The following is a 72,089-nucleotide window of genomic DNA, read 5'->3' on the forward strand; positions in this document are numbered from 1 at the left end:
CGTATACCCTGAGTATAGGGGACCCAAAGGTGAACCCTTTTCTAAAACCGGGAGTAGATGTTCCCGAGTATATGATATATATATATAGTTATATATATATATTGATATAGTTTTCAAAACTATTAATCGAATAAGGTTTATTCGATAACCTTATATTATTTAATGAATGTTATTTTGAATATTCATTCGAGGGCTTATGACTCCGTTTATTTTATTAATGAATATTATTTTGAATATTCATTCGAGGGCTTATGACTCCGTTTATTTTATTAATGAATATTATTTTGAATATTCATTCGAGGGCTTATGACTCCGTTTATTTTATTAATGAATATTATTTTGAATATTCATTCGAGGACTTATGACTCTGTTATTCTATTTAATGATTATTACTTGAATATTCATTCGAGGATTTATGACTCACTTTATATTATTTATTGAATATTATTTGAATATTCATTTGAGGACCTATGACTCCGATTATTTACTGAAATATATTCTTTATTTTATTAGAGAATAAGGTGTTGATAATCAAACTTATTTTTGATTATTCAAATAAAGATAGTACTTTCGTATAAGTATATCTTGGTTATTTAATACTCATTTCAAGTATAAGTTTTACAACTTATACTTCAAGTTATTTATATAGAGATTATCCTTATGGGAATATTATTTAATAATATTCAGATATTTTCTAATATATCGGGACTGATTTACTTTATTAAATCAGCATTACTCTAAACACTCTTTAAAGTGTTTTCGAATCTTCAAAATGATTTTTAAAGGTTAGAGCGGATCCCAAAACTCGTTTTCAAATTTAAGATCTTCCTTTTTGAAGGGGACTTGAATACTCGCTCAAAAATCTAAGGGATCCGGCTCTGTGGTGTATTTTATATTCGCAACAAGGTTGCTGTTTTGATAAATGAATTGATTACTTACCCAACGTTCGGGAAGTAAGTCCATCTAATTGAGTCGGCATAAGCGACAGGCCGGGGTACGGTCTACCAAAGTGTAAGTGGCTGGGTGGCAGTCCATCAACGCGTAAGAGGCCGGGTGGCGGTCCAGCACAAGGTCCTTATGTGGCCAGGGTGATGACCGGTGGGGGATTCATCCATCTACTAGTAGAAAAGGTTACTTATTGGTATCTTTGCCTGATCAGCAAGATATCGGGTTTATGCCAAAATTCTTTCTTTCCAAAATTCATTGGATATTGCAACTCTGTTCATACTTTACATGACAGAGGTTTTCAGGAAATGTATGAGATATATATATATATATGGATATATATATATATATCGGGACTTAACGAAGTATCTCGTAACTTGATTTCATTCAATAATATTTCAAAGATTGAATCTATTCAAGTCTTATCTTGTATTCTCATCTATGTGATGAACTTTTGAAACTAATTATAACTTGAACGGTGGTAGTTCAAGTAGTATTCGGAAAGATATAAGTAAATTGGAGTATCTTGTCACTTCATCTTTTAAACTTATATCTAACAAATGATTATCTTGTGCATGTCAAAGATTTTCAGAAAAACGTTGAGATAAGGTTAGATATATGAGATCACCTTGCAACGGTAGTTTTATACAGTTATAAACTGGAACTCTGTGTATATTATGCATGGAAGAGGACTTCCAAGATTTTGAAAAGTATATATGTATATATACTGAATATTTTGCGACTTCATCGTATTAAGATATCAAACTTGGTTCATTTCTTTTGACCAAGACTTTTATGAGTACTATGAGAAGGCTCATATATTGTTAATCATTATACATATTATTTTGGTGGGCTTGCTGCTCACCCTTGCTTTCTTCTTTCATCACACAACAACAGATAGAAAAGATGAATAGGACCAAGCTCTCAATTCGTGAGCGGATAGGAAACGTTCCGCAGTTTCCTATAGGCATTGATGTCGCTGTAGCTGAGGTAGGAACTACCAATAGGCTAGACTTCAACTTTTGATGTACCAGATTTATGTATATTTATGAATTGTAATAATGGCAAAGAAATGTAAAATTATTCAGAAACCTTTTAAGGTGTATTGGCAGATAATTGTGGAATAAAATGACTTGTGATTATTTTGGATATTCATCTCTGAGACTATAACTTGTGGTGTGTGTGTTATTGTGGGGTCACAGTACAGAGTAGTTGATTATTTATTAAGATTGGGTGTTATTAAGGGAAATGGAACTCGTGACAACCCGGATCCCCGACCCCGGATTTGGGGGTGTTACAGAAGTGGTATCAGAGCTAAGCGTTATAAACCTTAGAGATGATGTGATGTTAAGATAATAAGTTCATTAAGATAATAAGAACTCTTGCCAAGTTCATAGTCGGGCTACCTAACGTAGTATTGACAGTTAAAACCCTTATGGGAACCCTTGTAAATATCGTGATAGAAGCGTAATTCATTATCGTATATGGTAGCGGGACTCCGAACCCTGAGGTTGAGGAGCAACAACGCGATGATGTTTTATTACTTATTGGAGATCAGATTATGGATCTGATAGAGCGTCCTAACGCGGGATCGGATGATGTTCATATTGAGGATGTAGCGGTTGAGGATGTTGTCCTAGAAGGGATAGTTGCTGAGGAGGATCCTATGGAGGATCCTGACAAGAATGAATAGAGGACCACTGAGGAATTGATGACCATGGTTAGGGCAACTCCTTGAGGTAGGATTGGCCGGTCACTACCAGAGGTTCGTTCAAGTTTGTAAAGATAGTAGCCCCTTTAACGCGGCTTACTCGTAAGACTGAGAAGTTCGAATGGACTGAGAAATGCGAGAACAGCTTTCAAGAACTGAAGCAAAGGTTGGTGACGGCTCCTATGTTGGCGTTGCCGGATGGAAAAGGAGATTTTGTGATTTGTAGTGACGCTTCACATAAGGAATTAGGGTGCTTCTTATACAGCACAACAAGGTAATCGCGTACGCGTCAAGACAAATAAGGGAATATAAAATTCGATATCCCCACCCATGAGCTTGGGCTCGTGGCAATAGTTTTGCCCTAAATATTGGAGGCACTACTTGTATGGAGAGAAGTGCGAGATTTAAAAAAACCATAGGAGCTCTAGTACATTTTTACGTAGAAAGAGCTCTGTTAGGAATATGTGTATTAGTTTGATGATAAGTTAAGCAAAACACTTAAGTAGAAATCTAGTGTTTGTAGCCTCAACGGATAAGACCATCTTGGCTATCCGTTGAAGGAGTAGCTTTACTTAGCAATAAGTTTAGTATTGTAGCACATTTCACTCTCTGGTTTCAAGCTGTAATTCTTAGATGTTGTTAGGAAATAATCAGTCATGTTGACTACTAATGGATGTACAAATAGGAGGGCTAATTGTAAATATTTCATGCCTTATAATTTTGTATAAGTGAAGAAGTGTCAACGGATATTGAAGACCTTCAACGGATAAGAAACAAAGCTTCAACGGATGTCTCTAATGCTTCAACGAATAATATCCATCAACGGATAAGTGCTTCAACGGATAAAGACTTTAACTGATAATGCATCAACGGATAAAGCATCAATGGATAAGGCATCAACGGAAGAAAGCTTGAATGGATGCTTGGTTCATTAGCAGTTGATAGTGACAATTCACAAGCTGACAGAGGCACATGGGTTGACAGAGACAAACTGGAAGCCAGGAATGAGGAGAAGATAATGCCAAGTCTCAAAATTGGCACAAGCAAATCAGAATCAAGCAAGGGTAAAGAGCAAGTTGCTGAGGATGAAGACAATTCCAGTCAAGATGAATCTGATGATATTGAAGAACATTTGGCCTTTCTGTCCAGGAGGTTTGCAAAAATGAAGTTCAGGAAAAACACAAAGTTCATTAAGCCAAACAAAAATATGGTGGACAAATCAAAGTTCAAATGTTACAACTGTGGCATTAGTGGACACTTTGCAAGTGAGTGTAGGAAGCCAAATTCTGAGAAAAAGAAATTTGAGCAAGTTGATTACAAAAAGAAGTATTTTGATTTGCTCAAATAAAAGGAAAGAGCTTTTCTCACTCAAGATGATTGGGCAGCAGATGGGGTAAATGAAGATGATGATGTGGAATATGTCAACCTAGCCGTGATGGCTAATTCTGATGAAAATGAAACTAGTTCATCAAGCAACCAGGTAATTACTACTGATCTCTCTCAGCTTTCTAAACATGAATGCAATGAAGCCATAAATGATATGACCAATGAATTATATCATTTGCATGTTTCCCTCAAGGAGAATAATATGTTTTTAAGTGATAGGAATGTTGTGTTAGAGGATCAGGTAATTGAGCTTGAAAAGATAAAACTTAAATGCTTGACTGTTGAGAGTGAACTAGCAGAAGATGTTAAGAAAGTAGAAATTCTTTCTAAACAGTTAGAAAGTGAGCAAGAGGTAATCAAGGCCTGGAAAACATCTAGGGATGTTAGTGTTCAGATTGCAAAGGTTCAGGGAATTGAATCATTCTGTGAGGATGCCTGAAAGAAAAACAAAAAGGAGTTAGAATTAATTGATGGATTGTCAATGGATGTGGAATCAACGGATGATGAAAGTTATCCGTTGAAGGAAGAAAAGGAGCATCCGTTGAAGGCTCATCAATTAAAATAGGCAAGTTCCTTTAAAAATAAAAATCTCAATAAAAAGAATGATTCAACTCTCAAGAACTTTGTCAAAGAAGGAGCTAGCACATCCAGAGATGTCGGTAAGGTGAATATAGGACACATGACTTTAGATCAGCTAAAAGGTAGGCTTAAGTTGGTTGAGGATAAGAAGGAAACTAAAAGAAAATCTAAAAGAAATGGGAAGGTAGGGATTAATAAACATAACAATTACACACCTGATCGGTATGCCCCTAGAAAAAGCTGTGTACATTGTAAAAGTGTTAATCACCTATCTGATAATTGCAAATCTGTTAAAAATGCCCCCATGCCTTCAAATCCCTCCATGCCTAACATGTCTATGTCACCTCTGCATGCTATGCCTGTTATGTCTCACCAGAATCCCCATACACATTTTGCAAACATGCCATACATTAACAATCCTTACTTTACTGCCTTTAGTATGCCTCAAATGCCATACAATATGCCTATGTGGAATAACATGTTTGCACAACCTATGCCTTATCAAATTCAATCAAATGTGTTAAATGATTCTGTGACTAACCCTACACTTCAACCAACCACATCTAAGACCAAGGTTGACCCAAAGTTACCTAAGTCAAAAGTTGCCGGAGGAATGAAGTCTAGGAAAAAGACTAACAAGGCTGGACCCAAGGACACTTGGGTACCAAAATCAACTTGATTGATTTTGTTGTGTGCAGGGACAAAGAAGGAATCTATGGTACTTGGACAGTGGTTGTTCAAGACACATGACAGGAGATTTCACCCTGCTCACAGAGTTTAAGGAGAGAGCTGGCCCTAGCATAACCTTTGAAGATAACAACAAAGGATTCACTATGGGATATGGCTTGATTTTAAAAGAAAATGTCATCATTGATGAAGTTGCATTGGTTGATGGTCTCAAACACAATTTATTGAGCATCAGTCAACTATGTGACAGAGGGAAATACTGTTTCCTTCAATTCTGAAGCCTGTATTGTCACAAGTAAAAAGGACAATAAAGTGGTGGAATTTTCATTAGTCAAACTAAATATATTTATGATCTTTTAAAGAAGTTTGACTTAATGGATTGTTCACCTGCAAAAACTCCCATGGCCACTGCCACTAAGCTTGAATTAAACAAGGCTGAAAAGTCTGTGGATATTACAAGTTATAGAGGCATGGTTGGCTCACTTTTATATTTAACTGCTAGTAGACCTGATATAATACTTTCTACATGTCTCTGTGCTAGATTTCAAGCTGACCCTAAAGAATCTCACTATGTGGCTATTAAAAGAATTTTCAGATATCTCAAGGGGACTCCAAATCTAGGAATTTGGTACCCTAGAGAGTCTGGTTTTGATCTAATTGGCTACTCAGATGCAGATTATGCAGGTTGCAAAATAGACAGGAAAAGCACAACAGGCACCTACCAATTTCTAGGGAACAAGCTTGTATCAAGGTTCAGCAAGAAGCAGAATTATATTTCCACATCAACAGCTGAAGCTAAGTACATTGCTGCTGGTAGTTGGTGTGCACAGATACTATGGATGAGGAATCAACTATTTGACTAGGGTCTGACTGTTGACAAAATTCCAATATTCTGTGACAACACAAGTGCCATTGCCATTACTGAAAATCCAGTGCAGCACTCAAGAACCAAGCACATTGATATCAAGTACCACTTCATTAGGGAACATGTGATGAAAGGTACAGTATAACTTCATTTTGTTCCAAGTGAAAAGCAGATTGCAGACATATTTACCAAGCCACTTGATGAATCAACATTCACAAGATTAGTAAGTGAGTTAGGTATGCTTAATTATTCATAATCTATGTCATCTATATAATCTGTCTTGAAGCCTGAAATGAATTTGATGCAAGAACAAAGCTGGCTTTAATTAAGACTTATCCTATCAATGGATATTCTCTATCCATTGAAAGCCAAAATTGTTCTATCAACGGATGTTCATTATCCGTTGAAAGACAAATACATTTCTGGTAATTTTATCCTTCAACGGATAAAATGGTGTTGTTCATCAACGGATAACTATTTCCCTTATCCGTTGAAGTGTCACGTCAGTTACTATAAGTGAGTCACAGCCGTTGATTCTTTTACTCAACCGTTGATGCAGATATACAGTGTTGTATGTATTTGTATTTAAGGTAGTTTTCAGAATTTCTACAGTTTTATTTATTCTTGAACGGCTGTAACTTACTTAAAAGTATCATTTAATCATTTTATTTATGTTTTAATTCAAGAAAGTATAAAAGCCCAATTGAACTCTTATTCTCACTTTACGCTTTCTTGCCATTCTTATTCTCTTTCTCTCTAATTCTCAAGTTTTTCTCTGCAATCTCTACTCACAACAATGGCACCAGTAGTCAAAATTATGTCTCAAACAGGATTTGTTTATGAAAAGAATAATTTCATAGCCTTGGTTGAAAAGAATGAATCCCATTCTGATTATCACAAGATAATGGACTTCATCAAAAACTGCAAACTAAGCTATGCAATGCTGGAAGCCCCAACCATCTACTGTGAAGTGATTGAGGAGATTTGGACAACTGCAGAGTTCAACTCCACAGATATGACTATTGCCTTCTCTCTCAAAGGTAAGGACTATTGCATTAATTGTGATGATATACAATCTTGCTTTAAGTTGCCAGAGAATAATGCCATGACACCACACACTGATAAAGATGTCTCTGCTATGCTAGATTCCATAGGCTATGCTTTTGATTCTGCTAGTTTAGGTAGTATTAGAAGGAAAGGCCTTAGGAAAGAATGGAGTTTTCTTGGAGATGCCTTTATTAAGGTTTTCTCTGGGAAGATTAGCAATTTTGATGCTATCACTTCATCTCTTGTTAATATGCTCTATATGCTAGTTTCTGATAGGTACTTTAATTTTAGCAACTGTGTTATGCTAGAATTAGGTTCCAGATTGGGTAACAAAGCTAATAGACCACATAACATCTACTATGCTAGATTCTTTATGTTATTGGCTAACCATGTTGTTAAAGGTTTGGTTATATCCAATGAGAATAATAAACTCAAATGCTGGGCACAAGAGAAAAGGGTCCTTGCAGACCTTTTGAGAATGAACCTCAACAGCCAGGTGCCATTGGTATACTTGCCAATCATGGATGCACCACAGGTAAGTGAGGTAAATACTTCTATAACTCCTACTATTTCCAACCCCAATGTTTCTTTCCCTTCTAGTGTGGCTATGGAACCTGTGTCTTTGTCCAAACAGGATCCTACCAAAGCCACCAAATCTAAAGTTTCCAAAGTCAAGTCAAAGAAACCTACCTCTGTTGTTTCTCAAAAGACAACAGTTGTAACAACTACTATAAACCTTGAAGGGAGTGAACAGGGTGTGAGTGGTGAGGGGAGGGGTGAACATCAAAAAGCCCCCCAGGATAAGGTGGGAGAGGTGAGTGGTACCCAAACCAGCCAAGCCACAGTCTCTCAAAAGACTGTGGTGGTTCAAAAGGAGTCCAACACATCCCTAGTTGCATCCTCCCAAAAGGATGTAACTATTGAAAATAGTCCCCAACCAGGGACACAGAACAAAAGAGGGAGGGACACTGAAGCCACATATTCACCATTTAAAGCCTTTTCAAGGAAGAAGAAGGCCAAGACCCTAGTTTCCACACAAGGGACACACACAGCACAGATACATCCACCTGTATCTGTGCCTTCTCAAATTTAGCTTGATGCCCCATTCTCTCAATATAGAAACACACCATTCATCAAACTCTCCAACACCCTCTCTGGATGTGGATATGATATTCATATCAATTCCTGATTCTCCCTCATTAAAACTCAGGGAGGAGCCCCACTCAAAAACTGGTGATCATCATCTTTTAGATGATTTGTTAGATCATCAGCCAATTATTTCAGATGTAGTTGCGGAATCTGTGTCACCACACTTAAAATCAATCCACACAGATTCAACAATTATGTCACTTTCTATATCTACATCATTCCCTTCTTCAACGGATATCTCTCATCCGTTGACAAGTGGTTGTTCTTCAACGGATAAGCTTAACAGCAGTTATCCGTTGATGCCATCAGTTTCCACTTCAACGGATATTCCCTATCCGTTGATGGTCTCTACACACTTAACAGAATCAATTCCAACTGTAGAGGACATGGCAACTGTACAATCACTTTTAGGTTTGAGGGAAGGGAGTGATCTTTTGAGTGAGAGGCTGGGTTGCTCCCAGGAAAAAGGAGAGGTTGAGAGTCACCATATGCATGCTATTTCTTCCAGCATGGCAAAAGTGAGTGAGAGGAGTGCCACCTTAGAAGGTGAGGGTGAGGGTGTGAGGGTGTGTGTGAGCCAGGGGGAGCCCCTGATGCAAGAACAGAGAGCAATTGAGAGAAAGGCAGGTACAGAAGCTATAAGGGTGGATCCAGCCATTGCTAGCGAGTTAATGAAAGTGGATGATACAGAAAAGGAAAGATAATTTCAGCAACATTACAAAGCTGTCATTGATAACATTTCCTTGGATGCTGACACTTTTACTCACCCTATTTCAGCCTATCAATTATTGGCTGCACAGGGTAATGTGGAGGCAGAACAGACACTACATATTGTACACACTTCAGAATCTTTTCTCAGAGACAAAGCTGCTGTCAACAGGCTGCCTTCTCAAGCTGGTGAGCCATCTGAAGAATTTGGAGTCAATTCTAATGATGATGACTCTAATTCTTTGAATGAGAGCATGAACTTAGGGGGAGTAGCAGGCCCAAGTTCTGTTCCTGATCTTCCTGAATGGGCATGGGCAAAACCATCAACACCAGGTGAGTTTGGTGTCTCTTTGGTCAGACAAGTCATGACACTTCAGAACGCCCTTCAGGAGACTCAAGATGCTGGTACCAAGGCAATTCTTCAAGCTCATCTGGAATCTCTGCATCTCTTGCAGTTGCAGCATTACCAGCAAAATCTAAGTGTGGATGAGCTCAAACAGGACATTGCTGATCTGAAATCCTACAATGCTGAGAAATTGGATTCAGTTATACCCTATGGTACTATGCAAGATTTGTTGGGGAGACTGAAGAAAGCATCTGATGCTGACAAGAGGCTGGCCAGATTGGAAGATAGGGTTCAAATCATTGAAGACTCTATGGTCACCATTCTTCAGAATCAACAAACTCAAACAAATCTACTCATGCAACTGGCAAAAGCACAAGGCTTGACCCCTACCCTTGATGATAACAAAAAGGGGGAGAATAAAGGGGAAGGGGAAGGGGAAGGAGAGCCATCTACAACAGTTCAGATTTCTCAAGTGCTAGTTCCTGTCATCACAACTTCTCCAACTATTCAAGTCAAAGGAAAGCTAGATGGAATTGATCTAATCCAGATAGCAGCAGCTGAATTGCAAGTCAGAGAGCAAAGGAAGAAGATTGATGAAAAGATGCAACTAATATTTGGTTCTACAACTTCTCAATCACAATCTGTGAAGCATAGCACAAAAGTGGAATCAATTATTATGGAACTCAAGCCAGTAGGGAGGCATAAGGATGGAGAAACTTCTTCCAAAGATCTGCAACCTATGGTTCTCAAGCCCAACAACAGATCAAATAAGAACTCTACAAAGAATCCTCTAAAAGAGGTGGATTTTCCTCTTCCAAAAGCTGATGAGGACAAGCTTTTAGGTAGAAGTATTGCATATCTCAAAGAGACCATGGATGAGGCTGTAAGGAGAAACATGGCTATTATCTTCAGAGAGGGAAAGAGCATATGTGTGATGCAAGGACATCCCAAATTCTCAATAGCCAAGAGGGAAGAAACCAAAAGGTTGAAGAAAGAAGCCAAACAGCTAAAGGCTGACAAAAGAGCACAAGCAAAGCTTAAAAAACAGCTAAAGTCAAGTCAGGCTGAAGAACAGAAAGAAATTGAAGACAAAGGTGAAGTTGAAGCTATGGGGGACATGGTTGGTACTGAGATAGAGGAAAGAAGTAAGGAAGAATGGCAGAAAGGGAAAAGAAAGAAGGTCAATGCAAAGAGAAAGAAGGTAGATAAGACTGAAGAAACCCAATCAATATCCAAACCACTACCCTCTATTCCTGAACCCATTGTACCTGACCCCTTCATGAACATTCATGGTGAAACAATCATTCCCAAGGAGGAACCAATTGATTGGGACACCATCAAATTGCCCACCTTCCTAACCTCTTCTCCACCATCAAAGAAGCAGAAAAGAAGAATCAAATCAACACCCTCTAAAGCCTCAATCAAATTCACACAGAAGCCTAAGCCTAAACCTCAAACCTCTAAAGATGATTATGTTCACATCTGTGACATAAAAGAATTTTCAGACATTGAACTCTATCTAGATGAGCTGGAGGATGTAAGGGGAATAGCTGCCTATAGACAGCTACCAGAAAGACTAGTGTTCAAATACAAAGGAGCTGGGGAAAGAACATGGCCTCTTCACAGAATTCTGAATGAAGGCTACTCTACCTTGATCAGAGTCTACTCAGCCATACAAAGGGATTCTGGCTTTACCAGGACTGCCAAGACTGAGATTCTCAACAAGATTGCCAACATAAGGAAAACATGGAGGGAGCCCAATGCTTTGCCTAGAACTTTACTCATTCAAGAAAGAGGAATTACAATTCACAAATCACCTCATTGGTTGATGGAGTTCAGAGACAACAAAGGAGTCAGAAGATTTTTCAGAATTGAAGATCAGCTAAAGATTGCCAGTAATGAAACTCTCAAGGATATGCAATCTAAGTTAGATATCAATGAAGAAGATGAAGCTGAATTCTACAGACAACTTCAACTTCAAATAGAGGAGAATGACAGGAGGCTAGGAAAGAAAACCAGGGATCAAAGGAAAAGAAAGTAATTTGCTCAGGCTAAAGGAGCACCCTTGGAAATAATGTAATTCTTCAATTCCATCTCAGCATATACATTTTTGTAGCACATTTGAATTTCTGCTTTATTACAGTTTATATATTTGTAAAGTGTTTTGTTATCATCAAGCTAAACCCAAATTTATGCCTACGGTTCTAGTAGACATAAATAGGGGGAGATTGTTAGGAATATGTGTATTAGTTTGATGATAAGTTAAGCAAAATACTTAAGTAGAAATCTAGTGTTTGTAGCCTCAACGGATAAGACCATCTTGGCTATCCGTTGCAGGAGTAGCTTTACTTAGCAATAAGTTTAGTATTGTAGCACATTTCACTCTCTGGTTTCAAGCTGTAATTCTTAGATGTTGTTAGGAAATAATCAGTCATGTTGACTACTAATGGATGTACAAATAGGAGGGCTAATTGTAAATATTTCATGCCTTGTAATTTTGTATAAGTGAAGAAGTGTCAACGGATATTGAAGACCTTCAACAGATAAGAAACAAAGCTTCAACGGATGTCTCTAATGCTTCAACGGATAATATCCATCAACGGATAAGTGCTTCAACGGATAAAGACTTCAACTGATAATGCATCAACGGATAAAGCTTCAACGGATAAAGCCTCAACGGATAAGGCATCAACGGATGAAAGCTTCAACGGATGCTTAGTTCATTAACAGTTGATAGTGACAATTCACAAGCTGACAGAGGCACATGGGTTGACAGAGACATACTGGAATGTGGAAGCCTCTAGGAGGAATCAAGAAAATGCAGCATTTCCATTCTGATGCAAACAAGGAAGTATTCAAAGATTTACAGATTATCCTAGATTGCATTGGATAGAGAAATGAAGAAGAAACATGTGAAGAATCTTTTCAATTGTATTTTACAGTTTGTCTTCACTTGTAAACTTGGTGATATATAAACCAAGTAGCAGCTAGTAATTAGATATGAATTTTCCTGAGCTGTTTAGAAATATCAAAAGAGAAAATCATCTAGTTTGTACTAGGAAGCAGCTGTGATTTAATTTTTTGAATCACAGATTTTCTGAAATAACACATCTCTGGTGGAACAACAAATCCACCGGAAAAGTTTTTAAGTTCTTTGTGCTCATTACATTTGTGTTTGAATATATATCTGTCTGCATCAGCTTCAAGCAATTCACACACATTTGATCACTCAAACACTTAGCCTTAGAAACTGCTCAAAACTTGAAAAAGTTTTGAGATTTACATTCAACCCCCCTTCTGTAAATCTCATTGTTAGTCTACTGGGAATAACAAGCTCAACATACGCCAGAGGAGGCGGTTAGAGCTAATCAAGAATTATGATTGGGAGATCCTTTATCATTCGGGGAAAGCCAATGTGGTGGCGGATGCCCTTAGTAAAAAGGAGAGACTCAAGATGATAATGTCTTTGGGAGAGTTTATAAGAGATTTTGAGAAAATGGAAATAGAAGTGAAGGTAACCGGAGCCGGTACCGGAAGGCTGTTTGAGATTGCAATACAGTCCGAATTATCGGAAAAAGAACATATTGTGCCAGAAAAAGTGATGAATGAAGGCAGAGAGCCAACAATTAGATAAAAGATTAATACCGAGAAAAATGATAAGGGAGTAATGAGGTATTCCTATAGAATTTGGGTTCCAAATGTTCAAGAGCTTAAAGATGAGATCTTAGATGAAAGTCATAGTTCAAGGAATAAGATTTAGGGCAAACCCTGAATGTGATAGTCAGGGAGGACGCCATCAAGATAGAAGGAACCCATAACATAATGAAGTGGAAAATAAGGATTTTAACGTATAAGATAACCCCAAGTGTGGTAGAAGGATGAAACATTTCATACTAAGGAAACAGAAAGTCGAGTAAGGAAAGGAGACCCGAGACGGTACTCCTATACGGTAATTCATGGACCTGTCTAAAAAGAACTTAGACTATTATCCCCAACCACCACCTTGAGGAAACAATGCGGTAGGAAATTCTTTCATGACCTTTAAATCGCTAAGCTCTCAGAGTTCCAAAGAACAGGTTGACCCAGTCAAGGCAAGAGCCTGGCTAAAGGAAATATAGGAATCATTTGAAATTCTAAATGATTGACGAATCACAAAAGACTGTTTTGTCACTTACCCTCCTAAGAGAGAGGCCACCCGCTGGTGAAAGGCCAAGGAAGGCACGGAGCAAGAGATTATAATAAACTGATTTAAGTTCAGTCAATTATTTTCAGGAAAGTACTTCCCAAGGTTATGGAGATAGTGTAAAAGCTTTAGAGCCAGAACAAAGGCAGACGAGTATGATGAATTATGAATCTAAGTTGTAAAAGTTATCAAGATTCGTTCTGAGGACACGAATCCAGAATGACGGGATATTTGAAATCAATGCTTATGTTGTGTTGGTTCATGAAATAATGATAAGAGAAAGGAAAATAGAAAGAAACTGAAGTGGAAAGGAATATAAAGGCAATAGAGTTTGAGGTATGATGAGGGAGTTGGGTATGAGGAAACCCTAAAGACTTGTAGCAATAGAAATAGAAAAGTATGCATTCGTCAGGATGAGGGTGATTCACCATGAGTTAAAATTGATGGTTGAGGGCATAAGAGATACATATATTTTATCCCCTGTAAGTTGGGAGGATTCGAGGAAACCTTGAGATAATTCGAAGGATAAATAATGAGACGCGGATAGAATGAGGAGACAAGGAAGTAAGAAATTAGGAAAATTGGATGAAGGAAGTGACCTTCAAGAATGTGAAGTGTAAGATCGGTGGCTCGATACCCAGAAAGGGAGACGCCGGGTATGAAAGATATCCCAACATTGAGGTGACTGTTGAGATAAACAACAAAAGTACATAAGGAATTATTAAGAAGAGGTTCACGTTGAACACGACCAATATCTTCCAGAACATCCTTGTTATCATTACCAAATTAGGCAAGAAAAGCGGATAACCGTTGTTATCTTTTGAAGGCTATATGGATCGACCTCATTTTGAATACAGATGTTATTGTGAAATTAGGCATATACTATCGAGGTGGGAATGATTGAATAAGACACCCTTATCAGGGATATATGACTTGATTTATCCATGGAAGGATGCATGTACCTTTTTAAAGGTGGAATTAAGGATAGAACATCAGTAACTTAAAACGAATCCTAGGGGAATGCATAAATGTTGGCATTTCACCCTTAATAGGGATAGTATGAGTTTTGACAGTATGAATTGGAAAGGATTAAGGTAATAACAACCTTTAAGAATCAGTGGAGAGATTTTTCAGAAGTATATAGACAATGATTCTGGTATTAATAAATGGTATCTTGATATGCCCTGTATCTAGGGAATACAGGAGGAACGATTCAAGGATAACCTTAGAGGTTTTACAAGGAGAAAGGTAATATTCAAAATTCTCAAGAATAGAAATATTGATAAAGGAAATATGACGTAAGTATAGTGATGCCAAGTGGGGCACATGTTAAACCACGAGAAAGTATGGATCGAACCAGTAATGGTCGAAATTGTTCAGGGCAATTAGGACTTAAGATAAAAGATGTTCTAAGTATGATTGAGAGTCAGTCGTGACAGTGATTAACCTCTAAAGACTGAGGCAATAACTTATGGAAAAATGGTGATATTTTTTTACTCATCAAATTTTAAGGAAAACATCTTCACATAAGCTGTGATTGAAATGAGGTAGAAAATTTATTTGGAGGTGGTTAAAATGACATTGACTGTAAGGAAATTTTACTATCAGGAAAGGCCAAAGATGTGGCCGAAACTTTAAAGGTAAGAGGATAATTATAGGCGCTTGTGCCAAAGGAATACAGTGATGATGGTTAAAGCTATGAAGGTTGTATTATGGTTTGGAAGATTGACATTCCTTCTGATGACTGTGCAATACCCAACCGTAATAGTAGTTGGTAAAGGTTTAATTCGTGTAATCGCCATGAGCGGGCTATCTATCTCAGAAGATACTATCTTGAGATAAGCCAGGACCATGTTTCAAAAAGGACTAGACGAACCCTTGAGTTAAGTCTTCTATTTAAGGCATACGATTAAGAATGGTATTAACCTGCTATCGTTGCTTTGACTGAAACTCTTCTGCAATTTTATCTACTTCATGTCATGAAAGTACGTCAGAGTTTGGAGTGTTCTTCATGAATTATGATTGGTGATTATGTTAGCTCCTTAGAAGTATTCTATACGACATGTATGGACTCCGTATTGTTAGATATTAAGATTTCATGGAAAGTGAATGACGACAGTAGGTCAGTGGTGGACCATAGTAATGCAGCAATGATTCTACGAGTAATGAGCTGATTACAACCGTGAGAGTTGTATTGGAATGGATGTTGAGATTGAGTACCACTAATCGGGTCGTGGTAGTGTATAAGTTATCATTGATAGACTAATTACGTAGATTATCCACCTATTGAATATTTATTCCCTCTTATGAAAAGAGAGTCGTATTACTATACGAGGAAGGTTGCAGTGCAAGCATGGAATTCTAGTAACGATGATGTCTAGAATGAAATCCCAGATTCGATTTTCGATATCGAGGAAGTTTCAAAGGTGATTGTGTATAAGCTCGTGCAAGAGCATGGGTCCATAGAATGATGGATGAAATAGCAAAAATATTTAGGCATGTGAAATACGATGCGATAATACTTGATATATATACACATATGTTTTGTTCTCCTATGACAAACCTCTATAGTTCAGAGGTAGGTTCCAAGCCAGAAATTTTGTGGCAGTATATTTTTTTATATATACAATTCTCTTCAATTCGTTCTTTTCTCTTCTTTTTATTTCATGTAAGCTGAGAAGAACAACCCTTCCAGAAGGGGAGGTATTGCCGAATGACTATCTATCTGTGTGATAGAAGCCTAGTAGGATACCACATGTTGTTTAATTGCTTGTCAAGTACTAAAGGCTGGCCACCTTCTATACTAACTATGCAATGTAACAAGTGTTCATGATCATAGTGATCTCTCAATAAATTCTTTTACTTCTATATGAAGGACTAAGCTTCCGAAGATAGAAGCAGCTGAAAAAGGAGTAGTAAAGTTGTGGTGGTATTCGGAATGGAAACACATTCGTGATACTAAAGTTGACGAGGTTATTAAAAGGTTATAGAACGCTAATGAGCAAAAGTATAACCAGTATAATATTAGGAACGGAAGGTAGTAGCGATTACGAACTAGAAAAGAATGGGTATTGAGAAGCAAAAGCTCTAATGCTAAAAGCTATAATGAGAGTCTGTGCAATAGACTTGAAAGAAATTGGAATGATCACTTAACACGGATTGAGTTTTCTTACGATAATAGATCATATGTCATTATCGAGTTGTCGCCTTATGAGATCCTTGAGGGAAGACAATGACGATCTCCCTTATGTTAGGATGAAGTTGTAGAGCGCAAGATGCTCGGACCCGTAGTAGTCCAAAGGACCAAGGATATAATAGATCGAATCAAAGGACGGCTGGTAGTAGCCCAAGATGGACAAAAGAAGTATGTTGATTTGACACGAAAGGAAAAAGAATAGGAAGTATGGGACCTAGTATTTTTAAAGGTATCCCCTTGGAAACCCTTGGAAAGGATTGATGAGGTTCGAAAAGAAAGGAAAGCTAAGTCCACAATTTGTCGGACCCTTGGATATACTAAAACATATTGGGAAGTTAGCATACGAGCTAGCCCTACCCCCGAACCTGTAGCAAGTTCATAACGTGTTCCACGTATCAATGTTAAGGAAGTGTAATTCGGATGCCAGATAAATAGGGGCATATGAGCGCATAGACATGCAACCCGACGTAACCTATATGGAGCAACCAGGAAGGGTTATAGTGTGAAAAGGAACAAGTGCTTAGGAGAAAGGCTATCAAACTAGTCAGAGTTTGATGGTAGAACCACAATGTGGGAAAATTTACTCGAGAGTTAGAAAGTGCAATGCTAAGAGAGTATTCCTATTCATTTTCTATCTGATTCTGGGACGGAATCCTTTTAAGGAGGGGAGACTGTAATAACCCCAATTTTTGGAAATTTTTGAAACCCTTATGAATAGTGATTTTGCAGATTATGCTGAATGAGAAAACTTTTCATGCCACACTATGTAGGGGTTCTTTTATGGATATTCTGAGATTTTATTGGTACTCTATGTGATATATAAGTGTATGTAAAGATCGTCAGAATCCAAATCCGAACACTTTGATTTTTCCCGGAAATCCACTAGATACGGAAAGAATTGAGTATAAGGTAACAGGATAAGAAGGATTTAAATTAAAGGATTTTATTAGAGGATCATAAAAAGGAATATAATGTATTGAGAAAGGTTAAGGGAACCTAAGTAATAAGATCCCGGGTATGATCCCTCAAACGATAAACGAAAACGAAAGTTAAGCGAACCGTATAACAGATCAGCGGTCATTAGCCAAGTAATTAGAAGCTAATCAAAGAGATTAGAGGGGATGATGTCATCCAACCAATGAGAAGAGGACAAAGGAAGGAGGGTGACATCACATGATGACAAAAGCATGACATAAGGGAAGGAATTGTTGGATGATTGTGAGCCACACAAAAGTTAACATGGTAAAAAGGTAAGAAATCAAAACAAAACAAATCAAAAGAAACCAACCAAGCCAAAACATTTCATTTTCATCAAAAAACACAAAACACCTCCATTTTCAAGAAGAGCTCTCGGCTTTTCTTCTTTTTCAAAGAGGAAAATTCCAAAATTCAAGATCCAAGCCTTGTTAATTAGTGAGGTAATTATCTAAGACTCCTTATGCATAGTTATGGATATCCTATAAGTTTGAGCTCCTAAATCATTCACAATCTCTTCCTAAAAATCATGAAAGAAGATGGTGAATAGTGTTTTTCAAGAATTAAATTTTTGTTCTTGAAGTTTTGTTTAGTTTAAGCTTGGATAAGGACTTTAAGGGTGATTCCAAGCCATTCTCTTGATTCTCCACTCTCCAAGGAAGGTATAAACTCCAAACCCTAGCTTTAGTTTTGAGTAATTAGGAATGAATATGATTGATATAGTATATGTGAAGCATGATGCTTGTTTGTTTAAAGTTTGGTTGAGTTTGTGGAGATTAGTTGGTTTTGTGGTGTTTTTGGAGTTGTAAATCTTGATAATTAGTTAAAGAACTTAAGAAAAGCTTTTAGTTCATGTGGGGAATTAGTATAAATTGTTAATTTTGAGTTGTTGGGGCTGTTATGATGTAGTATGGATGGAGGTTTGATTTGGTTGTGATTGTGGATTGATTGTGGGTTGAATTGGAGTGTTTTAAATTTGGGTAATCGCGTAAACATAGCCGTCGTAATATCCGATTTACTTTAGGCTGTTTTTGTTCTTAACATTAGGACCCGTGAACTCACTGCTAGGTTTTTACCATTTCCGTGTTTAGATAGTTCATGTTACGAGCTTCGTTTTGATATGTGGTTCGTTTGATTCCGATGTACGGTTTAGGAGAAACGGCCGTTTTAAGTAACGACGTTTCGCGAACGAAACATTACCCCTCGCCTTACTTTCAAACCCTGGTTAAGGACCTTAAATGACTAATTGGGGTACGAAACAATTATGTAAAGTGGATTAGGAAGTTGGTAAGGTACTCGCGAAAGAATCGCCTTAAAACCCTTAATGGTTAATTTATTAAAAATGGTGGAGCCGAGGGTACTCGATCGACTTAAGTAAATCGTTAAGCGCGAAAGCGAACAATAGGACTCTAAATGGTTAAAGTCTAGTTTCTTAAGCGACCGGGGTCTAATTCCGACTTATGTTGTTGTTCATAGGTTATTGGACCCACTCTAAGCTTAAGTCTATCCGGGAGCACTCAGGCAAGTTTTCTACCCGTATAACTGTTGTTGTGATGTATATGTGTATATGCATGATCTTGTGATAAATACATATTTGTTATTAGCAAATTCTTGCGATATATTGGAGCATGTGATATGGTATATATGCATGCCTGTTTCGTATTCTTGACTTATATATCTGTTGGTTCAAATGCTTATTAGTTGCATAATACCTATGCTAGAGATAAGCAGTAGTTGCGTATACCCTGAGTATAGGGGACCCAAAGGTGAACCCTTTTCTAAAACCGGAAGTAGATGTTCCCGAGTATATGATATATATATATAGTTATATATATATATTGATATAGTTTTCAAAACTATTAATCGAATAAGGTTTATTCGATAACCTTATATTATTTAATGAATGTTATTTTGAATATTCATTCGAGGGCTTATGACTCCGTTTATTTTATTAATGAATATTATTTTGAATATTCATTCGAGGGCTTATGACTCCGTTTATTTTATTAATGAATATTATTTTGAATATTCATTCGAGGGCTTATGACTCCGTTTATTTTATTAATGAATATTATTTTGAATATTCATTCGAGGACTTATGACTCTGTTTATTCTATTTAATGATTATTACTTGAATATTCATTCGAGGATTTATGACTCACTTTATATTATTTATTGAATATTATTTGAATATTCATTTGAGGACCTATGACTCCGATTATTTACTGAAATATATTCTTTATTTTATTAGAGAATAAGGTGTTGATAATCAAACTTATTTTTGATTATTCAAATAAAGATAGTACTTTCGTATAAGTATATCTTTGGTTATTTAATACTCATTTCAAGTATAAGTTTTACAACTTCTACTTCAAGTTATTTATATAGAGATTATCCTTATGGGAATATTATTTAATAATATTCAGATATTTTCTAATATATCGGGACTGATTTACTTTATTAAATCAGCATTACTCTAAACACTCTTTAAAGTGTTTTCGAGTCTTCAAAATGATTTTTAAAGGTTAGAGCGGATCCCGAAACTCGTTTTCAAATTTAAGATCTTCCTTTTTTAAGGGGACTTGAATACTCGCTCAAAAATCTAAGGGATCCGGCTCTGTGGTATATTTTATATTCGCAACAAGGTTGCTGTTTTGATAAATGAATTGATTACTTACCCAACGTTCGGGAAGTAAGTCCATCTAATTGAGTCGGCATAAGCGACAGGCCGGGGTACGGTCTAACAAAGTGTAAGTGGCTGGGTGGCAGTCCATCAACGCGTAAGAGGCCGGGTGGCGGTCCAGCACAAGGTCCTTATGTGGCCAGGGTGATGACCGGTGGGGGATTCATCCATCTACTAGTAGAATAGGTTACTTATTGGTATCTTTGCTTGATCAGCAAGATATCGGGTTTATGCCAAAATTCTTTTCTTTCCAAAATTCATTGGATATTGCAACTCTGTTCATACTTTACATGACAGAGGTTTTCAGGAAATGTATGAGAGATATATATATATGGATATATATATATATCGGGACTTAATGAAGTATCTCGTAACTTTATTTCATTCAATAATATTTCAAAGATTGAATCTATTCAAGTCTTATCTTGTATTCTCATCTATGTGATGAACTTTTGAAACTAATTATAACTTGAACGGTGGTAGTTCAAGTAGTATTCGGAAAGATATAAGTAAATTGGAGTATCTTGTCACTTCATCTTTTAAACTTATATCTAACAAATGATTATCTTGTGCATGTCAAAGATTTTCAGAAAAACGTTGAGACAAGGTTAGATATATGAGATCACCTTGCAACGGTAGTTTTATACAGTTATAAACTGGAACTCTGTGTATATTATGCATGGAAGAGGACTTCCAAGATTTTGAAAAGTATATATGTATATATACTGAATATTTTGCAACTTCATCGCATTAAGATATCAAACTTGGTTCATTTCTTTTGACCAAGACTTTTATGAGTACTATGAGAAGGCTCATATATTGTTAATCATTATACATATTATTTTGGTGGGCTTGCTGCTCACCCTTGCTTTCTTCTTTCATCACACAACAACAGATAGAAAAGATGAATAGGACCAAGCTCCCAATTCGTGAGCGGATAGGAAACGTTCCGCAGTTTCCTACAGGCATTAATGTCGCTGTAGCTGAGGTAGGAACTACCAATAGGCTAGGCTTCAACTTTTGATGTACCAGATTTATGTATATTTATGAATTGTAATAATGGCAAAGAAATGTAAATTTATTCAGAAACCTTTTCAGGTGTATTGGCAGATAATTGTGGAATAAAATGACTTGTGATTATTTTTGGATATTCATCTCTGAGACTATAACTTGTGGTGTGTGTGTTATTGTGAGGTCACAGTACAGAGTAGTTAATTATTTATTAAGATTGGGCGTTATTAAGGGAAATGGAACTCGTGACAACCCGGATCCCCGACCCCGGATTTGGAGGTGTTACAATGTGTATACCCGAAAATGGGACACGTAGCCCGAATGCGGCAAGGGTGATAACCGGGATACAAAGGTGTCGTTCTTCTACTAGTAGAAAAGGTTATTATTATCGTATTATGACCTCTGTTATAGAAATCGGCCGATTTTTTAAAAATCACCGATAAATCGCTCAAAAATCGGTCGAAAATATTTGTCCGATTTGACCGATTTCCGATAAATCGCCGATGAATCATCCGATTTTTTAAAAATCGTCAGATAAATCGTAAATCGGTACCTCAACCGAATAGTTCCGATTTCCGAAATCTGTAACACTGATTACGACTGATCATCGTATATGGTGGCTCCAACGAATGTCAAATTCTTCCAATTGGAATTGAAATGCAATACCGTAACCCAAGCCTAGGTGCTGGGATTACTATTAAGGTATTCGCAGGATATTAAAATCCCTTAAAGAATTGTTTTCATAAGAAGGTGTGTATCACCAAGGAAAACTATTATCGAATAAAACATAATTATCCTATATGATATTATCATACAGTCATTTTCATACTGTACATTATTATGCTAGGCATTATAACTCACACTTATTTTCTTAAATTGACACAACACAACAGTGAATCAAGATGCCTGCCATGAGAACCACATCCAGGAAACGGTTAGGAAATGGCCAGCTGTTCCGTAGATTGTTTGGTGTTGTACCCACAGGTAGTCAGAATAAGCTGGATTAATTTTCAGTTGTTTATAGTTCGGCTTATTTATAAGTATGATTTATGTAAGGTAAGAAACAAGAAATGTATATTTGGTCGGTGGACTAGCATTACTTAAAGGTCACTCCCCGGTAAGATTAATTACTTTTGGGTTGTAATAAATATCACTTGATGGTTGACATTTACTCTAGTTATGATGGTTCGTTTCCAAGACAATAACCTATAAGTGTGTGTGTGATAAATGTGGGGTCGTGAAGTGTGAGTATCATATATTATAGTGTGAGTTGTGTGAGTTTAGATGGCGTGGCCTCCGAGACTCCTGACCCCGGGTTTTGGGGCGCCACAGCCCAGATGCGGCTGGGGTGACAACCATGATGTTAGGAAGTCGTCCATCTACATGTAGAGAGTGATACCGTTATACGACCGATCATCGTATCTCGGGGGCTTCGGTGAACGTCCATATTCTTCCAATTGGAATTGAGATGCAATACCGTAACCCAAACCTGGGCGTTGGGTTTACCAATAAGGTATTTTGTAGACTGAAAAGTCAATCAAAAATATTTTTTTGAAAAGAGGTGTGTATCACCAAGAAAACTACTTGAATAAATACATATCCTTATACGGATTAATATAATTTCTTTAACAGTTTTTTCATACTGTTGATTATTATGGTTGAGCATTATTGCTCACTCTTGCTTTGTTTTAAATGTCACAACACAACAGGTTACCAGTATACCAGTGTGGGACTTAGTCACTTGAAATCGTGGGGAGAATCCCTTACAACTTTGTCTCGGGTGGACCAGAGTATCCAGATAAGTATAAGATGTTAATAGTAATTATTATAACTTCATGTAGAGGTTACGATTAATTGTTTAAGATCCTGTAAAGTACATTTGAGTGTAATAAAAGAAGATTATATTTTGTACATCATTTCTAAGACTATAACTTGTGTGTGTGTGTGCGTGAGATTGGGGTCTGTTGGATTATTGAATCAATACAGGTTACACATGAGTGAAGGATGGCGTGAGAACCCAAATTCCTGACCCCGAATTTGGGGGCGTTACAATGTTTGTTTCAGTTTAAGTTGAAAATTTGTAATAAAGTTTCACTTCAGTTGTAAGATAAATAAATTGGGATTTGATATGTTGTAATATAAATAAGGTTGTGACTTGTGGGCATACTTTAAACTGTTGTGATCTGTGGTTATGGTAAGTAGGGTCATTGCACATATATTATTTTCATAAACAGGTTAATATATGGTGTGTGTGTGTGTGTTGTGGACCCTAAACTTCTGACCCGGGTTTGGAGGGCGCCACAAAAACAATTCAGTCTACCACTACAAGTCAAACAATTGTGCCTATAATGGAGCAAGTTGAGTTCAAGGTCCATCCTGATGTAAATTTTCATGGTGAGCCAATCATTCTCAACGATGAACAATAGACTGGGACAACTTACCTATTCCTTAGCTAAATATTCCAATTTCAACAACATCAAAAAAGAACAAGAAATCGGAAAGAAAGCAAGTCAAGCCTGTCTTATCCCAATCTCAAGCCCTATCCAAACCCAAACCAACAGTCAACAAAGGAGATCAACTCTTTATCAGTGATATAAAAGAGTTCTCAGACATCAATATTTACCTGGATGAGCTGGATGAAGTAAGAGCAAATTAATGCCCACAACAGACTCCTGGATAGATTGGTGTTCAGGTACAGGGGTGGAAAGGAAATCACATGGCCTCTACACAAGATTCTCAGTGCAGGCTACAGTGTCTTGGTGAAAGTATTCTCCGCAATGAAGAAAGATTTGGGATTCACCAAGGTGGCCAAAAAAGAGGTACTCAACAAAATTTAACAAATAAGACAAAGATGGAGAGATCCAAATGCACTACCAAGAATCTTATCTATTCCTTACACTGGAAGTATAGTGCATTTGAGACCTTATTGGATGATGGAGTTAAGAGATGAACAGGGGCTCGGAAGATTTTTCAGACTTAAAGACCAGCTGCAAATATCAAGCAATGACACACTCAAAGAAATGCAGGAGATGCTGGATCTCGATGATGGAAATGAAGCTGAATTCTCCAGACAACTCCAACACCAAATTGAGGAGAATGACAATAGGCTGAGAAAGAGGACTAGAGATTCAAGAAGAAAGAAATGATCAGCTCAGACTAGAGGAACATCTTGAAATGGCATGTAACTACACTCAACTTCCTTTGTTCAAACTTTAATTGGAATATTTTACAATTTATCTACTTCTTAAAGTCTTAATTTTTATTAGGGTATTTTTTTATCATCAAGTTAACCTGAATTTATGCCTATAATTCTATTAGACATAAATTGGGGGAGATTGTTAGGAATATGTCATAGACTTGATGATAACTTAACAAAACATTCTAAGTAGATAAGTTAAATGATTTGTATGACCATCTTTGATGGAGTAGCTTCTATTAAACAATTATGTAGCTCATTCCTGTATAGTATAATATCTTAGAGGTTTAGAAGTTGTTAGACATTCCAAGTCATATTGACTACTAGCAAGATATGCAAAACAGGTTGGCTAATTGTAAATAGATAATTCCTTGTACTTCTGCATAAGTGAAAGGGTGTCAACTACTAAGGAAATACTGTCAACGGATAATCTGCAATGCTCTCAACGGATGATTGAAGGCCGCTTTAATGGATGATCCATAACAGACTCAACGGATAATGTTGAAGTCTCAAGGAACATCAGATTCAAATAGCAGTTGAAAGTGACTTTATAGTCGTATGGGTTGATTGTATACAAAAGGAATGTGGCAGCCTATATTTAGGGTCATGAAGATCAAGAAGCATTTCCATTTTCATGCAAAACTGGGACATTCAAATAAGCTATATCTATTTGGACTGCATGGGAAAGAGAAATGAAGAAACATGTTATTAGACCTAAATAATAGATTTATGTTTTATCGTATTACACATGTAACTTGGTGATATATAAACCAAGCGTAGCAAAGAGTTCATTATCGATTGACACAGTCAAAAAAAAGCTAGAACGAGAGAGCATTTGTAAGCTGTATCTTTTAGAACTCTCAAGTTCAGTTTGTAAGAACTCTTGTAAGCAGTTGTGTGCTTTTGCATCACAGAGATCTTCTATATTTTTATATATCTCTGGTGGAAATATCAATCCACCGGAAAGTTTTAAAAAACTCTTGTTTATTTACTTTGTGTTTGAATACTTGAATAATTCTTATCCGCAACTAGCTTGTTCAAACACTGTTATATATATATATATATATATATATATATATATATATTCGTAAAAAGTTTTAAATTTCCAAAAGAAACCAGAATTCCATTCAACCCCATTTTGTAATTCTGTTGTTAGATTGTTCGGGAATAATAAAAGTGTTTAGTACATCTTATTGCATGCTATTTAAACCTGTGTTTACTAATTTATAAAGTAAACATTGATCCTTTGTTTTTAGTTGTAACAAAATAGATAAAAAATTTCTTGTATTCTCTCAAGAAAGAAATCGAGTTCTTATATTTTTAAGAACACATAATTTGTAGCAAGACAAACTTAATTAATACAAATTAAGTGAGTTTTGAAATATTGTGTTTGTGATTTTATTTTTGTTGAACACAGTATCTTTACAAATCATAAACTTCTTTGTTCACCATATCTAAATAAGTTTGAAAAAGGCAAAGGCGTTGGGTTGATTTAAGCAATGATTTTTTTAACTCATTTCTTCTAAGAGAATACATCCCATAACAATCACGAGCAACCGTCCATCTAGATGGAATTTGAAATATTGGTTGCACGGTAGCCATAAATTCTTTAAAGCCCAAACCCTCCCCAAACCTAAATGGTAACTCATCAACAATAATCATCTTTATATATTTCTCTCCAGCCAAATCTTTGTCAAAAATCCAACTACCCAAAGTAATGTTTCCCCAATCTTTATTAGTTTGAAAATCTAATTTCGTTTGACGACCTTCAACATTGTATGACTTGCAAGACTTTAAATGATTACGCAAACTACTAGTACCATTTCTTGAAGTATTTGCACTTAAATCTTTAGCACAATACTTACTTAACTTTAACAATTACTCGATTTGCATCTTTAATTTTCTCGTAATGTTCCCAAACATCACTTCGAGATTCCATTGCATTTCACTTTCTCGGATTCGAAGCAACGGTTTCGGTCTGAGCTTTTAATTCTTCTTGATAATCATGTTCGCCTTCCATCTAAAACAGATTACAGGGTAAAAAATTAAAACTAAAATCTTAAAACTAAAATCTTAAATCTTAAATGTAAAGTGCAGAAAGAAAGTTTAAGTGTATAGTATTAGTACAATACAAATGTAATAATAAATTATTATTACATATAAATAAGTTCGGTTAATTTAAACGGTTTTCGGTTAACCGTGGTTTAAAACCGAATTACCAAAAAACCGAACTTTTAAAAAATCATTACCGAAAATCGAACCGAATTTCATATTTTGGTTAACCGAACTGAAAAAATATCGGTTATTCAGTTCGGTTTTTGGTAAACCGAACCAGATGCACAGCCCTAATATAGGGGTTGCATGGGTTTATTTCATTTATTCATTCACTTACTACTTACATGGTCGCTTTCTCGTAATCGTGGTAAATTCTTGTAAGTGATTCGGGGATAATCATTTCTTATAAATCCTTATATTTTGTAATCTTATACTTGGATTTTATTCGTGGGATTTTAAATCCTTGATTGTAATGTAATTGCTGTATTACTCGATAGTTCGTAAAATAAGATTATTTTGAAATATTGATTTTTTCGAAAACTTACTACTTTTAAAATAAGGTGGTTTTGAAATATTTATTCCTTAAATATAATGAACTTAAGGGAGTACTATCTATCATCAAGTGGTTGAGTAAATATCAACAAATTCTGGGCTGGCTTTACATATTTGATATTTGATTGAAACAAGTAATCTATTTCTTAGCCCGATAAATTCTTCTTAAAAACATCCGGTAGACGAAATGTTTCAAGTCTGAAACAAAATAAATTCAAATTTTCGATCAAGAAACACGCAAGAGTCTCAAATCGGTAAAAAGAAAGCTACAAAATTGCAACAATGGCGAGCAGGAAACCGAGAATTGTGATAATCGGAGCCGGAATGGCAGGTCTCACAGCTGCAAACAAGCTCTTCAAGGCCCAAAAACAAACTAACGCATTCGAACTATGCGTTGTAGAAGGCGGGTCAAGAATTGGAGGTCGAATTAACACTTGTCAGCTCGGCGGTGACACAATTGAGCTTGGCGCAACTTGGATCCACGGCATTCAAAATAGCCCAGTTTACAAAATAGCCCAAGAGATCAATGCCTTGAATTCTGATCAACCATGGGAACGCATGGATGGTTTTGTTGGTGATTCTGTTACAATTGCTGAAGGTGGTTTTGTGCTTGACTCGAGTGTTGTTGATCGTGTTTCGAGTGTTTTTAAGTCACTTTTGGCTTTTGTTAGAGGTAAAAATGTTGAATGTGATGAATTTGAAGTTATGAAATGTGGATTGGAATTTGAAAGTGTTGGGTGTTTTCTTCGAAAAGGGCTTGAGGAGTTCTTGGGATCGGTTAAGAATGTCGATCGAGAAGTTATGAGGTGTGGGGATTGGAATGAGGAAATGTTGATTGAAGCTGTGTTTAGGAAGTATGAGCATATGTTGAGGAGTTATTATTCAGCTGATGATTTGAAGAGTATTGATTTTGAAGCTGAGAAAGAGTTTAGTATGTTTCCTGGTGAGGAAATTACGATTGCTAGAGGTTATTTTAGTGTCATTGAATCATTGGCATCTGTTTTACCTCAGGACTTGATTCAATCAGGGTGGAAAGTTGAAAAAATTGAGTGGCGACCAAGTGGTTTTGTTGGCACAAGTAGGCCTGTGAAGCTGCTTTTTTCGGATGGCTCGGTGTTGGAAGCTGATCATGTAATTGTCACTGTTTCATTAGGTGTGCTTAAAGCGGGGATTCTTGATGATTCAGGTATGTTTTTTCCGCCTCTTCCTGATTATAAGACTGAAGCAATTTCAAAGCTTGGATATGGAGTTGTTGACAAGCTGTTTTTGCAATTGAATCAATCCTATGATCGAGAGACTGATCAGATCTTTAAATTTCCATTTTTGGAAATGGTTTTTCATGACTTTGATTCGGAAACGAAGGACCCTGAAATCCCTTGGTGGATAAGAAAGACATCAAGTTTAAGTCCAATTTATAGCAATTCGAGTGTGTTGTTATCTTGGTTTGCAGGAAAAGAAGCTCTTGCACTTGAGTCCCTTAGTGATGAAGAGATTCTTAATAAGGTCTCAACAACAGTATCTAGCTTCTTGTCGAATTCAAGAAATTTACACAATGGAAATTCTAGTTCTTTGGACAACTATACAGGAGAAGAACCCAAATTCACAACTTTGTTGAAGAGCCAATGGGGCACTGACCCATTGTTCTTAGGTTCATATAGTTACGTAGCTGTTGGTTCAAGTGGATATGATATAGAGAAACTGGCTGAACCATTGCCAGAAAACAGCTCTTTGCCTTCACTCCAAATCCTATTTGCAGGGGAAGCAACTCATAGAACTCATTATTCAACTACTCATGGTGCTTATTTGAGTGGCTTAAGAGAAGCAGAAAGACTTCTTCAACACTACAAGTGTATTGAAGATATTTAAGGACTTTGTTTTGTACATTACCATAAACAGCAGCAGGTTTAATGGTTTATTGGGTTGCTCATTTCTCATTAGGCTGCACTTATAACTTAAAAGTAAAAGATTCCTCATCAGCAAGTATAGGGAATTTTTTATTGTATGCAAGGCCCTACATCTCCTGATAGTATTATTAAGGAACTTGTTTATAAGTTTTTACTTTATTTCTTCTCTACATCATGGGTCAAAAGTTTGGAGGAATGAAGGGGGGAGATGAGGACACTTTGAGACGTACTTGATGAAATTAAAGAAGCTTTTTTACAATGTTAATTCATTTTTACTCTTCATGTTTATTGCAAAGAAATAGTTAATCTTAAATTGCGAGGTTGCTTTTTTTGTTTTTTATTCTCAAGTTTTCTTCTCAAAGGCCCAGCCTCTCAAATGTCCGTGGATGTATCACTTGAGATTGAAACAATTTGGGAGATTTCACTATGGTTCCATCAGTTACAAGCTTATTCATGTCATATTTGAATTCGAAAAAGAGCTCACTAAAGCTCTTTCTCAGGTAAGTTCCAACTGTATTGCTTTTATAATTAAGGCTTTTAGATGGTATTCTGGATTTAACTGGAGGAAGGATCCCTCATTTGCACCTGTTTGGATAGTATTTATTGATTTACCTTCAAATCTATTTTATTATTTTTTTTGAAATCCGCTTTCAGAAGTAAAGCTCGTACACGTTCCAGAAATGAATTATACATCCAACGAGCATCCCCATCCACGTAGCGAGATCTGTTTACAGGGTCCTTAGTCTTTCAAGGCTATACAAAGATGAACTGCTGACGTACATCCGATTCATGCGTTGCTTGTCATTTTGTGGATGAGAGAGATGAATTTTAGAGTGAGTAGGCTTCTACATATGGTTTTATGTAAATTTGACACTTTTAATAGTTTCCAGGAGAGAAGTAATTGCCGAAGATGGATGGTTTCATACTGGAGACATTGGGTTGTGACTTACCTGGAGGCCGCTTAAAGATCATTGATAGGTCAGAGAACTTAATATATACTGATAATGTTACGAGGAACTCAATAGAGTTCTTGATTACTTGTGATTAGTCAATTTGTGATGAGACTGATCATCAATTGACGTTTAAGCCTTCTTATATGATCCCAGGAAGAAGAAAACTTTCAAGTTGGCACAAGGGGAAATAAAGAAATTTAGGTCCTGAAAAAATTGAAAATGAGAATTACAAAAGCAAGTTTGGTGCACACTGTTTTGTACACAACTGACCCTCCTTCCCTTAAATCAAACCAAAAGCAAAACGTATAAATTTGCTTGAGATAGATTAGCTGACGCCTTCTTTGTTATAGATGACAGCCTGAGCTCCTCATTGGTTGCGGTTGTGTGCATACATCCAGATGTTTTAAGGCGTGGGATCTTGCCCAAGGCTTCAAGGTATTGCCTTCTTGTTGATAAATTTTGTAACCATAACTTTTCTCTCGAGATTATATGCATGTGATTTCTATCTTCAGCCAATGACATCTCCTAAGCTAGCACATTAACAGAAAATCATTATATTCAACATGTAGCACTATAGTGCCTTATTATTTCTTGAACCCAGAGCACAGGCTCCTTAACATTTTGGAATCCACCCCCATAAATTTATCTATTGAATATGGTTTTCTTTGATACTGCAGGAAATAAAAGTCAGTGACAAGGAAAAGCACACGGTGTCGATCACCATTTATTTCATGTCATTATAAGTTTATAACATAAAGACAGGACCTTTTTTTTACATGCTGAAATAATTTTGCAGACTTTTGTGCCCAAGAGAACTTTAGAGAAGTAGCATTTTTTATAGTTGTCATTGACTAAGATGAGAGACAGCTCCCTGAATTCAATTGCATTTTATTAGTAAATAGGTTCTTGCTTTCTTTATGCATCTCCTTTTTTGCAATGTGCTGAAGCATGGTTAGTTTTTTTGAAAAGTAAACATTTTTGTGATATGTTGATGCAGTTGCAGCCTGAGAACTTGGAATAACTGTGCAAAGCTGGGTGACATGGATGCTGTCGGCAGAGAAGCTCAGGTACTTATATTTTCTGCAGCATTATCTTGCATCTGTTTACAACTCCTTTTTATTGTCTAACAATATTAATTTATATAATGAAGTTGAAAGGCTTTGAATTTGCAAAAGCTGTGACTTTGGTTCTCGAACCTTTTACTTTGGAAAATGGTTTGCTGACACCAAAATTTAAGGTGAGTATCAGGATTCTAGAACCTCAAACCAAGAAACCATTACTTTATGTATATAGTGCTTAGCTAAAATCTCAAATTTAACTACTTAATGTCTTTTTCTGCAGATCAAGAGACCTCAAGCAAAAGCATACTTTGCTAAAGCAATAGCAGATATGTATGCAGAAATTGCAGAATCTGATCCATCTTCTCGGAAGCTGTTGTAAAATACAAACTACAGGCAAAACAACAGGGCAGAATTTTGCATGACTACTCCGTCTTTCACCTTTTTGTAGGAAACACCCGGTGCCCACAAATTATTAGATTGTTTTACCAATTGTCATGAATGTGTAGGATCGTGAACTAAGTCAATCTATTGAATATATTCCTATATAATTAGTTGAGACCCTGATTGTGATCAGTTGGTGTATATAAGCCAGTCTTTCCTCGCAGATATTTAACTTATACCAACATAGTAACATGTTATATGTATGTCAATTTGTCACAATGTGATTCATGCATAAACAAGCAAAAGCATGCATAAACAAGCAAAAGATGTGTAATACATTATCTGTTTTATGAAATTGATATTATATTAAAAGGGTACAGAAAGAGCAGCGTGGTGACTGGTGTGTACTGGGTGAAGCTGCACTGAAGCAGTGTGGACAATGTTGGTTTTATGATTGAGGATGTCTAAGCGGCTGACCCTGGGTGAAGCCGTACTTTCGATTGAAGCTGCACTGAAGCAGAAAAGCGGAGCGAGGATGCTTGTGTCTCGCATGCTCGTGACTCCCGCAAGCCCGACACGAGCTCAACCGGTGCATCAAATTAGAAATTAAAAATTAATTGTACATAATAAATCATATGAACTTGTTTTATTCCAGACAAAACTTCCATTGTTTCTCGATACAGGGTCGAGATGACATGAAAAAACTTCATTGTCACATCCAGATGCCAGCCAATGATTGTCTGGCATAGGCCTTTTAAAACCAGATAGCCCCAGCTTAAGAAATTGTGCTGGATAATGCCCGTGGTAATCTAAGGATAATCTTATATCAACTGTTTTTTTTTAAATGACCCTAGTCCCTTTTCCCCATACGGGGAGTGAACGGATAATTACCGAACATTGTAAATAATTAGTTTATAACCCGTGTTTTGCATACGGATATTTAAAAATTATTTAATAAAATAAATAAATAAATTTATAATTAAAATTGAATAATATAATTCTGAAAATTAAGTTATCTATATAATAAGTGTATTGCATCTACATATTATGATAAATTTATTTAAGAACTATTTTCATTACATAAGTTATTTTTATGTTATATATTTTATGAGATTATTTCTATAAATAGATCTGTCAAAATTTCACGTTTACTTCAAATTTATATTAAAAACTTACCATAAGTAATACAATTCATATTTATAATTGTATTGCAAAGTTTCTATATTTAAAATGGGTCATAATAAATATATGGATCTTTTATAAACCTAATATGGATACCAAATTTAAAAATGGATAGTCCATCGAATCAAATTAAAGTTAAAAATTATATCGGAACAAATGGATACCAAACCTTAGGGTTATCCAGCAATTTATTTTATAATATATATAGATCAGTCTGGGCATTAACTTAGAGGCAGCGCGCGTCCGTTTTTACAATTGGACTTGTTAAAGTTTTTGGGGATTTAGTAGATCATGTAAAGTCCAAAGAAGTACTCCCTCGTATATTTTATATAGTTAAAATAATAATTTATAAATTTTTATTTTTCTGAATAAAAATATATAATTTAAATTTGTATTTACATTTTTTTTTAAAAAAAATAATAAATATTTGTAAGTGTTCAATAAAATTTTAAAAACCAATCAAACACAGATAAAGGAGATGGTGCATATATATGGATTTAGTGAAAACTATATATGGATTTAGTGAAAACTGAAAAGCCACCTTCCTAGGAATATTCAACCTCAAAATTGCCTTATCCATTCGCCCCTAATATACAAATAGGGGTGAGCAACGGGTCAGAACCGGACCGAACCGGAACCGATAGAACCGAAAACCGAAATAGAAATATTTTAAGAATTGAATCGGATCCGTTTATATGCAAGAACCGAACCGGAACCGAACCGTAAATTTCGGTTCGGTTTGGTTCCGAACCGAAAGAATCGAATTTATATTTTATTTTATATTTATTTATTTTGCAAATTATTTTATATTCTAACTTTCTAAATTTTGACTAGTTTTTATTATTTATTAATGGTAATTTAGTAAAGAAGATTTTTATTAGTGGTGGATCATTTTAAATTCGATTACTTTATAATATTTAAGAAGAAAAATATTTATAAAAATATTTGAAACTCCATAAATATTTAAAGAAACGAGTAATACGATAAAAATTATATTTTTCTTAAAATTTATTAATATATTATAAATAAAAAACATAATACGTAATATATATATATATTTTTGTATTTATTTATTTATATACGGTTCGGTTCTTATAGTTCTGATATGCTAAGAACCAAACCGAACCGAACCAATAACCGAAATTTCTAAAAAAACAAGAACCGAATCAGACTCGAATTAGTTAAGAACCGAACCGGAACCGCAATTTTTGATCGGTTCGGTTCGGTTCGGTTCTCGATTCCGAACCGGGAAATGCTCACTCCTATATACAAGTGTCCCTGTGTCTTACATCATCCTCCTGTATTTAGCACATTGGCAAAGCTTCTGTAAATGTACATATTTAGACTTCTGCAGGTTCCCAACAACAACTTAAAAAGTCCGGAACAAACACGATCCTTAGATGTCAATTGTCAAATGTAACCTCCTCCGCCTATGCTTTAAAATCATAACTTTATCCATACCTTTTCTTTGCTAAATACATACATGTACATATCTGTTTCACAATATGAACGGTTTTTCCCGATATACTTTAACATTCTTTATTTTTTTAAGAAAATTATAATAATTTAAAATTTATATAAATCCACTAGTAGGATCCACCTTTCTTTTTTTTTTGAAACTGGGGAATCATATTAATTCAATAAGCTTTCACTTATTAGGAGCTCCAACATAGACTGTGGAGGAGTCAAAATATCAATAAGGCAACCAACTTCAAAAGATACTCTAGCAATCAAATGAGCCACCTTGTTCGCTTGCCTTTTAATAAAATCAACCAAGACATTCCTACAACCTACTAATAACTTTCGACATTCTTGAAATATCACCCCTACTTTCAGGAGATTATCCGTTCCACTATTAACCGCATTAACTGTACAGAGTGAATCACTTTCAATGTCAACATTATCCATTCCCATAGAGATGATCCATCTGATAGCTTCCCGCATAACAATGGCTTCCGCTTCCATAACTGGTACTGTACCTGCAAATTGTGGGTTCGAGCCCGGATGAAATGGCCTCTGTGATCTCGAAGAATAAAGCCACATGAAAACCAACTACAGCCTGGAACAACACGGGCATCTCATTAACCTTCAAACGACTTTCACTCAGAGGCTTCCATTTGATTCCTTTAACTACAGACTGAGCACAGATTCTGTTGTTTGAGGGTGTTTGTTGCTAACCTTCACGCCATTGCTTTACTTGGGTAGCGCTCCACTGTATTGTCTGTTGAGCCGTAACCAACTTATTTTGCCAAACCTTGAAATTTCTAGCTGACCAAATGCCCCACATAATCGTTGTTATTTGTTCTAGTTTGTCATAGGACTCAGCAGCTATAGTCTGCAACAGCCAATCTGGGTAAGAGAGAATTGCAGAAAAATCAAGTTGCACCCCTAGCTCATGCCAACACGCTTGTGCATAAATGCACTCAACAAAAATATGGCGTAAATGTTCAACATCCACTCCGCACATAGGACACAAAATAGTTGTATTTACTCCTTTACCTCTCAATACATTACGAACATGAACAACATTTTCGCAGGTCCTCCATAACAACATTTTCATTCTCTGAGGGACATGTATATGCCACAACCGACCCCATCCCTTGCTCACCTCCAATCTCCTGCATTGACTGAATTGATTCTGCCAGAATTTGTACCCTGTCTTGGCATTGTATTTCCCATCCGTTGAATGACACCAAGCTACGCGATCTTGTGATTGATTGTTAGCAACAGGTATCGCTAATATATAACTAGCATCCCTACTTGAAAATAAGTTGTGCACCTTATTCACGTCCCAATTTGTGGTACCAGAAACAAATAAATCACATACCTTTAAGTCATTAACTGAGGCTAAATACTGATCATCTACTCTATTACCATCTTTTTCTCGAATCCAAGCATCCTTACTCACATTAATTGTCCTCCCATCACCCACTACACACCTATACCCTTGCTTACGGGTTTCTTTAGCCTGCCACAGACCAGACCAAACATAGCTTACACCCCCTCCTCTTGAAGCTTCAAATAAAGTCGTTTTTGGGTAGTACTTCGCCTTAAGCACTCTTGCAACCAAAGAGTTCGGGTTATAAAACAAATTCCAACATTGTTTCCCAAGAAGTGCCAAGTTGAAGCCTTGCAAATCCCAAAAAGTAAGACCACCTAGTTCCTTCGCCATACTCATGTTTGTCCATGAAGCCCACTTTATTCCTTTCCTGTTATTCCCTTATGATCCCCACCATGTTAATTTTATTTCTTTCCTTCGCCATACTCATATTTGTCCATGTTAGCCGGACGTCATGAATGTTGTAAGTTGGAACTGCACAGGGTTGGGGAACCCTCATGCAGTTCGTGCTCTTATGGATGTGGTTAAATATCATCAACCCGATATTTTATTTCTGATAGAGACGCTGTCTAATAAGGAGAGAATATTCTATGTCCACACAAGATAATAATTACAGATATTCTATGTCCATGAAACCCACTTTCTAATCTATTGTTTTAAAATTAATTGGTTACATGATTTATTCCCTTTTCTACTCACCCATACACTAATTTTCTTTACATTTATTGAACTCCGGCCTAATCAAATTATAAAAAATTAGGATGGATATTTGTAGTATTAATTATTTTGTTCCTGTCAATTACATTGTTCTATAAATAAATTTAATGGTGTTAGAAAACCTTAAATGGTAATATATTTTAAAGTTAAGAGGTAATTTTTTTGTTAAAATAGTTTGTATTCTGATTTATAATTTCAAAATGATACTAAATAATTCTATATAATATTACACTTTATATCAGTAATTAACATGAGATACTATTTTATATGTTATATTGTAATTATAAATATAGTATTATTTTCTTCATTAACATTGAACTTGCATTAAATTTCTAACAAAATAATCAACTTCATTCATATTAAAAATGTATAGAATTGTAATTTTTTATCTTATTTACATTATTCACAGGAAAAGATAAATACTATCTCTTCCCACTCATATTTTATAATTTCTTCGGCAGTTTCTTTCATTTCTTTAAATTCCAAAAATAATAAATTTTTATAACATAGAAATTAAATAAATCCATTGAATTTAATCATTATACCCATTTTATACATTAAATCTTATATATTGATTGATTTCGCCAGTTTACTTAATTTTTATATTTTTTAATACTAATTTATATTTTTTAATGTCCAAATCAAAAAAATTAGATGGAGAAGAAAATATATTTTATATTTTAACACATATAAACATAAAACAAAACCTAAATTGTCTAAAGATAGTATATTTGTAAGTTTTCAACTACCATGACAGGAGGCAGGTCAAGAAAAAACATTAGAAGTCTAGGATAGAGACGTCATGTTGGAAAAAGCATAATAATAAGAGCACACTTCTGACGTGATGCTCATTCTCATCCTCTCTCAAGGCGGTGGTACATTTTTTATTTTCATTTTTTATTTTTCTAAAATAAACAAAAGGCAAAAAATTGAAAAACGGAAAAGAAAGAAATCATATTTTAAAATGGAGTAACATAAACTTTAACACAACTCAACTTTAACTCATACATTTGTGTTAATTTGTCCTGTCTGTGGGGGTCATTATCAGTAACCTCCACATATAAAACATTAACATTGCATACAGTTTCATGTTCATCTATACATACATATTGTCACTCCACAATTTCTGAGCTTCTTCTGTTCTGTTGGTACTCTTCTTTATTCTTCAACTTTAGTTATGATTTTTCAACTTCTTGTTCATATATATTTTATTTTCTTGTGTGTACAATTATACATTGAATTGGTCTGTTTGATGAAAAGTACACTATGTAGTTTATAATTTGAGTAATTGATAAATTTAGCCTGTAAATTAGTTGGATCATTTCTGTGTTACATGTGATCAGTAAGATGGTTGTTTGATTGTTTCTGAATATATTAATTAATATATATATGATCATCTATGTGCTACATACACTATTGACTATAAAGATGATCATGACTTGTTTGATTGGTAATTGTCGTAAACAGATTATTATGCAGTCTACTGAATCTTGAACTATGGTACAACTTGGAATGAGAAATAATTGAGGATGTGCATTTTTTATGCATGTTGTAACTTGACTATATGATATTCTCTCTCTGTTTGAAACTATAGTATCTGCATCATTTTGTGTGATTATACTGTAAGATTGTGTTTTAATTGGAAATTTGGAATTGCTTTGATGCTCACAGTTTGATATTTAGAGGATTGTATTAATAGAGTGCAGACCGTACTAGTTATCGTACACATTCAAGGCCTTAAATATATTTTTGATCATGAAAATCTTGGCTGAATTTTTGTGGATGCTATTAATGCATTATTGTTTCTTTGAAAATTGTCAAAACAATTACGTACTCACCCATGCCTCCAATGAGGCTTGTACCCTCGTGTCGGGATACAGGTGTCTTATTGGCTAAAGGTAATAAGTACAATGCATAATCTTTTAATGAATTAGTATACTGTTTGTGTGTGTAATTATGTACTCCGTACCTGTGGAGAATTGTTTTAATTTGGCATCTGGCTGCGTGTTGTAATTGATTTGTCGGTATACGGATAATTTGTTTTACAGGAAAAAAGATGAATTCTGTCCAGGGACACGTTATCTTTCCTGTCGCTGCCCGTGCAAAACAAGCTAAAGTCCAAACGCCGCCTGCAAATGGTCCTTTAAGGAAATATAGAATTTTAAGAAGTGGATTTGGGGGTGTGAAAGGAATAAGTTGTGGCAAGACTAATGTAGGTCATCGACTACGATTGCATAACGTCAAGGTGGTGAAGTGTAGTTTCAGCTCATCGTCTGACGGTAATGGTAGCAAGGCTGAGAATTCTAATGAGAATGAAGCGGAATATGTGAATTGCAGCGTCACTAATGCTGGTGAGCATTTATTAATTTATCCACATTGTTAAATTCCACAGTCCTTGCACTGTTATTTATTTTAATGTTTTTATTGATATGCATACACACACAGCCACACCCATATATGTAAATGAAAATCAAATATTGTGTGTTCATTTAATATGTAACAGTTTCAACAATTTCGAAACAAACGGTACACTAATATGGTCTTCAAATTTGTTAATAATTTAGTCCTCCCATTTCCACCTAAATTAAGTCAAATCTGGAGTATGTTGTAAAGTTATTAGTTATATTCAAGAGTTAATAATTTAAAGACAATTTCTTCCTTAATATTTCTGCAGCTTTGATATTAATATCTCTCCCTGGTCCATGATAAAGAGTGTCTCAGTTGTGCATTTGAGTCTTGCTCAATATATCTGGACACTGTCTCGATGTTTTAAAGTTTGGATTATATATTTTTGGTGTTCAAAGTTTGATATTAGCTATGAAGTATGATCAAATTGAGATGTGTCTTTTTGTTCAATATAGTTGAGGTAAAGAGTAGTTCTGCTGGTTTCATGATCAAAATGAGGGATGGTCGGCAATTAAGATGTGCCCGTAATAATCCTGAGGCCGGGAATCTAGCTGAATATGCTCCTCACCCCGCAATGGTACTAAAGATGGAAGATGGGACCGGTCTTCTCCTTCCCGTTATTGTTTGTATGTTCATTATTATTATATTCTACCTGCACTTTAGGATTTATTTATCTTAACTTTAAATTTATATTCATGACCTTACTTGTATCTTTCTGTGGTATTCTAATCCAGTGGAGATGCAGAGTGCAATGCTAACAGCAGCACAGGGCAATGTCCAACTTGTATGTCTCTCTTTGTCATTGCTTGTATGTCATAACTTTGTGTATCAAATTGTTGATAAACTTCTGAAAATGCTCAAATGGTGATTCTTGCAGTCTAGGCCTACTATTTATGAAGTTATGATGGAAATGATTGAGAAGATGGGTTATGCAGTAAGTTTATGCCTGCTTTCTTGAACACTACTTTTTCTGGGTACCAGCCTACTTTGTCGAATGGCGAGTGTTATAGAATTTTATGTTTCTACCTGTATACAGGTGAAACTTGTTCGTATCACAAAGAGAGTGAATGAAGCATATTTTTCACAATTGTACCTCACAAAGGCAAGCACATGTTGTGAATTAATTAAATTTCTGATGAGATCAAGTTTATCTCTCCGGATTAGTCTGACTGACAGATAGTGTTTTTGACCTCAGTTGGAAGATGAAGCAGAGAACATTACTTTTGACTTGAGACCCTCCGACGCGATTAATATTGCTGTGAGATGCAAGGTATCACTGCATATCATAATCACTTAAAGCTGAGAAGATTCATTGATTCAACCTGCTGTTTAGTTAGGGGTCAATCTTGTTTTAATTGAACTATTAATCATTTACTGGTCTTTGGTCAGAGATCTATGCTATAAAGTAAAGGGCTAAAAGCATGACAGGAAATCCCTCAACTGGTTGTGTAGGATGCTGTTGTGTAGATTAAAAAAACACTGATGATTTCAAGAAGTTGTAGATAGTTTGAAAAAGTAATGAACATTGAATAAAGTAGAGGACATGATGATGACCCAGAGAAATTGCATGTTTAAAAAAAGAATATTTCTCGTGGTGCTGTTGGGGTATCCACTGAATTAATGCTTCTCTGATAGATTTTAGTATAGTAGATAGGAAATCATGATATGTACGTGCACCGGTGTACTGGGATGAACCATATATCATAGTACAAAGTAAACTGAATTATTGTCTGCTGGTAATGTCTAGTACAAAAAACTAGCTAATGGCTGTGCTTGTTTGTGATCCACTGAGTTCTGTTACCTCTTCTCTGTAGGTACCAATTCAGGTCAACAAAGATTTGGCCTATAGTGATGGGATGAAAGTCATTGAGTCTGAGTATTTATATCATGGCTCTTCCTTAGATGGTTTACAGTCGACAGAATTAGACCGGTACACTTTACCTGCTCAATATTACTTAAGCATGTATAGCATTATATATATTTATATGAAAATGTAATACTAGGCTAGGGTATGAGAGCTTCAAGCTTGGAGCTTGTAGCTTGAAACAGGAAGCTCTAGCTTTTGTAAGTTCTGTAAATTTCGTTAATTTGACTCAAGTCTTATAGATGTTCGTTTCACCTTTTAAATGGCATCTTATGAGATTACTGGGTAATTGTAAGTAGTCATGTACTTCTGTAATTGTATTATGTTTGTAAATTATGAACTGAATTTTGCTGTTTCTGTATCTGATTAAGGGATCTAATTAAGATATTCTGCTTTCAGGCCCAGTGGCCAACCTTGTTTCGAAACTAAGGAATTTGATCTTTTGTGCAAAATGTGGACTGCTGCTATAGAGGAGCGCTACAAAGAAGCTGGTATTGTTATTATTCATCTTTCGAAAACTTTGTGGAACATACATACTGAAAAGTAGCACTTCATAGTTTACGCACTTACAGTCCACAACCTGCGGTAGACATGTCTATCAACGATTCCTTTCTACACATATGTGGCATATATTACGATGATTGCTCTTGACCAGATCATGTACGTGCTTTATATGGTATAAAATGTCATAAACTGAAAAATCTGAACTAATATAGGAAAAATGAAAATCCGTACTAATTTGGCATGAAAATTCATGTATTTCATTATTTAGTCATACGGGTTTCCAAATATTTGACTAATATATATGTGTGGCTCTGACTTGGAAATAAAATTCTTGTAAAAAGCAAACTTATGTGAGAATAGTTAGTTCTGACATTTAGCAGCTTGATATATTTTTTCTAGATTAGGCCCAAGCTAACTCCATTTTGTTAGTATTTTTTATTTTATTCTTTTTAAGTTTAAAGTTCATCTTATGCTTTCTTGCAGCTCAGTGGAGGGACAAATTAATCCAATTACGGTCAGAGATGAACTGGGATTAGCAGGTATTGAACAGTTTGAACTTTGTTAATTCTGTCTGTTCATTTGAAATTTGTGAATGTATAATCAGCATGTACAGAAGCATGTTACTCAAACCTACTGACCCAGTCTTAAACCACTTGTGCAGGAGATGGAGATGTTCGTATATAGGTTCGTTGTAGGAGTGTCTGTTTTCAGCTTATTCAATGAGTAGGTATTTGTTGAATGCTTGTGAAACTTGTAATCTTTATATCAACTTATCGACTCCCTAAATGTAGACAAATTAGTAAAAGTGTAACGCTAATTACTGTGTATGTCTCAAAATTTTAGGCTGTCTTCAGTTTATTCTCTTAGCTAGGCATCTGGTAAGGTCCTAATTCATACCAGTTTAGCCTGCCGATTAATGGCTCGTAGAATGAATGTATTAATCAAGTAGGATATATAATGTTGTGCTGCAGCTGCTTTTAAATTGCAATACAGTTGGCGGAAGAGTATCTCTCACACCGCATGGAGGAGTATCTTCTAAGCGACTCGTCTTAATATGTAATCAACGATAGTCATATGAGGGTAGTAGAGTTTACGTCTTGTGAACTCGAATAAGAATTGTAGGAACAGATAAAACTAGCCACGTTCTTGAACGTAATTGCAAGTATAAGTAGCGTGTGTTATCAAGTCTGGAGTCTGCACGATCAAATGGAGAAAGTGGGTAGGGAAATGTCAATAGATAAGGAAGAAGAGACCAGGAAGCTATAATTTAGGTGGAGGGTTCAAAATTACAGATGTAATCAAAATTCATCATCTTTTACTGCGATATGCTTCATATGTATAAACTATTTTGTGAAGGCAATGAGCAAAATATTCACATTTAGATGTGATACGCTAAAGATAATGTCTTCTAAGAAAATCACCATACACAAAGCCATTTGAAATTCCAACACCCACCATGTTCACATCAATCTCTGCAAGTCAGAATGTTCATATCAACCTACACAGTCGATTTATATTCGAAAAGCCACCCATATACACATTAATATCTGCAGCTACATATGTGATATTTGAACACTCTGTTATAATTATAAAATTCTAAACGAAATTCTTATTATCTTGGGTGAAAGGATATGATTATATATAGAATAATTATCAACTATTTAGTAAATAAAAATAATTCGTAAAATTAGTTTATAGATGAACAAAAAATATGTGAAAGATTGAATTATTTTCTTTGATACGTTAGTGAATGAGCACATATAGAGCAATAGAAGGTACGCAGTATTGGTTGAGTGAATTTTAGGTTGCAGAGTAACAGATAAGGGGTAGTCAAGGTCAAGTAAAAAAGCGTCACACAACAGTAATGAAAGAACTGCAATGGTAATCCGGAACTGCAGATTACAGTTGACAGATAAGAAGATGGCGGCAAAACTAATAACTATTATTTTGCAATCTAGTTGCAGCAATTTCAGTGCATTACATAAAATTATGTTTAGTCTCTGCCGCTCAGGGCATGCTTTGATCAGCTAAGCAGGGTAGTTAGTTGGGGACTTGATAATATTGGAGATAAGGATGAGTATTTACTCAACTGTATATATATTTTACACTGGGTGTAGACAAACAGAAGCAACTCAGGTTCTCCATTTCTTCTTCTTCAAAATTTTGTGATATACACGAATAGCTTGAGCCAAGCAGAGTGCACATGTCAAGAGTTTATAATCGATTTGGAAGCCCTGGTAAGCTCTTTCTTCATTCCTCCCCATAAATTGTTCTTTCACTGTTTCTTAAATATGTTTCCCATTGAAACCATTAGTTCTCTTTGTATCACTTAAAATTATATATTAAGAAAGTGCTAATTTTTTTATTAACTTATAATTTTGGATGCCCTTCAACTGTAAATAGTTAAAGTTAATATTAGGGATTGTACAGTTCTTATGAAAAAATGGAATTGTATACTCTTTGTGGAATGCATAAGCACCGGAGAATTTGCATGCATCTGAGCGCCACAAGGTTATGCATCTTAGTACATATAAAAAACCTTAAATTCAGATTATGGTATTAACTTAAGTTGGGATATACTTTGTGATCTGTCTTGTAATTCCATATACCAACTGAAGAAACACATAAATAATTAAAATGTTGCTAATAATAAGATTTCAAAACAATTAGTAGAATAATACGTTTAACAACTTCAGCACTGCTTTTGGTTTACTAGGCAATGGAGACAAAGGAAAAGAACTTCAGTCGGATTGTCGAAAGAAAGGGGGTGAAATTACAAAAGAAGGAACTTTTAAGGGGAAAGAGATTTCTGCACCTTATGACTTCAATACAACAAAAAAGGAAACCATAGGGGATGAAAAGGTTTCTTCTGAGATAGAAGTTATCCTGAATTCCAAGGAGCTAGAAGCCATACAAGCTTTCAGACTTGCATTAATAAATGATAACTTGCTACCTGGTAGATTTGATGATCAGTATCTGATGTTAAGGTGAATTTCTCCCTCCTGTATATAGATAATAAACCCGATTCTTTAATTGATAGCTTATTTGGGTTGGAGTTGTTAGTTGTGTTATATACTTTGTTCACTTGTATCCCCCATAATTTCAATCAATAGTTTTTATTAGAATCCCATCAAGAAACAACATATATTATATGTTCGACAGCATGATAGAAGGGTTTCTCAGTTGAGACTGGATTCTTTTGACAAAATGTTCTTGAAATTCTTCAGGTGATTTTGATAACATGATTTTATTAATTGTATTTATTATTTGGGCATTATATTTATCTCTTTTAAGAATATGAAAATGTATCATTACTGTGAGAAAGAAGTTTGGTTCCATCCCCCGACTTTCTTGAAATTCATATCTGATCTATGTTTGAGCTTCACAGCTTTGCAAATATGTGCATGAAACATTGGTATGGGGGCTGTGTACGATAAATCATGCTTTGTGGTTAAATAGTTGCATTAGTTAGTCACAGATGAACAAAATTCATCTGAAGAATTTTCATATTTTTAGGTTCTTGAAAGCCAGGAAGTTTGATGTTGAGCAAACTAAGTGTATGTGGGCAAATATGCTTCGGTGGAGAAGAGACTTTGGCACTGATGCAATTCTAGAGGTGATCTTTTTTACTGATATGTTTTTCAGTTTCATGTGTTGCAGTAACTGACTGATATTGCTGTATAGTATTGGATGAATGCTGATAGCTTATATATTTGTTGCGCCAATTGTTCTGTATTGACATGTTTCCTTGGAATTTATGCTTTGCTTTATGTGTAACAGTTGCAATTTCAGAGTGAAGGATCGTAGTCTTAAACTTTCAATCATGTCCTTATGGTTGATATGTACAGTAAAGAGATAAATCTAAAATTAGCATAATAGACAACTGAACATTAATTAATAATTTAATATCTTAGTTATCTTGGTCTACAATTATACAACTAATTTAGGTGCTGAGGATTGTTGAGATAACTTAAGCTTTTTATTGTTAGCTATATATTATTGGTGAATACGTAACATTTAGGCATCTTTTATTTCATGGAAAGGCAAACATCAAACTGTCTTAATCTCGCTAAGATTGTCAATTACAGTGTGGTGTAGTCGAAGACAATTTCACAAAAACCAGATAAACTTAGTTTTTATGTTACTTTGACTGGTTACTCAATAATATTTTTTTTATGATATCAATCCTGTAGTTTGGTCCCTGAATTCCTAGCCCCTGCCAAAGAATATTTCATATAACCAGATAAACTTAGTTTTCCTGTTACATTGACTTGTTAATTATATTATAGTATGATATCAATCCTGTAGTTTGTATCATGAATTCTCACCCCCAGGGACTTGAAAGTTCTCCGGTGTTTCTAAATGTATATGCTGATATCTTTATCAGGATTTTAATTTTGTGGAGTTAGATGAAGTTCGAAAATACTATTGTCATGGCCACCATGGCGTTGATAAGGAAGGAAGACCTGTTTACATCGAAAGAGTAGGTAAAGTTGACGCAAGTAAGCTTATGCAGGTGACAACTTGGGATCGGCTGGTGAAGTATCATGTGCAGGACTTTGAAAAAAGGGTTTTAATAAAGTTTCCAGCATGCTCGATATCTGCAAGAAGGAATTTAGATTCAAGTACAGTCATTTTAGATGTTCAAGGAGCGGTATTTTCCTTTTCATTATTTATACAGAAATACATAGCCAAGTTTTAGTGCTGTTACATTAGCTTTTTTATCACATGCTTTTGGTATCTTCTCATTCAGGACCCAAAGAAGTTTGCTGGTTCTATCGGAGACGTTATGGATAAGATGAGGTTGATCGACACGAATTATTATCCTGAAGTAATTATTATAAGAAATTCTGTCAAGTGGTCTGTAATCATTACGTGATTTTAATCTGTTTTCGGATATTTATTGTAAAAAAAATTTATGCAGACACTTCATCAGATGTTTATTATAAATGCTGGTCCTGTCTTTTGGATGGCCTGGAATATCATTTGTAAAAGATACGTTGATCCTAAAACCCTCACCAAAATTCAGGCATGTAGGGGAGTTCATTTCTTTCAAATGTTAAACTGCTAGAATAGAATTTTTTTTCCCCATATATCTTGTTCTTTCTCGCTGTATAACTTTTATGTTTCGTTGTCGTCAGGTTCTTGGAAAAAAATACCAGAACAAATTGCTTGAGGTGATAGACAAGAGGTAACTTACATATAACCTGGTTGCATATGTTGTTTGTCCAACTTCTTCTCATTTAGTAGTCTAATCATTCTTCACCTACTGCTGATACTTGTTGTTAGCGAGTTACCAGAGTTTCTAGGTGGTTGTTGTACGTGTATGGATCAAGGAGGCTGTTTAAGATCCGATAAAGGGCCATGGAATGATCCTAATGTATTAAAGGTAAGGAGACACTTTTTCCATATTTGTATTTCTTAATTTGGTATATTCCAAACCTCATATTATTTGTCATACACATGGATCAGGGCATTGAGGAACAAAGTTCTCGACAGATAGGAAGCACAATAAAAGGTGGTTTTACAATAACAGGTAGGGGCAACCTCTGTTATCCACAGGTATGTTTTACTTTACCATGTTACTTTGTGATCGCTAAAAACTTCTACTCTTTTTTTTTACTACTGGGAGATTTTGAATATTAAAATTGAAATAATGGTGCTAAGGTGATAGGGAAGGGCATATCCATGACCGAGTCAGGAGCTGTGGGTCCGGAGATCACTGATCCTAAAAAGAAGAAGCAGCCTCCAGAACAAAAACTGATACCTGCAAGGGATCAAGTATGATCATCATTATAAATAATGAACTTTTGGTTAATCATTGAGGCATATTAAGCTAATTAATTCCTTCAAGGGGATATGAAAGGCTTTCTGAAGCTAAGTATGCTTCAATTTGATCTCATTCAGTTAAAATGCTTATGAAAATTGTTGTTAGTGCAGGTGGTTAGGACTGTCTGCCAGGATGAGGGCCTCCCTGACTGTGAGGTTGATTTGTTGTATCGGACTATTAATGAAAAAGCGAAGGCAGGAGAATCTCTTCAAGTATCCCACACTTCGAAAGGTCAGAAAACTATCCCCTTGGGTTTTCATTATTTTATCTTGCTGTTTGTTGTTATCATATAATTTCTACTGTATACAATTCTTGTAGATTGTGAAGCTAGCATCTGAACTTGTGGGTATGCTCATGTGCGTATAAGGCTTAAAATAGTTTTAAATGCAACTTGTACCACAACCAATTCAGTCACCACTATAATCAAGCCTAAAGATGTTGTGTTTACAACGTATTTACCCCCCCCCTTTGCAATGGTTTTCTAGCACACTTCGTTCAGAGTTGAGTTCTTCCTTCAAAATAAATAAATAAATAAACTTCATGTAGAGAAAAGTCTTGTATCTGCACTAGTGAGCGAGAAATTCAACTATGCATGATGGTTGTGTACATGATACTTAAAAGTCTCTTATCCGCACTAGTGAGTGAGAAATTTGATGATTCTGAAGAAAGATCTCCAATTATCCCAACATTAACACTGCACGCTTTTTAGTTTTATGTAATGCCTGATGAGCCATTGCCCATGCTGTAAATGTTCATCATTGTTCAATTCAGCCGGGTTTTCCGTCTATAGTATAGACCATATTATACATTTTAAAAATCTTACAATGCTATGCAGAAGGGCTTCATATTTTACATTTTAAATTTTTTACAATGGTATGCAGAAGGGCTTCATTTGCCAAGAGCATCAGCATTGAGAAGACTTCTTGCTTCATTCTATACTGCACTTATTTTCGTCTACATGGGAATTTTCCCTTTTATCTGCTCAATAATATCTCAGATGAACAGGATATGTGCACCTGCAATTTCAGCCCTGAAATCTATAACACGGACTCGTGATTTAGTAGATATTGAAGAACGTTATGATCCCCAAACTACTGACTCCTTTGGAGAAAAGAGGCACTCTGATCCTGTCCTAAAAATTAATGAGCTAGAGAGAAAGGTAAACTTGTTGTTGGACAGGTCAAGTTCAATGCCAAGAAAGAGAGATGATTTACTAAATGATGCTGTCCGCCGTGTGGATGCATTAGAATCTGAATTAATTTCTACTAAGAAGGTAAGAATTTTAACGATGAGACGTCTTCCAGTGCACGATCATTTGCTGGTGTAGTTTATTGGCTGCTGCATCAAATGGCTTAATGTTTTACTTTGTATATTCCTTGGTGCAGGCTTTGCATGAAGCTTTATTGAAGCAAGATGAACTTTTTGCATGTATAGATGGTGAAGAAGCATCTATGTCCCCAGTAAGTCAAACATGTATTATATTTGTATATGTTTAACAAAAAATTTAACTCTTAAGCACACATAGCATGAAATTCAAAACACGAACACGGACTTGGTTCCACAGGAACAAATCAGAAAGATCGAGATATAGAACCATCTGATGTAGACTGATCGTTTTAATCTTTTTGTGGCTGAGTAAATCTGGGCTGAAACAGGGTAAAAAGACGACGCGATGGTGCACAAGAAAATCATTCAAGAAGCTGTACTAGATTAATCTCCAGAGGAAGGAGTTGCATTAATTCTTCTCAGCAGTGATATGTTACATATGTAGTCATGTTCAGTCCTTGCAGACTTCTCTTCTTCAATCTAACAAATATGTACCATCTTCTTAAGTACTGTATTAGTAGCTTTTACATTTGTACGCAATACAGTTGTCAGTTGTCATAGTCTTATTAACTACGTACCCAGTTACAAGTTACTATTCTATGGATTATATTTTAATGCTTTTTTATGGATAAAATGAAATTTTGATTTTTCGAAATAAAATTTGATTAATATATTTTTTTTACAAGGTTTTGATTAATAATTTGGAAACACTTATTTTCCACAATACTTCATCTCTACGATGAAAATTACAAATAAGTAAAACAATTTTTTTCAGACTGCAAATTAGTGTTGTAAAATAAAAATTAGAGAGCGTTAGTAATTAATGCTATATGTGAGTTTTGAATTTTTATAGTTGTTTTCGCGTTCGAGACTATCCGTCTTTACAAGATGCCTACGTATTTCTGTGTGGTAAAGAATTAAGCCAAAAACGTAGTTTCGGGGTGAGGGATGAAGCCCTTCATATAGAGGTGAGTTAGGGTTAGACTTTTGTGGGGAGACTTGGTGGACAAGTCTTCAACTTAGATGGCGACTAGGAATCCTATTAGGGAAGGAACTCAAGAACCTTATGAGTAGGACTTTGAGTCCGTTTTGAACACATATCTCTACTCTTCCAGCCGTATTGGGCCTAACCTGTGAACAGTTTATGTTCGTGGACCTTGACGATTTTTACTGGTGGACCTTGACTACATGGGCCGTCTCGATTTTGCTATAAGTTTTGATCAGACAGGTCTGTACTGGACCTTGATCAAAAAACCCAAGTGTAATTAATGTGACATTTAATGTGTCTTTAGGATGTATTTTCTATTCATATCATTTCCCCCCTAACTTCTGGGAATACCACTCGAGTTTTCGTGGAAGTTATAATGGTCTTTTCGCGACTCGGGATACTTTTGACCCTTCTTATGTATCGTCCCTTCATGGGTATCACCGTTTTATCGTAAAGTGTGGAGTGACCTACATGTTTACAATGACTAATATAGTGCGAGTATACACACTTAAGTTCTTTGCACAGGCTAATAGGATAGTGTCTAACACTAAACGGTCCTAATTGGGACTAAAAAGCCATCATTTATCACCCCTTAACCTTCGTCAAGGTTAATTACAGGGTGAAAGCTGCTAACAAGCCCTAATCGGGGCTAATCGGCCCTAATCGGGGCTAATTTTCATGTATAAGCTGCTAACTAGGCTCAAAAGAGCCTAATTTTAAGCTAGAATGCGTTAGTTGGCTTTAATCGAGGCTAATCTGCCCTAATCGGGGCTAATCAGGACTAATTAGTATACATAAGACACTAATGATCCCTAACTCACTAATCACGTGTGTAAATAGGTTAAACGGACCTGACCGGGGCTAATTTCATCACATAAGTCACTAATTTCCCTTAATTCGGGTTAATTACGTGTAATATACACTAATCGACCATAATCGGTGCTAAGTCTCACTAATCAGCCTTAATCCGGGCTAATATTAAAATCCTGAAAATTTAAAAAAAATCAACTTTTTCACATTTTTGCAAAAAAAAAAGCAAGGGGGTCGCCGAAATTTTGCAGGACCCTCTAGACCATCCTGCAGGAGGCTTGTAGGAGGTCTTGCTCAGCCTCAAGGCTCCATTTCATCCTGCTCGGACAAGTCTGGTCGGCTAGGGGCATGACCTCTTGTCCCCTGCTGGCCATGAGTGATTGTCCAATTTTTTTTCGCAGAACCTTTTATCCGGACTCAAGGCCTTCATATATTCTACTAGGCTTTTCTTGTCCTTGATCTTCCGTGGAATTAATCTCATGGTGGTCCTAGAGTCCCTTGTAGTTCTTCTATCTTTGTTTTAGTGAACGTTCTGTACTCATTCTATTTAACGTTCTGTACTCGTTCTACTGAACATTCTATACTCTATTGAACTTGTTCTACAAGATGTCCTGTACTCCAACGAACTTGTTTTACATGATTATCTGTACTCCAACGAGTTTATTCTCGTAGACGTTCTAGTCTTCACAAAATTTATTTCCGCTGAGAGTTATCCTTTCCAAGAAATTTCACAGGAGGGCCTCCGCAACAACTTCAGAGGCCTCAAGGCTATCTTGCAGAGGATCTTGGTCGGCCAAAATGGCTCCATTTTAGCCTTGGCGGCCAGGCCTGCATTTGGTAGGCCTTGGAACCCTCAGGGCTATCTACAGAGGCTCCTGGTCGGCCAAAAAGGCTTTATTTGTAGCATGGTCGGCCATGCCTGCTCTTGGTAGGCCTTGGGGCCCTCACGGCTCTCCTACAGAGGCTCCTGGTTGGCCAAAATAGCTCCATTTCTATCCTGGTCGGCCAGGCCTGCTCTTGGTAGGCCTTGGGGGTCTCCTGCAGGGTAGTATGATCAGTCATGAGGAGAATGTTCTGGTTCTCATACTCATGAATACTCTAGTCTTCACGAAACTTGTTCAGCTAAGAACCTAATCTTGCTCTAATCTTCATAGGCTTTGCTATTCATGGTTATTAGTGTAATCAACCCTTAGTTAAGACTAACGACTTGCTTTTAGCCTCATCCAGGCGTTTCTCGGAGGACTTATACAATAAGCGGTGTTCTAAGTCGCTTTCTTTGTTTATTATGTCCTTCCTTCTAATTCTTCTATCGCTTTTCTCCACCATTTTCCGGTGTTCTTTCAAGAGATACTTGCTAACGCGAACCAGGCAGAGTTACGACCTGCTGTAGCAGGTAGCTTTTTTTCCTATAAATGAAGATAAGAAGTGTTCATTTTCATTCACACCTTCATTTCTCAACTCCTCAAATTTTCTCAAGCCTTTCACAAGCTCCCAACTTTTCTCAAGCCCTTTAAAGATATCTCAAGTTCAAGGTCCTATCAAATCTTCTCTTTCCATGAAGGAGGCTATGGACAAGAGGGCTACAATTTGCTCTCTGCAAGGTATAACTTTTGTTTCTCCTTTCTCTAATAATCGTTGTTCTAACAGTCTGAAGAGCATGCTGGACGAAAGGGCGGACGAGTACCCGAGTATTTTCCATTTTGATGCGTTCCACCACAAGAGCATGCTTCGTGAAAGGGATGTTGAAGAGATTCGATCGAGTTACCCTTGGACCGAATGGTTAGAGGTTCGCAAGGCTAAGACTAGTAAGAGGGCTTGCAATCTCAATCCCTAGAGACTTTTTGTGTACAAGGCAGCTCTGAAGTCCGGATAAGGTTTCCACTTCCCCCCTTTATCCCGAGTATAACGACTCGTATATTTTGTGATATTTAAATGTGTAATGATTGCATAATTAATTAAATAAAGAATTGTATATTAATTATGATCTCTGTGCTCTATTTATTACTATTTATATGTGGTTGCTGGGTTGTGAGGGTGTTCGTGTGATTTTTTGATGCACCATATTATTTTTGTTTCGCTTTTAAAAGTGATTTTATGGAAAATTTATTTTTCAAAAATATTGGATTATTTCAAAAATTGTTTTTATGATTTCACAATTTCAATAATTATTTTTGGGATTTTATAAAATTTACAGATCAATATTTCATTATTTATTTTTCTTTAAATGATTTTCTGATTTTATTTAATTGAAAAATCTGTATTTAATTCCGGAATTTCTCATAAATTTAGAAACTTATATTTTATTAGATGTTCAATATTCTAAGTATTTTGAAATTATTCTAGTAATTTTCGGGATTAATCTTACTCGCAAGTTTTTTCGTTTATTTGTTAAATGTGGGTACATGTTGCATTTCAAATATAACTTAAAAATTATAAAAAAAAATTATTTTAGCAACTTCAAATTATTTGCAATATTTCAAGACTATTTAGGGGTTTTCTGATTAACTTTTCGTGCACGGTAGTAATCGGTAATATCGCGTATCAGGGTCGAGCATAGGGCTTTCGGGAATAAAAATAACCACGTGTCCTTTTATTGGACACGCGACTGGGCTGTACAGAAGGGTGGGTGACTCATTTCTTTTTTTTGGGTTTATTCGGCTGAACATCAATCTTTCTTCTCAGCCTCTCTACTCTCTATCAATTCTATCTATCTCTCTCCTCAAGAACAAATACATACACTTATATTTATATACAATCCTGTTTCTTTCTCTTCTTGGTGTTGCTTCGCTGACGGCTGCGTTTTTCAGGTATTCACCATCTTCCCTGTCTTTTTACGGTGACTTGGTCACCGGTTTTGCTCCTTTCATGTGCGCGTTTGCACGCGCGTGTCCTGTGGTCGTGTCCCTGTTGTTATGCTTCTGTGTTGATTCTGTTGGGCTGTTCGAATTTGAGTTCCCGACTCTTGATAAATTTCGGTTATTAATTTTACTAATTATGAAATAATCGATTGTATTTTTGTGATTAATTGCATGGATATTTTGATTATTCAGGAATTTAATCGATAGAGTTTGCGTTGGAAACCCGAGAATTTATCGGGTACCCGTGAAATTTTGTCGCTGTCCGCGATGACTTTTACGAGCGGGCGGTGGACCGTGATGATTGGTATCTGATTCCTAAATATTTTAAATAAATAAAATGATTTGTATGAATTATTTTTGGTAGTAAATAGATATTTTCGTTACAATTCGTATTGAACTTGTTGGGAATTGACGTCGATTGATGTTTCAACGGGTAGGTCTATAAATAGAGGAGTCGCTGTCCGAATTTTCTAAAAATTACTCTTAAATGCAAATCGAACCCTAATTGTTATGTGTACCATTATTATGTGTATATTATTATGTGAATATGTACGAGTCGAGAATTGTATCGTTGGGTAATTAGTCTAGTGAGGATAAGTCAATCATAACTGGTCATTTAACCTAGGTTGTTTCGATTCTGTAGGTTCGAGTCGGAGGACCCAGTAGTTGAAGTCGGTTTAGAGCCAAGTCAGTGTTAGTGTAAAGCTTCGCAAGGCAAGTACCCCTGAACAAATCTTTTATAGTTCAGTATATATGAATGTTTGTTGACTTAAATTACGTATTCGAACATAACATTTTAAGTTACGTATTCCCCGTATTTAAATATGTTTTATTAACTGATGTTTTGGGGAAAAAGTAACTTCTGAAAATGGCTATCTCTAGATTGTGATTAAATTGGAAAATTTTAGAATGTGTGCTGTGAGATAACTGTTTAAAAAGAGATAGGTGTAATTGATTTTGATAACTGGATAAAAACGGATCAGATATTGGATGGTTGCGTAAGAGGCCCGTAACGGCCCAACGGGTTTACATAAGAGGCTAAGTCGGTTGCACGCCCTATTTAAACTGCTTAGTCCAGCGTGGCAGAGACCTAGCTAGTCTCTGAGTTCCGGAACAGTATTGTGATGGGAAAGACTGATGAGCTGTCCCTAGGATTCGTCCAGTTATATATCTGATTTTGGTTTAGTGGTTCCCGTAACGGAACAAACAGTTTTATGGTCCCCTTAACAGGACAAATTATTTATGGTTCTTGTAATGGGACAGTGGTTTTGGAAAGGAAATAGCATGCTAAAACTGGACTCTGGTATTTTTACACAACACACTATAGATGATATTGTTTTTCATAGCATGCTAGTTTTGATATCCAGTTTGTACCTGTTTTACTTGTTTTTCATAAACGAGTTATGATATCTGTTCCTATACCATTTTTATATACACTGTTTTACTTTTTATTCATATAGTGGTACTGTTGAGCAATTAATTGCTCACCCTTGCAGCTTGTTTTCTATCTATTTATTGCAGATGTCTAGAAGACCAGGGCAGAATAGAGTGTCAGCCCCCTCCGGTCCCGGCTCCTCTGAGGTAGTTTGTATCAGACCTTGAGGTCTGATGAGTTGCTGTAATAAGTTAGAGTGTCAGGTTGTGGAATAAATTAGATGTTGTGTTGTAACCTAAATAATACTTGAACCTGTATCCGATCTTGGTTTTGGGGTCGTGTTTATATAATAAAGTTTAATTAGTAGTTTATATTCATAGTTTGTTATATTTTGGTGACGTCAGCCCCTGACCCCGGGGTTGAGGCCGTCACAGTTGGTATCAGAGCTATAGGTTCAAGTCCCTGATTTAGGTTAAGGATTGAGTCAGAAAGGTTTAGAAAGTGTGTCCTAAAGTATGAGTCAGCAACTCGTTTAGAGGAGCAACCCTAAGTGTTAGTCGAGGGTTTTGATGGTGTTACCCTGGCATTTATTAATATTTTAATAGACTTGCCTTAAACATGTTGTATATTCCTTGTATATTTATATTGTTGACAGTGGCCCATAGTGATTTCCAGTTCTTTATCTCGGGAGAACATGTCAGATTCAGATGGTTCATACTCTGAGAGGACTCTGGACATTATAGCTGAGGAGACTCCCATGCCTCACCCACCAGTTACCCCATTTGTTCCGAGAGGCGTGTCAGGAACTAGTGCCTGTCCTCGTTGGGTACGAAGGTCAGTGTCTGCTGTTAGGGATTTCCCTCCAGGGTGCGGTCCCAATTCTTCCACCTCGAGACCACTTGTCCCTCCATCTGTTCCTTCAGGTCCATCTTCCCCGATCCCCTATCATGTTCACCGAGCGATGAACCAGACTTTTATCAGAGAGCAGAGCCCGAGGTTAGCATCACAGCTTGACTAGATACCGGTTGGGCCTTTTCTGGGCATCCCTGACCCTTCACCCGATGTTCAGGAGTGAGTGCGATCCTTGACTCAGGCTTCTCTAGAGAGAGCCCGGACCATTGACCGTTTCATTAGCTCAGAGTTCAGGGTTGTTCAGTATCAGGATCTAGTGAACTAGTTGGTATTTGAGTTAGGGTCTATCGGTGGTAGCGGCAGTGGTTAAATCAGAGTTGCTGCAGTGAGATACATAGCTCAGAGTTGGTTTGTAGGAGTTCTGTAGATGTTTCCTTTATATATGTATATTATGTTGCTGTAGCTTGTATTAGGCGGAGGCTGCTATGACAGCCAATTTTTTTGTGTACTCAGTTTATTTCTAGTGTTGTACTGTAGTTATTGGATGGATTTGTACTGTTGTTGTACTATAGTTCTTTCTATTATACAGTTGTTGTTGGTTTCATTCTCTTTGCACTGTTGTTATTACTGTTACTGTTATTGTTGTATTTGTTGCTGGTTTTGTTAAATTTAGTTATGCATCGTGGATGGACCCCAAGTTAACAAGGAAGGGAATATTTTATTGTGGCAGTATTCTCCTGATGCATAAAAATGTTGCTACCCGGGGACACAATTTTCATATAAAACCTTTTTGTTTTGTTTCAGGAGAATGCCTCCCAAAAAGAATATCTCGTCCAATTCCTCCAGCAGGAATTCTGATGGGGGCCCAACCATGGATGGATTACTAGATTTGCTGCACTAGCAGTCTAATCAGATGGCTCAGTAGCAAGAACAATTCCAGCAGCAACAACAATTTATACAACAGCAACAGCAACAACAACAATTCATACAACAACAGCACCAATAAATCCAACAAAAGTTGTAGCTTCAACAGCAACCCCAGCCGAGAGAGCCAAACCAAACTGTTAGTTTCAAGTCCTTTCAGTCAGTCAAACCCCCAGAGTTTAAGGGCGAGGTAGACCCGATTGCTGCTAGAGTTTGGCTTAAGGAAATGGAGAAAGCCTTCACCCTCATTCAGGCCAATGATGATTCTAAGACGGATTATGCTAGTTATTTTCTCAAGGGTGAAGCAAAGTTTTGGTGGGAATCTATGCGGACATTAGAAGGAGAGGCCCTGTTTCTTGGGCCAGATTTATAGAGTTATTCCTAGAAAAGTATTTTTCGGATCTTGCAGAGTCAGCTGGAAGTGGAGTTTTGGAACTGAAGCAAGGAGAGAAGAGTGTGGCTGAGTATGAGGCCAAGTTTACGAAATTGGCCCGACTAGCCCCTGGATATGTGAATACCGAGATTCAGAAAGCTAGGAGGTTTCAACAAGGATTGAAGCCTGAAGTTCGTAGTGGAGTGGTGGCTTTGCAGCTCAAGACGTATACCTCTATAGTTCAAGCCGCCCTAGTGATTGAAAGTGATCAGAAGTTGGCCTCTAAGGAGAGGAGTGATAAGAAGAGAAAGTTTGAAAATGGTGTTGATAAGGCGGATCGAGAAGAGTCCAGTCAGAAGTTCCCAAGCAAATTTGGTCGGAATAGGAACAAGAGATTCAGGAGACAAGGTTTTTCCCAGACGAGTTCCGGTGTCACTTCAGTTGCTTCTGCCCCAACCCAATCGGCTAAGCCAATTGTGGAATGTAAGTCATGTGGTAAGAAGCATAGTGGTCAATGCAGAAAGGATGTCCAGTGTTTTAAATATCATCAAAAGGCCATTATGCGTCAACATGTAATTCAGGAAACCTCGGAGTCACCTTCTTTAAGTGTGGTAAGGTTGGACACATTGCCAGAAACTGCAAGATGGCTACTCAGGGCAGCGTAGGAGGTAGTGTATCTCAAGGACCGGCAACTAGCACAGCAAGAGCCAGAACCTTCAAGATGACCAGGAGATCTAATGCTTAGTATTCGGATGTGGTTGCAGGTACGCTTTCTCTTAATTTCGTGCTTGTTAAAGTTTTGTTTGACTCAGGAGCGTCTAAGTCTTTTATATCTAAAGTGTTAGGTCTCAATATGTTTGTAGAAGGGGGGTTGAATACAAATAATACCGTTTAATCGAATAAAATGCGGAATAAAAATGTGAAACAAAATTCAAGTTAAATAAAATAATTATTAAACTTGAAAGGTGTTACAACAACGGTATCGTTTACAAGGGATTAATCTCAAATCAATTATTACAAATCTAGAATAAATTCGATATGAACTTTTTCTATTTTTGCAATTAAAAGATCAAATGCTAAATGCGATTTGAGATTAAGTTCTAGGAATTTTAATCCGCTAGATTGTTACACAAGAACAAGATAAATAATTCTAGTGGATTGGATTTAACTTTATAATCTAGAATTTTGATCTTGAATAAAGCAGATGAAAAATGAAATGTTGTGCCTTTGTTTTCTGCTTTTGCTCTTGACTTGTGTGTTCTGTATGATTGATTGCATGAATGTCTTCTGCTGCTTCTTTTAATCCAACAGTCGAGTAGAATGTACTGGCATGACAATCTCTTTGAACTGGCAAGACAATCAGAATGAACTAGCAAGACTTTCGGTATGACAATCAATTGTCATACCGATTGTCATAGTAGTTCAAAATCAGATTGTCTTACTGAATTAATAATAGATTTTAATGTAATAAAAAATCTGATAAGAAAATCCTTTTGAATTAGCATGACTTTCGGTATGACTATTGATTGTCATACCGATTGTCATACTAATAAAATCGGTTGTCTTTAAGAATTAATAACAGATTTTAAATCAATTAAAATCCTGAAAAACCTTAATATTAATTCTGAATTAATTAATCAATTAATTCAATTAATTAATAAATTAATCTTTGCAGATATAATTTATTTTCTTAATTAAATTATATGACTTAATTAATTAATAGAGAATTAATACTAATCTTGAGCAGCATCCATTCTTCTGAATATCTTCTGAAAATCACTGGAATATATGAATCAATTCCACCACTTCAACGTTGACACTCGATGTACTGTCTGGTTCATGAGTGACTAACTTCCGTGACGTTTCTTCATGTCTTGACTTTGATTTTCTTCAGACTAAATCCTTGTAATTAATTGATACCCTGACGAGATCTCTGTCACTTGATTAAATCCACAATCTTGATTTATATCACTGAGGCTTGATCAATTTCTTGAGCTTCTTCCAGTGAATTAAGTCTTCAAGTCTGTAGATGAATAATGTTTCTTAACCCTTTGACAGATGTTACTTTGTGAGATCTCTCTGACGATAGATCCACTATTTACTTATTACATTCTTATTTGAGTTGAGTTAAATCCTCGAATATACAAATAGGCTATGCCATATGCCTTTCAATCTCCCCCTATTTGCTTGTTAGACAATAACAACAAATACCTAGAGGATAACTCAACTAACAAATAAGAAAAAGATATAAACAGTAATGCAAAGTAAATAGCAAAAAAGTTCTGGATTATATTTAACATTTTCCAGATTCCAAAAGAAATTTACAAGTGAATACAAGATAGATGTTCCTCTAGCCTGAACATATAAGTACATTAGACTATCTTGATTCATAAAGCTCTAATCATATTACATTGAGTTTTGAGCTAATTGACTTCAGTTGTCTTCTCTTCTGACTTCACCTTCTTCTAAATCTTGAAGCAACTCTTTGTCAAAGACACGATCCTTTTCTGAAGTGAAGCTTGCTGGTCTGACTGGTTGAACTCCAACTGACTTCAGCTTATTCTTGATCTGATTGTACCTTTTAATATTCTTTTCACAATAAGCTTGAATCAAATCAGCAGCTTGAGTCTTCAACATGGATGAGTATCCAGCAGTTCTTAAATGATGTTCCATCCAGACTTGATGCTTAGCTGAGTAGTCTTTAAGAGATTGTACATCTAGCTGACAGATTTGAAGACAATCAGACTTAAAGAATCTCACCTGATTATGATTGTTGACCACTTGAGGACTAGCCCTGCTGGCAAACTCTTTAAGCCTTTCTCGAAGAACTTTATTCAATTCTGAGCTTCTTTTTACTTTGTTGAGAAGAACCCAAATCTCTGACAAAGAACGATTCTCAAACAGATGAAGTGACACCTTGAAAGATCCTTCACTCTGACAATATACAAAGATGCTCATCTCATTTAGGGATCTATCAAAAGCAGCTGTGATCCTTGAGACTTCAGTCTTGATAGCATTCATGTACATATCATTGTTAGGATTTGAGATTTCCAGCTTGTCAAGAAGATGTAGGAACTGCCTATCATTGTTAGTGCTCAGCTGAGGCATATCAAGTACTCTCCTAGCTTCATCCCATTTTTCACCAATCTTCAGTCTGACATCTCTTCTCCTTTCTTGACCTTTAATGTCATGAAGACGTTGCTTTTGAAGAGTTTCTGTTCTCTGTATGTCTTTCCTCATGTCAATGATCTGGGAGACCTTTTTGAGTTCAGCTTCTTTTCTTTTCATCTCTGACTGCTGCTGCTGAAACTCTTTCTCAAAGATAGGATCCACTGTAGCTTCCTCTTCCCATTCTCCAAAATCACTTTCCTCTTCAGCTTCAAATAAACCATCTTTATCTTCCAAGACTGGTTCAGTGGGAATGTCAAAAATATCAAAGTCATCCTGTTCTCCACTGTAGTAGACATCATCAGCCTTTCCTTTGTCTCCAGCAGAGGTATCTTTTTTTTCCCTTTCCACTACTCTCTTTCTTCTCCCCCTTAGTTGAGGGATCCTCTACGGACTTTCCCTTAGATCCTCCATGACCTCCATCACCTCCCGAGCCTGAGCCTCCACCAGACGGCCCTTCAAAGTAAGTCCTTTGTTCTTCATTGGGACAGTGAGAATTTTTGATCATGTAGTACAGGTGCTTCATCCCTTCATTCAGATGTTCCATACCTGTCTCTATCTTCCGAAATCTGGAGGAATCCAGTGAATGATTCATTTCAACCAAATCTTCAAGAGAAGTCATCCTTGTATGTAGAGAGCAGAAGTTAGAAATGTCATCAGATGATAAAGTTGGAGTTTCCTGAATGGAATTGAGCTTTGGTGTGACAGTGTTCTTGAGATCTGAGATATCATTTCTTATGAGTGCTAGCTGATTGTTGACAGAGGTCGAAGAAGAAGACCGTTCAACCACTTGTGCTTTGAATGCTTGAGCCTCAGCTTGGCTTTTAGCAAGTTCTTGTTTTAGAGCAACAATTTGAGCTAACAGGTTTTCAGTATCTGTGTCTGTGTGTGCTCTCACCAGAATTTCACTCGTGTTTGGTTCACTCACCTCACGTGCTTGTGTTTCTCTCAATATAATTGCTCGTGAGGAGTCTTCCTGTTGCTGTTCTTCTGTACCTGCAGTTAAAATCACCCTAGCCTCTTCAAGAGAGGTCAGTGGTGGTGCAATGGGAATTCGCGAGTCCCGATCCTCAGTCAAACCTATCATTTCATGTGAAATAGATGTCTGGATTGCTTCAGGGATAGATTGACCGAGTTGCCCTCCATTTTCTCCAGATAAATCTGTGAGTGGAGAATCCCGTTAGGGAGCCAGAGGTGTTTGATCTGGGAGGGGAGAAAATGACTCTATTAAGGGTGGCTGAGAGTCAGATTTTCCCTCAGAAGCATGTGACTGCTCTTCTGCCGTAACTATGGCAGGCACTGTAACAGACTCTATGTGCACTCCTTGCTCTGTGTCCTGAGTATCATCTGTGGATATGTATGGTTCCATTGTGAGTAATGGAATTGTGCTTGACTCAGTACAAGATGCCATGGCCCTATGGCGAATTTCAATAGATTCATCCTGTTGAGAGAATGTCTCTAGTAACTGTTCATTGGCCATTTCAAAGTCCATGTCCTGTTGGGAGGACAAGGATGGGCTTTCAGATGCCTCAGTATAAGTTCTTCTTTTCTTTGGAGGAGGCAGAGCTGAGGGTTCACTCACATTTAACAATGCACTACTTCCTATTAATCTTCTGGGTAACATTTTAGACAGTGGGGGAGAGGTTGAGATAGGTTGAGACTCTGTGTTTGGCTCTATGACCTGGGATTGAAGCTGTGGTTCTACAACTTCATGGTCACTCCTATCAACCACTGGGGGTCTTTCAACAGAAGTAGGAATGGAGTGAGAGTGAGGAATTACTACCTGTAAAGGAAGAGCATCTGATGTTGGAGGAGCCTGGGTGGCTTGAACCACTGGAGGTTGAGGTAGCTGTTCATGACCGGGAAGATTGAAAATAGGTAAGGGAATATAAGTGGCCATGAAAGTAGATACAAGTACTGGAACTTGCATGAATTTGAAGGTTGTGTCTTGGCGGGTGTAAATCTTTTTGCTTACGGGAGGGGGTTCGGTTACTGCGGAGTTAGCAAAAAGGGTTTTGTGCTTAGGTGTGAGAAGATGATCTGCTATAAGCATGAGAAAACGAGCATAGTAACATGATACCCTACGATTTGTAGAATGATCACGTAAAGCAGTAGTGAGACGTCTCAAGAGAATGGGAAAAAGTAGTTTGCCAAAATTGATCCTTTGATTGAAAACAACCGCAAGACCAATATACTGCAGAGTGGAAGTGATGTCGTGAAAGTTGGATTTAGTGCAGTTGGCAAACACTTTAGAAAGTGTATCGAAGAAAATATCCCATTCAGACACCAAATTGGATTTAGAAATTTTGGTTAAATTGATCACCCCCTGATAGTGAATAGCATGGAAAAAGTTTGTGATATTATTTTCAGAGGGTAAATTACAGAAATTGTCCAATGGAAAATTTAACGCTTGATTGACTACTGTTTCATCAACCACATACTGTGTGTTTGCCACGGTGAATGAAAAAGATTTTGAATCATCGGCCACAGTAGAGGTTGTGCATATCAGTCTAAGCAGATCGATATTTAAAATCACATTTGATTTAATAGCAGAGCTAACAATCGAATGGTCATTTAAAAATCTAATCCAAGGCTTAAATTTTTCCACATCACATTTTTCTGGATTAAAATAACCAACCTGATTATGTGCGACAATTTGGAAATTGAGAGCCATTTAAAATAATAATAAGACACACACTTTCAGAATTTTAAGAATAATATTAAGAAAATTCGAATTAATTAAATTAATTTAATAATTCGAATTAAATTAATTATAATCGAAAAATTTAGACAGAAATGTATCTCGTTAAAATTCTTAACTCACAAACGCAGATTTGAAAAGCCAAAAGACACAAAACAGAAATTAAAATTAAAATAAAAAATACCCAAAATCAACAAACACAATGATTCGAAAAAAAAATTTGAAAATTTTTTGACAGCACTCCTGTATGTATATATATGTAAGTATATATCACAGGAGTGATGATTTAGATTGCTGAGTAAAAACTCGAGCAAAGGAGATCAATGGCACTTGAATTTGTTTTTGGTCGAAGAGAGAGAAGAGAGGAAAAAAAACTGTTGGAATTTTTTTTTTTTTTTGGAAAAACAAAGAAAATGAACTGATGAAACTTAAAACACACACAAAAACAGGTTAAGTAGTATAACTGGTATGACAATAGGATTGTCATACCGATTGTCATACCGATTGTCACACCAGCTTAAAGACAGAAAAAAAACAAACAAAATAAAACAAATAAAAATAAATAACTGGTATGACAATCTGATAGTCATACCGATTGTCATACCAGTATAAAATAAAAGGAAAATAATAATATATAAGGTTTATAACTGGCAAGACAATTGATAGTCATACCGATTGTCTTGCCAGTATAAAGCTATACTGATAATCATAATAAACAAAATTTAACCTGAAATGACTTTCAGCAAGACAATTTCAATTGTCTTGCCGATTGTCATATCAGCTTTAAACACAGAAACACACATATATATAAATATGTACTAAAATAAAGACTTACATAACTTAGTAAAAATTCAGAAAATATTTACAAAATTAAAATAATTAAAATATTTCAGAGATAATAATATTTTCAGTCCAAAAATAGATTTCTTTTGAATTTTAACAAATTAAATTCATAGAAAAATATTTTTAGAGAAAATAAAATATTCTGAGACATTAAAATTAACAATTTGAGTAAATAAATAAGATAAGATAATAAAAATTACATAGAAATAAGCAAGAAATATGATAAAATGATAAAATAAATTTGCAAATGAATTTTTCATTTATGAAAAATTCATTTATAAATTCATTCAAGAACAGATCTCAGATATTAATTAAATTAATCACTAAAACTATTCAACATGCCCAATTTACCAACTAATCTGGTAAATGTGGATTCATCAAGTGGTTTAGTGAAAATATCTGGTATTTGTTCTTCTGTTGGAACAAAAAATAGTTCAACAGTACCATTCATGATGTGCTCTCTAATAAAATGATACCTGATGTCAATGTGCTTTGTCCTCGAGTGCTGCATAGGGTTGTTGGTGATGGCTATTGCACTTGTATTGTCACATAAAATAGGAATTTTGTTCAATACAGAGTCATAGTCTCGTAGCTGGTTCCTAATCTACAAGATCTGAGCACAACAGCTTCCAGCAGCAATATATTCAGCCTCGGCCGTTGAGTTGGAAACTGTTTGCTGTTTCTTGCTGTACCATGAGACTAGCCTGCTTCCTAGGAATTGACAACTCCCTGAGGTGCTTTTCCTATCAACAACACTTCCTGCGTAATCTGAATCTGTATATCCAACAAGGTTAAAACCAGATTCTTTAGGGTACCAAATACCTAGATTTGGTGTTCCCTTAAGATATCTTAAGATTCGTTTAACAGCAACGAGATGAATATCTCTAGGATCCGCTTGGAACCTTGCACATAAGCATGTAGCATACATAATATCTTGTCTACTTGCAGTAAGATAGAGTAACGAGCCAATCATACCTCTGTAGCTTGTGACATCTACCTTAATGGAGTTTTCACATGGTCCAAGCTTGACAGCTGTAGTTGATGGAGTCCTTGCTGATGCAGAATCCTCTAGATTGTACTTTTTGAGGAGTTCCTTGAGATACTTGGATTGACAAATAAATGTTCCATCTAACCTTTGATTTACTTGTAATCCAAGAAAGAACTTCAGCTCTCCCATCATGCTCATTTCAAACTTGCATTTTCTTGGAGACTGTTTGAGCCCATAGATAGCCTTGAAAAGAAAGAAGACAAAATCCAAATGATCTGGATCTTCAAAACCAGGAGGTTGCTCTACATATACCTCTTCATCCAGCTTTCCATTCAGAAAGGCGCTCTTGACATCCATTTGATAAACTTTAAAGTTTGAGAATACTGCGAATGCCAGAAATATCCTGATGGCCTCAAGTCTAGCCACTGGAACATAGGTTTCATCATAATCAATGCCTTCAGCTTGAGAATACCCTTTTGCTACCAGTCTTGCCTTGTTTCTTGTAACCACACCATCTTCATCTAGTTTATTCCTGAATACCCACCTAGTACCAACAGCTTTCTTGTGTGTAGGTCTAGGTGCCAGTTTCCAGACTTGTTGACTTTCAAACTGATTGAGCTCATCTTGCATAGCAATCACCCAATCTGGATCAGTTAGTGCTTCTTCAATCTTCTTAGGTTCCATCTCAGAAAGAAAACCTGAGAACAGACACTCATTTTGAGTAGCACGTCTAGTTCTGACTCCAACATCTGGATCACCAATGATCAACTCAAAAGGATGAGCTTTATTCCAGACAGTCTGTCTTGGAAGATTTGATCTTGATGATTCGCCTTGAAATTCATTGGGATGTTGTGTCCTACTAGATGATCCTTCAGCATCTCCCCCTGATTGCCATATTGACTTGAAGATTCTCCGTCAGTAGCAGTGGTATCTCCATTGTTGCCAAAGTTTCCATCACTATTACCTTGAGTATCATCATGATTAACAGGTTCTTCACCAGCAACAACCTCAGGTTCTTGACCATGTTCTGATTCTGAATCTGACATATCATCAAACTTCAGTTTCTCAGAAGGATCTTCAGTTTGGATACTAGGGAGTTTAGTGTCATCAAATGTAACATTGACACTTTCAGTTACTTTGTGTTGATCAATGATATACACTCTGTATGATCTTCTTCCATATCCAACAAAAATACCCTCATAAGCCTTTGCCTCGAACTTACCACGACGATCATCTCCATCCTTGAGCACGAAGCATCTGGCACCAAATACATGAAAGTATTTGATAGAAGGTTTCTGTTCATTCAAAATCTCATAAGGAGTTTTCATGAAGTCTTTGTTGATTAGAGTTCGATTCTGAGTATAACATGCAGTATTGACAGCTTCAGCCCAAAAGTACATTGGAAGACCTGATTCACTTAACATCGTTCTTGCAGCTTCAATCAATGTACGATTCTTCCTTTCTACCACTCCATTTTGCTGAGGGGTTCTAGGAGCTGAAAATTGTCTGGTAATCCCTTTGTCTGTACAGAATCCATTGAGAAGTGAATTCTTGAATTCTGTTCCATTATCTGACCTTATTGCTCTAACAGGGACGTTAGAATCTAACTCAATCATCTTGATATGATCAATCACAACTTGTGGTGTTTTATCCTTAGAGTGTAGAAATAAAACCCACGTATACTTGGAATAGTCATCAACTATCACAAGACAATAACACTTCTTTGACATCGAAAGGACATTAACTGGTCCAAATAAATCCATGTGCAATAATTGCAGATTACCAGTTATGGAAGATGTGTCAGTGCCTCTGTGACTTGCTTTCTTTGACTTTCCTTTCTGGCAAGCCTCACATAGTCCTTCTGGAGAGAATTCCAGCTGAGGCAGACCTCTTACCAATTCTCTTTTTACAAGAGAATTCATTGTTTTGAAATTGAGATGAGAAAGTCTCTTGTGCCATAGCCAACTCTCATCTGACGATGCCTTTGCATAGAAACAATTGACTTCAGGATTGCTTCCAGAGTTCATGTCAGCTACAAACAGATTTCCTTTCTGGATTCCCATTAAGGAGGGTTTTTCACTTTTCTTGTGCAGAATCTGACACTTCAGCTTGTCGAATAAAATATTGTAGCCGTTGTCACAGAACTGACTAATGCTAAGCAGATTGTGTTCAAGTCCTTGCACAACATACACATTTTCAATGATAACATTTCCAGCTAGCAAACAACCATATCCCTCCGTTAAACCTTTGCTGTTATCTCCAAAGGTAACCACTGAGCCAGCTTTCTCAACCACATTTGATAGCAGGGCTCTATCTCCGGTCATATGTCTTGACGATCCGCTGTCAAGAATCCACACTACCGGTTGTACCTGTTTAATGCCCTGCAATACAAATGGATTAGACCTTCTTCGGAACCCAAGCTTGGCTGGGTCCGGCATACTTGTAAAATTGGCCTTTATCAGGCAAAACAACATTCTTAATTTTAATATTCTCAACGTTCTCAATGACTGAACATTTGACCTTGTGAACAGCCTTGACAGATTTCTGTTTAGGCTTAGGCACAAATGTCTCCTTTCTAGCTTTAGGAGGACTAGCAGTCTTAGGCCTATCATGCTTTCTATTATTCACATGCTGACGAGGAGTAGTCTTATCATTAGAAACATGCTTACCATTAAAATAAGCATACATCAGATTAAAAGCACAAGACATACAATCAGGAACACCACATGCTTTATGAGAGGGATTAACAATAGGCAACTTATGCATGGTAGACATGGCATTTGTGTTATCCAACTCATGTGTGTCTGAGTTAGTCTCAGTTGCTTTCACAACCTTGACTGGAACTTTTGACACACTTGACTTGGAGACAGCTTTCTCATTAGCATTATCTTCAGCACGGATTTCTTCCTGAATAATAAATGAGGTCTCATCAAATGGTTCAGCAATTGATTCTTTATAGAGGGGTTCATCAACACCCTTAAGCATATGTGGTACTTCCCTGCCTTTAGCACAGACATGAGGAGGGGAGTTTATGCCTAATTTTCCAATAACAGCATTCTAATCATAACCTATTCCAGATGTTTGATTAACAGCTTGCTTATTGTAAAACTCTTTGGACTTCGAACAAGAATTAAAGTAAGCTTTAACCTTAGCCTCAAGACCGGTGATCTTGTCTTTGAGAATAGTTTCAAGTTGTCTATAACAGTCAACTCTATTCTCTAGAAAAGATACTTGTTCTTTTAATTTATCTTGATTAATGTGCACAAGTCTTAATTCATTGACCTCTTTCTCAAGGTCTTTGATTTGTTGATTTAACAATTCATTATCACGACGAGCACAATCTAAGGAACCTCCTAGATGATAAACTAATTCAACATCAGTAAATTTTACCTCTCTTCTTGACGATGAGGTGTTTGCATCACTAGCCATGAGAGCAAGATTCCTAACTTCTTCATCTTCACTGTCAGTATCATCCCAGCTTCTTCCCTTTGCCAGGTAAGCCCTTTCAGATTTACTCTTCTGATTAGAATCGTAAGAGTTCTTCCTAACTTGTTTTGGCTTCCTGCATTCTGTGGCAAAGTGTCCCAACTCATTGCAGTTGAAGCATCGAATGGTGCTTCGATCAACCATCCCTGTTTTATACCCACCACTGCTGGTGTTAGAGGATGAAGATCCACCTTTCTGGAATCTGTTGTAGTTGGACTTGTACTTGAACTTGGGATTCCTTTTGAATCTGACATTTGAGAATCTCTTGACAATCAGGGCCATTGACTCATCCTCCAATTGCTCCAGTTCTTCCAAGGAATAAAAATCATCTCCTGATTGATTTGTAGTAGGAGGATCAAATTCTGCTACTATCACATTATCTTCAACCTTGGAAGACTGTACCATTCTTTCTGACTGTTGAGATTGTTGTTGATATTGTGGTTGTTGTTGTTGTTCATCAGCTACTAGAGCAGTAGACGTGCTGACCACTCTTCCTTTCCCGTAAACTTCCTTCTGCTGAATCTGCTCCAACTCATAAGTCTTTAACACACCATAGAGCCTATCCAAAGAAATCTCACTCAGATCTCTTGCTTCTCTTATGGCAGTGATTCTATGTTCGAGATGAGTTGGCAGTGTTAAAAGGAACTTTTTGTTGACCTCCCTGATGGAATAGTATTTACCATTAATGTTCAGGTTGTTGATCAATGCATTGTACCTCTCAAACACTTCAGTGATTCCTTCTCCTGGATTGGATTTAAAGTATTCATACTCAGAGGTTAGGATTTCTAACTTGTTCTCCCTAACTTCCTCTGTGCCTTCATTAATAACCTCAATAGTTTCCCAGATATGTTTGGAATCTTTACAATTCATCACATAACTATTCATCAAGGGATCAAGGGAATCTACTAAAATTAATTGAAGGCTAGCATCCAGGGAGGCTTCTTCTATTTCAGCAGGAGAGAAATCCTCAGGATCTTTCACATAAGTTCTCGCTTTGGTGATCACCACATCATTTTCTATTACCTCTGGTTCAATAACCATAGGAATTTTTGGACCCTTCTTTAACACTTGCAGATATTTGGGATTAGCAACTTGTAAAAATAGTAGCATCTTCTTCTTCCACATAACATAATTTTCTTTATCGAAAAGTGGAATTTTAACGGTTCCAACTTTTTGTGTAGTCATTATGAATTTTTTGAGTGAATAAAAAATTCAAGGAGTGAAAGAAACACAAAAGTCTAGGATCTTGATTTGTACGTTAATCAGAAGGCTCTGATACCAATTGTTAGGTCTCAATATGTTTGTAGAAGGGGGGTTGAATACAAACAATACCGTTTAATCGAATAAAATGTGGAATAAAAATGTGAAACAAAATTCAAGTTAAATAAATAATTATTAAACTTGAAAGGTGTTACAACAACGGTATCGTTTACAAGGGATTAATCTCAAATCAATTATTACAAATCTAGAATAAATTCGACATGAACTTTTTCTATTTTTGCAATTAAAAGATCAAATGCTAAATGCGATTTGAGATTAAGTTCTAGGGATTTTAATCCGCTAGATTGTTACACAAGAACAAGATAAATAATTCTAGTGGATTGGATTTAACTTTACAATCTAGAATTTTGATCTTGAATAAAGCAGATGAAAAATGAAATGTTGTGCCTTTGTTTTCTGCTTTTGCTCTTGACTTGTGTGTTCTGTATGATTGATTGCATGAATGTCTTCTGCTGCTTCTTTTAATCCAACAGTCGAGTAGAATGTACTGGCATGACAATCTCTTTGAACTGGCAAGACAATCAGAATGAACTAGCAAGACTTTCGGTATGACAATCAATTGTCATACCGATTGTCATAGTAGTTCAAAATTAGATTGTCTTACTGAATTAATAATAGATTTTAATGTAATAAAAAATCTGATAAGACAATCCTTTTGAATTAGCATGACTTTCGGTATGACTATTGATTGTCATACCGATTGTCATACTAATAAAATCGGTTGTCTTTAAGAATTAATAACAGATTTTAAATCAATTAAAATCCTGAAAAACCTTAATATTAATTCTGAATTAATTAATCAATTAATTCAATTAATCAATAAATTAATCTTTGCAGATATAATTTATTTTCTTAATTAAATTATATGACTTAATTAATTAATAGAGAATTAATACTAATCTTGAGCAGCATCCATTCTTCTGAATATCTTCTGAAAATCACTGGAATATATAAATCAATTCCACCACTTCAACGTTGACACTCGATGTACTGTCTGTTTCATGAGTGACTAACTTCCGTGACGTTTCTTCATGTCTTGACTTTGATTTTCTTCAGACTAAATCCTTTTAATTAATTGATACCCTGACGAGATCTCTGTCACTTGATTAAATCCACAATCTTGATTTATATCACTGAGGCTTGATCAATTTCTTGAGCTTCTTCCAGTGAATTAAGTCTTCAAGTCTGTAGATGAATAATGTTTCTTAACCCTTTGACAGATGTTACTTTGTGAGATCTCTCTGACGATAGATCCACTATTTACTTATTACATTCTTATTTGAGTTGAGTTAAATCCTCGAATATACAAATAGGCTATGCCATATGCCTTTCATAAAGAATGTGTAAGTAATATGGATTTGATGTTGGAAGATTTAGCTGAGCCCTTGACTATAGAAGTGGCCAACCAAGATAAAGTTTCAGTAAGTCAATTTTGCCCTAGGTGTCAATTAGAAATCTATGGGCATTTCTTCTCAGTGGACCTAATACCCTTTGACCTAGGAGAATTTGATGTGATTCTAGGAATGGATTGATTGTCCCATCATAAGGCAAGTATTGATTGTAAGAAAAAGAAATTTTGTTGTATATAGAAGATAAAATTAGAGTAACTTACCAAGGACAGAAGCAGGAAAAGAAATTTCTCTCGATACTGAAAGCAAGGAAACTGTTGAAACAAGGTTGTGAGGCATACTTATCCCATGTCGTGGACACTGAGAAAAAGGCACCCAGTTTGGATGAGACTCCAGTAGTTAGTGAATTTTCAGATGTTTTTCCAGACGAATTGCCAGGATTACCAGCCGATCCGGAGATTGAGTTTTCTATCGACCTAATTCCGGGAGCAGAACCAGTTTTTAAGGCCCCTTATCGTATGGCCCCAGTGGAAATGAAAGAACTAGCTAAACAACTTTAGGAACTTTTGGATAAAGGGGTAAATAGACCAAGTGTATCCCCGTGGGGCGCACCAATGTTATTTGTAATGAAGAAAGACGGAAGCATGAGATTGTGTATTGATTATCGGGAATTGAACAAGCTAACCATCAAGAATAAGTACCCCTACCCATGATTGATGATTTGTTTGACCAGCTTAAATAAGCATGTTGTTTTTCGAAGATTGATTTAAGATCGGGTTATCACCAGTTGAAGATCAAGCCTGAAGATATACCGAAGACTACATTTCGAACTAGGTATGGCCATTACAAGTTCTTAGTGATGTCGTTTGGATTGACTAATGCACCAACAACTTTTATGGATTTAATGAACCGGGTGTACAAGGAATATAAGGATAAGTTTGTTATTGTATTTATTGATGACATCCTCATCTATTCAAAGACCAAAGACGACAATGCCGAACATCTAAGGATTGCTCTGTAAAGGCTGAGGGCAAAACAATTATATGCTAAGTTTTTGAAATGTGAATTTTGGTTGGAGGAAGTTCAGTTTTTGGGTCATATATAGTGGGTAAGGATGGTATTAAAGTGGATCCCGTGAATATTGAAGCTATATCCACATGGGAGCAGCCGAAGACTCCGACGGAAGTTAGAAGTTTTCTTGGACTAGCAGGTTATTACCAAAAATTTGTGAAGGACTTTGCCAAGATTGCAACCCCGTTGACCAAACTGACCAGGAAAAATGAGAGATTCGTTTGGAATGAGAAATGTGAAGAAAGTTTCCAAGAATTGAAAAAGAGGTTAGTAACAACACTTGTATTAGCATTACCGGATGAAACAGGGAATTTCGTGATGTACAGTGACGTCTCTCTGAAAGGATTAGGCTGTGTGTTAATGCAACATGATAAAGTTATTGCGTATGCGTCTAGGCAGTTAAAACCCCATGAGCAGAAGTATCTAGTGCATGACTTGGAATTGGCAGCGATAGTATTCGCATTGAAGCTGTGAAGGCATTACTTATACGGAGAAAAATGCGACATCTATACGGATCATAAAAGCTTAAAGTATACATTCACTCAGAAGGACTTAAACATGAGACAACGAAGATGGTTAGAGCTGATCAAGGATTATGATTGTTCCATCAACTATCACCCAGGCAAAGTTAATGTGGTAGCAGATGCCTTAAGCAGGAAAGAAAAATTAAATGAGATCAAAGTTTCTGAGGGACTCACAAGGGAATTTGAAAAGCTGGAAATTGAAGTTCGAGTGCCAGAAAGCAACAAAGAGTATTTATATGAAATTACTTTTCATCCAG

The 72,089-nt window shown here is 36.2% G+C and overlaps 3 protein-coding genes across 5 annotated transcripts; all 3 read left to right on the forward strand.

The window, feature by feature from the left end:
* The first annotated feature begins 27,341 nt into the window (after positions 1-27,341).
* On the forward strand, positions 27,342-30,157 carry LOC141683899 (putative polyamine oxidase 5). Its single transcript, XM_074488691.1, has one exon. The coding sequence runs from the start codon at positions 27,557-27,559 to the stop codon at positions 29,138-29,140; it is 1,584 nt and encodes a 527-aa protein (XP_074344792.1). The 5' UTR covers positions 27,342-27,556; the 3' UTR covers positions 29,141-30,157.
* Positions 30,158-37,302: 7,145 nt separating this feature from the next.
* On the forward strand, positions 37,303-41,938 carry LOC141684165 (bifunctional nuclease 1-like). Its single transcript, XM_074489002.1, has 11 exons — positions 37,303-37,459; positions 38,360-38,662; positions 39,173-39,343; positions 39,452-39,501; positions 39,595-39,651; positions 39,754-39,819; positions 39,913-39,987; positions 40,532-40,647; positions 40,981-41,072; positions 41,569-41,624; positions 41,747-41,938. The coding sequence occupies exons 2-10, from the start codon at positions 38,368-38,370 to the stop codon at positions 41,619-41,621; spliced, it is 975 nt and encodes a 324-aa protein (XP_074345103.1). The 5' UTR covers positions 37,303-37,459; positions 38,360-38,367; the 3' UTR covers positions 41,622-41,624; positions 41,747-41,938.
* An 804-nt stretch (positions 41,939-42,742) lies between these two features.
* On the forward strand, positions 42,743-48,814 carry LOC141684163 (phosphatidylinositol/phosphatidylcholine transfer protein SFH6-like). Of its 3 annotated transcripts, none has more exons than XM_074489001.1 (14): positions 42,743-43,322; positions 43,802-44,072; positions 44,602-44,701; positions 45,602-45,739; positions 45,839-45,916; positions 46,010-46,114; positions 46,227-46,276; positions 46,375-46,474; positions 46,558-46,647; positions 46,753-46,866; positions 47,026-47,146; positions 47,797-48,188; positions 48,301-48,375; positions 48,571-48,814. In XM_074489001.1, the coding sequence occupies exons 1-14, from the start codon at positions 43,289-43,291 to the stop codon at positions 48,622-48,624; spliced, it is 1,722 nt and encodes a 573-aa protein (XP_074345102.1). In that variant the 5' UTR covers positions 42,743-43,288; the 3' UTR covers positions 48,625-48,814. The 3 variants fall into 3 exon arrangements, with proteins under 3 accessions (XP_074345102.1, XP_074345101.1, XP_074345100.1); XM_074489000.1 differs by having other exon boundaries at positions 42,745-43,322; positions 45,473-45,739; positions 48,480-48,814; XM_074488999.1 differs by having other exon boundaries at positions 42,746-43,322; positions 45,473-45,739.
* The last annotated feature ends 23,275 nt before the right edge of the window (positions 48,815-72,089 follow it).

Source organism: Apium graveolens, chromosome 9 (genome assembly GCF_009905375.1).
Source record: "Apium graveolens cultivar Ventura chromosome 9, ASM990537v1, whole genome shotgun sequence".
In the NCBI taxonomy this organism is placed as follows: domain Eukaryota; kingdom Viridiplantae; phylum Streptophyta; class Magnoliopsida; order Apiales; family Apiaceae; genus Apium; species Apium graveolens.

Excerpts from the sequence above, each read along its gene's own strand:
- LOC141683899 (XM_074488691.1), top strand. The coding sequence starts at position 27,557 with ATGGCGAGCAGGAAACCGAGAATTGTGATAATCGGAGCCGGAATGGCA.
- LOC141684165 (XM_074489002.1), top strand. The coding sequence starts at position 38,368 with ATGAATTCTGTCCAGGGACACGTTATCTTTCCTGTCGCTGCCCGTGCA. Across the intron at positions 40,648-40,980 it reads CAGTCGACAGAATTAGACCG|GCCCAGTGGCCAACCTTGTT; the intron begins GTACACTTTACC and ends TTCTGCTTTCAG. Across the intron at positions 41,073-41,568 it reads GGAGCGCTACAAAGAAGCTG|CTCAGTGGAGGGACAAATTA; the intron begins GTATTGTTATTA and ends GCTTTCTTGCAG.
- LOC141684163 (XM_074488999.1), top strand. The coding sequence starts at position 43,289 with ATGTCAAGAGTTTATAATCGATTTGGAAGCCCTG. Across the intron at positions 45,740-45,838 it reads TTTTAGATGTTCAAGGAGCG|GACCCAAAGAAGTTTGCTGG; the intron begins GTATTTTCCTTT and ends CTTCTCATTCAG. Across the intron at positions 46,277-46,374 it reads CTTGAGGTGATAGACAAGAG|CGAGTTACCAGAGTTTCTAG; the intron begins GTAACTTACATA and ends ACTTGTTGTTAG.